Here is a 72,089-nt window from a genome sequence, read left to right as displayed (position 1 = left end):
TTCTTTATTAAATAAAAACGATAAAATATAATCATTATCTATGGAGGAGGAATGCATGAGAAATGTCCTTCCATATACCTTAAAGAAGGTAAATCCTAGGATATTACCTCCAAATTATTTTCTCTGAGTAAAAAAATTAGCTATTTATAAAGGTATACTCTTATTGATAGAGCTATGTAAAAAAACTTCAAAATTTATTGCTAGTGGGGCTCTACTTCAATTTTAGAGTTAATTGTATATGATAATAAAATATTAGAATTTAATGAAAACCTAATTTTTGTATGTCTTCGATATTGCGATATTCGTCATCAAAAAACAACATTTTTTCGTAGGAAATGCCAGATTGCTTCATTATTCTTGCAAAATATAAAGTATAATATATAAAATAAAACAAGATGAAATTTGGGCTGAAATCAAATCTTATTTATTTTTATATTGTTGTTAAATAAAGGAAATGTCCAGATTAACATTTAAAACGAATAAAACTATAATTACATATTAAAAGTTGCTTATCATTATACAATCTATGCCATGACACGGTAATTAATAGCTTTAAATCTAACCAGAAAGGTTATAAGATACTTTTAACATGCATCTATATACAGATATAATATTTCCAGGTATATTTAAGATACTTTTATTAATATAATCAAGCAAGATGTGCATAATGCCAAAATTGAAAATCTATTGAATTGTGAATTAAACTAAACATTTTTTATTCAGTTTGATATTAAATTTATAGATAAAATATAAAATTATATGATTATTAGCTTTCAATTAATAAACATTCTCAAAGTATTAATCACTAAAATTTAAGCACAGCCATAGCTGGTGTGCTGAAAATGTCGTATACTAGTATAATCTTTAAATAAAGTAAAATGACACTCATTTTAAAAATTATCATTTCAAGTTTGATAATTTAAATTTTATATTTTCAATATCCTCTTGGGATTTTTGACATATGTACTATTTGGATTTTATTTTCTGCGAATAGTATTATTTAGAAATTGAAAGTTCATCCATCGACCAATCGTTTTGTCAGTTTGATTTTTTACTTTAAATTTTCTGAAATTAGAGCCAAATCGAATCAAGTGTGTAAAAATTGGTTATGATATGTGTGATAAATATTCTTTTTTGTAAAGTCATTAAGAATATTTTTTATTATCAATATTATCTTTTTTTACCAATATTATTTTTTGGCAAGATTATTTTTTGGAGTTATAAAAACCTCGTAAAAAAGGAAGAAGATATTCATTATATTATTTTTTTTTAAATTATATTTTAATTTAATTTTATTCTAATAAAAATAATTCAATAAAAAAAAGGGGTAAGAAAGAAATAAATAAATTTAAGAACCAGTGACAAGATAAATCGTGGGAAATTTATTATTGATAGAACCTAGTAGAAAACTGAGAGATTCTAGTGGTCAAAACCAAGAAAATATTTTTGTGTCTTCATTATCAATTTTATAATTAAAATATTATTAATACTAGTGTAAAATAAAATTTGTTTTAAGATGGGAAAATAAACTTGGACGATACACAATACAAAAAAAGTATAAAAATGTATCTATAAATAGATAGTTACCCTTAAAAATATATCTGGACAGAAATATTTTTTAAGATAATACAACATTTTTGTATTGGTAAACAACTCTGCATCTAATAACCATTATAAACATAAATAAAAAAAAATAATGTTTAAGGACCATGATCTCTCTAAATGCTGGGAGAGGTACTCAAAATCGGCATGTACAAATAATACTTGAAATTTAATAGTTAAAGTCGTCGATTAATAAAAAAAAATCAGGAAAAGAACGTCAATTATTTGACTTAGCTACCTATCAAATTTCTTGCTTTATGAAAATATAATGATTTTTTAAAAGGGTAATAAGCAGGGAGAACCCTCCCTTAAAAAAAATGGGTTAGGGTTTAGGTTCAGTGAAAAATCTCTGAACCCGGTTCGGGTTCAGGGTTGGGAGACCAGAAAAATAATATTAAAATTAGTAAAAATAACAGAAACATCATTTTTTTAAAATTTATTTTATTTAGTATTGCCATAAAAATAATTTATCATCATAATTATAATATATTCGTGATTTTCTCTTTGTCTTACTATCAATTTAATAATTCACAAACAACAATATTAAAATCTGCTTTGCTGGTTAAAATTTAAAAATTTTTACGAAAAATGGCCGGCTCATAAATATAACAAAAATGATTCCACGAAAAAATGATCAAAAAATGTTTTTTTTTAAATTAATATTTATTTTTAATAAAAAAAACAATTATTTTAAATAGGAAATCTTTTATAAATGAAAATCGTAAATTATATTTTTAACATAATATTTAAAATAAATAAAATGAAGGTCTAAAATAAAAAAAAAAAAATTTTTTTTGAAAAAAAGCTTGAACCCTAAATTTAAAAAACGGGTTCGGGTTTGGGTTCAGCGAAATATCGAGGGTCGGGTTCTTATTTTTGGTAATAAGGGCTCAAAAATAGCGTTAAATGACAATAATACTATGTCTTCTCTAGCAATTAAAAATTCACATATTCGCCCATTTAATTTTCGCAAAATTTGAAAACAATATAAACAAGACGTGAGTGTCAGCAAATATTCGTGCATTTTTTTTACGCGAATTTTAAAAAAAAACATTTTCTTTTCTCCATATTCATTTATTGAATTTTTGCGAATTCGTAATTTTAATCAGCATTTTGAGTTTTAAAAAATTATATGATGGGTAAATTACTATATAACATTTTAATAAAATTTTTAAGCTTACTATTTATTCTTTTATTCCTAATATATTTAATTTTAGATAAATTTGATATTGAAGATATAACACTCAAGTTTATAAAGTAGTGATAAGCATAAAAATAAATTTGGAAGGGAAAAAGAGTTTCAAGAAATAGCTATAAAGCATAATATGTCAACTTAGGTTATGACAATTAGATACGGATTATTTAAATTATTAGTATTAGAAGGCTAAATTAAAATATAAAAATGCTTAAAAGATATATGTGAGGGGAAAAAAAGAGCTCCATTCTCTGGATTTAAAAGAAAGTGAATTCTAAATCACTTTTTTTCCTTGAAACAATGATGATTACTCCATTATGTAAATCTAAACTAGATTTAAGTCTTGAGAATGCTTCCTTTGAAGAGGAGGTTATTAATTGCATAATATAAATTTGTCATTTTAATTAATTCAGAATTTATTGCCATCTAATTCTAGTCATTATCAATGGTTTAAGTGAAGCAATGACATAGAGATTGTAATAAATTACATTTAATAAAATAATATTTTATTTTAAAATCTCACTATTCAAATTCCTAATAAAGGGAAAAAAATGAAACATGAATTTTTTTTAGAATTAACAGGAGAAATTGAAAATAATTAAAATAAATATACTAGAAGAGGAGGACGAAATGACTAATTTTATTAAAGGTTTTTAACAAGATTTCTCTTAAAAAATTTATGGATTATGATTATTGAAAATCCTTATGTTTTATTATAATTATATTTTGATTATAGAAAATCTAAATGTTTTGTAAATTTTTTCATATCCATAATTATCAGATAAATATATTATAACATTGGTGCAAATATTATATAACATCAACATTAATAAAATAATTCATATATTTTGTTCTAATTTCTTTACCAAAATTACTAACATTAATTCTACTTCTGTGTATTGAAGATGGTAAATTAGAATATTTTAAAATTTTATTAGTATCCCTTTCCAAATCTATTATAATAATTTTCCTATTAGTTTCTTAATATTTTTAAAAAATCTTAAAAAAATAAAATGTGCTTAAATTAAAAACACATATTATTAGGCAAAAAAAAGAAAATTTTGCGCGAAAATAAATCGTGTATTCGAGCTTTTTTGATTGACTGTGAAAACAAAGTCTAAAATTCAAAAGGAATTAATCAATTTTTTTTAATGAAAAAAAACTAAAAAATTTTACTTTTCAAAATGTTTGACCTTACAGGAAGGGTATATCTCTTTGTATTTGAAATATTTATTCCAATCATATAATTTAAGCATTTGTTCGGCATATGCTGGTATTGTAGTCCTTTAATGCATAAAAAAAATATAAATTTAAATTGTTTGTTATTTTTTTAAAATATCATGTAATGTTGTTAAACAGCAAAACCTCCCGATTAAAATTTTACCCAAAATAATATAGCTACGAGATTTTGCAAATAGAGGTCTAAACCTTCTGCCATATTGGGGCCGTTTAACAACGTTAATATCATGATTACTCTTTCCAATATAGATAAAAAAAATTAATATATATAGCATTTTGCCTAGTAAAATATTTTCAAACTTGCAAAGTGCTTCGTTTCAAGCAAAAAACTTGGTAAGTTTGAAATACGTACTACTTTAAGAAATAAAATTCTATAAAAAATTAATAAAATGTATGTGATAAATATCTTCTAAATTTAAACCTCGATGCCGCAGCTAAAGTATATCCATCTTTTGAAAGATTTTCTAAAATTTCTGGAACATCTGGATATGGTAACAATTCTTCTCCACATGAATCGTAAACTTTGCCATTCCTAATTAAATTATAAAAATATTATTATTTTTAGATCTAGTTATTCATTTTATAAAATTACAATCGAAGACATATTAATCATTTAAAACATAGGTTCGATGATTCCAATTTTAAAAATAGGAAGGAAGAGAAGGAAAAACTATGCAAACTATACCAAAAGGATGATATTGACCCTATACAAAACTCAATAGCCAAAGACATTGATCCTATAAAAAACTCGATAGCCACAAACATTGATCCTATACAAGACTCGATAACCAAAGACACCATAATAAATGAAAAGATTGAAATCGGTAGTACGGATCAACCCAGAGTAGGAACGAAAGTAACAACAATTTATACCATTTCAAATCGATAGTCAAAAAGGAAAGAATAGATGTAATATAATCAATTAACCTTGAAAATAAACACAATTGGTAAAAGGATTAATTGTTATTGAAATATATTTTTTTAATTGTATATTACGATTAATGATTTGTAAAAGATATATAAACTGACAAAATTAATTACAAAGGCATAATAAAATTATTCACAGTTTTCACGATAATGCACTATTCCTATTGTGCAAACAACTAAGTTGTGGTTGATCATAACCGCAAATAATAATATTAATAATCTACACTATTTATATTTGTTCTCAATTATTTTTAGATGTAGGGATAGCATAATGTAAATACCAAAGTCTATGAAAACTGGTTGGACACTCATTTTTAGCCAGCTAAAAATGGCTAAATCAAATTTTCATCTGGTTGAAGAAAGCAAAAAAAGATTTTCCCAATTAACTAATGGAATTAATCAACTATATTTTTAATTGCTTTCTTCTTTTATAAAAATCTTATATAGCAACCCACCTAATAGTGCCTCCCCATAGCAAAATTCAAAATATGCCTATGGCTGCGTAAACAAAGCAAAAATGCAAGTTATGCATAAATGCGTATTCCAGACCAAATGTAATATAATATTTATTTTATAACCAATATAAAGTGTTTTCAAGATTTTCATAATAAATAGATATTTGTATTACACTATGCATGATGATGTCAAATTGCATCATCATTTTTTACCTGTATAATTAAAAATAAGTTGAAAATATTTTTGGGCTTCTATGGAGTGTATAAATGAATAATTTATAGAAATTTTTTTTTATAAAAGTTCAAAAAAAATTTGGGCATCTCTACAGTGTATAAATAAATAATTTATGGAAATTTTTTTTTTAATCATTGGCATCAAAGGGTTGATTTAATAGCATTATTACATCATTTTTTAGTATTTAATTTTTTTTATACATAAGGTTATTGTTTAAAATAATTTAAACATAAAATATTTTAAAGTTTTATTATATAAGAATAAATAATATTTACTAATATCCATCATCAATTTTATTCATATATATATATTTTATATCATATTGTGACTTTATAATAATGTGTCAGTTTTAAGAACATTTTTGACTCTCTTGATAAAACCTATCATAAAATTTCAAAATAACAATAAAATCTCAAAATACCAATCTAAATTAGAGTTTTATAAAGGCTGCTAATTAATTAATAAATTATACAATTAATTTGATTATAAGACATAACATATATAGATTGGGATCCAAGGGAAACATAGCCATTATCTCATGAGTATATTATTTTAACAATATTTATGAAATCCAGATCGTGTATGTAAATATAAATTTTTCAAAAACAAAGTAAAAGTGAACATTAAAGAGTATTTGAATCAAGCTTAAATTAAACAATATAATTCTTTCTATAAAATTTTTTAGATTAATTATCATTAATTTCAGTGCTAATATGTAAAATATTGTATATTTTAAAAATAAAGTGTGAATGTTTAATTTTAAATGTTACTTTTTGTGAAAAGGGCCTTGAACAGTCCAATCAACGTGAAAAGGCCATAATGTGTCATCTATAACAAAACATTACAATCTCTAATAAAATCTATGATTTAATATGAATAAAAGCAACCTAAATCAAAAACGATTATATTTGGTTTCAATTCGGTGCGCAAATTATGCATAAGAATTTAGTATTTTATAAAGACTGGTGCAATGACATAAAATGAATTGGAGTTGACGGATTCATTCCAATCTAGAATTATTAATTAACCATTAAAAACTTAGAGGATATCTACCCCATTGTTAATAGTATAATAGTTACCATCTAGATGTGTATATAAAGAAAAAAGTATATTTGAATCCTTGATGATAATATTTGCGAGTGGGTAAATAGCATTTATTAATAAAAAAGTAGATTTTGTTCACTTGAATATAATACTTGCCCTGCCCCCTTTCAGTGGGAATAGAATTTATAAAGATAAATTATATTTATCTCCTTGATAATAATAATTATTTTTAGAACTGTAAAAAATATCTTATGCAATCAGAAATAATTATTTAAGTTTATTTAATTTATATACCAATGTTTAATATTTAAAAAAGGTTAGAGAGCAAAAAAAAACTAAAATGGTTTTTTCTAGTATATAAAAAATAGGTTTTGACTACATGTTTCTATCTAAAGAAAGTAAGATTAGTTCTATCTTAAATTATATTTTAAAGCAAAATATTGAATATAAATGGAAATATATTCAATTATATTGTGGTATATTAGACCCTTATAAAACATTTTAGTCATTTTTTTACAGTATTTAAGGATTAAATACTATAATACACAACGGGTCACTAGGAGGCAGTCACAAGGGCTTGAGCCCCCTAACAATCAAATATAGATTTGGAAATTTTTTATCCTCAATAATTATGCTCTATTTAATATGAAATAATGTTTAGCTCTTTGAGGAAATTTAGAAAATGGTAGATTAATATTTTTTTAAAAAAATTTAATTATCAAAAATTATTAAAAGAACTTAAATAAAAAATAAATATAGAATCGTGCTTATTTATTAAGATGATATAGAAAATGTTATTTTCAATTTTAAAAAATTGGGAAATTGGTAATATATTAAAAAAACACTTTTTAGATGATTAAAATACGCATCCCCTATTTTTTTTGATATTTAACTATTTTTCCAGTTTTTTTAAAATTTTAAATAACATTTATCTCATCTCAATAAGATAAACTCGTTTCTATATTAATTTTTTTTTAATTTAAGCATTTTATTTAATAAAATATTACGCGTTAAGGCTTCCACTATTGAAAAAAGTAGTACGCAAAATCAAAATATCAGTATATTTTTAAAATATGAAATTTTGATTAATAGATTCTAGATGTAGACAGTAGCATGTTAAACTCGTTTTGAGCTGATTTTTAAAAATGGCTAACTCAATATTTTAGCCAGAAAAATATTGCCTAAGTCACGAGATTTAGCTGATAGATGTCCAAACCTTTGTTCCTTCTACAAGCAAAATCTTCAGGCTTGCGTATTATTATTCTGGATTAAATATTGAGTTAGCCGTTTTTAAAAATTGGCTCAAAACGATCCGTTTAACTACACTAGTAGACAGATACTATAAACGAATTCTCCTGACACCGACTCCGTGTAGAGATCTGCATTGGGTGGGTTTTTGGTTAAAAAAAATTTAACCCACCTACATCCGCCGGCACAAATTATAATTATCCTAATCATCTTTAATCTAGGTTTAAGAAATAAAAATATTTTGACATTTTATCAAGCTTAAGGTTAGATCTATCTTATATCCAAATAACAAATGGTCTAAAATTCCTTACCCGCTCGCCCGCCGGCCTATTAGTCTAAAAATTTTTACCCGCCCGCCCATTATTTATAAAAATTTTTTAGTCTAAGCCACTTATAATATTTAATTATGGCCATTCTTTCATTTTTTTAAGCATCTTATAAAAATATTTCAGCATTACACCTCTACAAAATATTTATAATTTAGGAAATTAATATAAGCATAAAAAAATAATCAATTTAAATTATGGACAATTTATTTGATCAAATAAAATATTTATGAAAAAAATATAAATATAAAATTGATAATGTAATTATAATGCAAAAATAATAATAAATCGACATTTTTTGGATTCAAACACGTTCTTCTTTGTTCTAAAAACCTTCCAGCAATGCTAAATCCTAGTTCAGAAGAAGCACTAGTTGCAGGAATTGCCAATATTTTTCTTGCTAATCTTGATAGCTTTGGCTAATCTCTTTCTTGTCGTTTTCACCCTTTAAATAAAAGTGAAACCAAGAATAATAAATTAAATAAAGTAATTTAAATTAATTATAATATGCATATTAAAATTGCTAAATTATCCATATCAAAACTGGTTACTCTAAGTTAAATATTTTGTTATGTCAAGTTACAATACTCTCCTCTGTAACACCCTCATCCTCCCATCTTTGGGTTTAATTTTGATGCGGATGCTATCTATTTCAAACATTGCAATTAATATAGCCTAGCGATTTTATAATTTATTAATACCCTTTAATTGGATTCTCTTTGCTTTTGGGGAAAAGGGTAAAATCAAATTTTTATCCACGTTGTTATATAATGCAACATGTTTTCAATATGTCTTTTTATTTCATTAATTTCCTCCAATGTCAAAATCCTCATTTGTGGGAACTTTTGTATTAAAAATGTTGAAATTTTATGAAGCATATAGATTTCAAAATTTTCAATTATAATATTTTTAGCTCTTTTCTTATTAAATCCTTTCGACAATTTGTGTTTCCCATTATACCCATATTTATTTGATTGCTCATGTAAAAGAAGATTATACCTTTTTTTAAGAAATAATATACATAAATCCCAAAATATTAATTTTCATACCATATAGGAACGTTCTGTAGTTAGGCCAGCAGATCTCAAGAACATTAGTTGTATCTTTATATGGCTCCAAAATCTATCAGTGTTTTTAAACCTTCCTTTCCCATCAATTTTTTTCACTCATATCACGAGATTGTAGGAACAAAAAAATCTCATCATACATTATAAAAATGCTTTGTAGAATCTAATGCTTTGTATCCCATCTTATTTCAATATTTTGAATATTTTATGTTGCCACTTTGTTTGATAAGTGGCTAACGATTTTGCAGTGATCAAAATGTTATTGATCTCAGGACCATTTTCCAAAATAAAAATTGACTGGAATGCATTGCGAAGAATTGTGTCCAACATATGTGTTAAACAGTTTAGTCTATTTAGTCTAATATCTGAAAAAATTAAAGGAAAATATAGTTTTCTAAATATGAAAGTTTTTATTTAGGTATATACAAAACAGAATCTCTCATAAATTATTAAAGTAACTACCAATTAGATAAATTTTATAAAATTTGGAAAAAATTTACCCTTCCAGCGTTTTTTTAATATTTGTTACTAGGTCGGTAGCAAAGATGAGCTTAGAAAAATATTCTCGGGGAACATCAAGTTTTAAATTTTTTTAAATAATTCTTTAAGAATATTTTTTTATTCCGTCTTTTTTTCTCTAGAAATTGTGAAATAAAAATAATTTTTTTTTCTAATTTCCAATTTTGTATATAATTAAATGATAAAGATATATAATCAGTTTTTGTAAAATCCTCGCACCACATATCAGTAGTACATGAGCAAATAAATTTTTTTATCATTTCTCTAATTTTAGGAAATAATATTTCCTTAAGATCCTCTGTAACTCTATCTATGTGCCTCGGAAATTATTTTTTTGGCTTCCAATTTTCCATATGTGGCTGTCGACAAATCTTTGTAAAATATTTATAAATCCTGGTCCTTGAATGGCATGAAATGACCTAAAAAGTTAAAAGAATAATTTAAAAAAAATTAAAAATATCTCTAGCGCAATATTCTAAGGCGATTAGACCCGATTTTATTGATTTGTTTAATTGAGTTTTTTTTTAAAAATTTCCAGTTATTTTTTTTATTATCTATCAAATTTTCATAATTTGTAGATAAACATTGATGCCGAAGGAAGAAGGATGTTCAACTTATGTTATTATATTTATAGATAATTATTGCATGCAGCGAATCTGTTATGTTCTACCTCTCCCCCCTCTTGTCCCGTATAACTTATTTCTTTAAGTTTTTCTCCACTTGTTTCTTTTGTTTTTCCCATCGTCCTTTTTTTTTATATTGATATTAGACCTTATTTTTATATTGTATTTGAAACTGGGTCTGACCAGTTTCAAGAATGATTGTATCGCGATATTATATAACAACTTGTTATTTTTTTTTCTTTGTTTGATAAATTATAAAAGGTTGCAAAAATACCTTTATTTGGGGAATTCTTTTTTTTAAATTATTTTACTGAATATTTTTTGTGTTAAATAAAATTCTTACAGTTTTATTCTTTGGTAAATTGTGATATTTTAACAATAAATTAAATTACTAAAATTACCCGATGATGACTAAGTTAAATCTCAACGTCAACCTACCAGAAAATCCCGGTCCCTCCAATTCTGCCGATCCCTCTCCCTATCCCCCGGTAGAACAGCCCGCGGTCGTGGCCGCGAACATATCAGGAAGAAGGATGTTCAACTTATGTTATTATATTTATAGATAATTATTGCATGCAGCGAATCCAATAAAACTTTTTGTCATTTTCATCGAAAATGATTTTAAATTGTTTCCACATTGAAGATTTGAGTTTATTGTCTGATTCATTATCTTTTAACTTGTAAAATATTTTATATTATTTAGATATATTTTCTTTATTCATAATATAATATAAAAATTAAATTAAAATATGTTTTTATTAAAAATTATGTTATAAAAAATAAAATTCATACATTATAAAATAAAAATGAAAAGGACAATTATAAAGATAATCAATTATTACTAAAATAAAATAATACAATGCAGATTGCAGACCCAAAAAAGGAAATTTTAAGAAAAAAGTTTTATTACATTCCCATAAAAGAAAATTTTAATTTTTAATAGATAAAAAAGTTTATTTATTCTAAGAAAAAAGTTCTATTATTGTGTGACATAATATAGTTAGGTAAAAAGGTAAGTGTTCTTCTTTTAAAAAAAAAACGATTGGTACAATAAAAAAGGAATATTGTTATAAATCATTTAAACAATTATTTTTTTAGTTTGTTCTTGAACAAACGTTTTAAATTTCTTTAACATGCCACTCATTGTTTAAATTTCTTAATCCGCCCCTCCCGCCAGCCCACCCATACGCCCTCCCATAGTTTTAAAATTTTTTTAACCAGCCCGCCTGCCTGCCCATTTTTGGAAAATTTTTCACTCGTCCATCTGCCCTCCCACTTAGATTGGTGGGCGTGGGCGGGCCGAAAACCCGCCCAATGCAGACCTTAAACTTCTAGTCTAAGTTGCAATAACTCAACTTAAAACGCAAGTCAAGTTTTGAGCCGATTAGTTGACTCATTCTTAAGACTCGAGTTCTAAACTTGAATCGAGAACTTAGGTTAACTTAAATTTTATAAAACAAGTGTTGTAATTCGGTTGGTTGTGTAAAACCTAGATCCGGGGCTTATATCTAATCAACTAAATTACCTATAAGCACGAACTCGAGCACAGATCAGGGGTTCAGACCAATATATTTTAAGTTGTTTTTTCTTGACCAAAATGGTATCATATACACCTTATCTTTATAGGGTGTATATGCTGGGGGTGGGGGTAAATATAAATATAGTTACTCATATATTTGTTCGTAAAAAATTTTTTTGAGCATCGCATGACTCTAAATGGCCAGGTATAGATCTTGACATTTTATTTCTAAATTTTATACAATATTAAGAGAAAAAATCTACTAGATTGGCAAATTAAGGTTTTGGACCCGAATTCGGGTTCAGGAAATTTAAGCCAATAAAACGGAAATTTTAGCAAGATTAACTTAATCGAAAACCTATTTTTTAAAAGAAGTCTGCGGTGCATAGTACTTCGGATTTAATGAATTATCCATAAATCAGTCTCTGTTTGGTCTATGAAAATTCCCAATCAATTTTAAATTTCTGAACTTCAATTCGGACCCAAAATCCTAAAGGACTATATAATATCTTGCATGATTATACCTTATGATGACAATAGAAAAAAAAATTAATTCAACAAATTATTATCCTTTCCTTTGGATGCTTCGAAAATAAAATAAATTGATATTTAAATTTTTAAAAAAAGGTCTATGGAATAAAAAAAAATAAATTATAATTATTTTGACTATGCATCATTTTTTTTCTCGCATTATATATATTTTTTCTTTTCTATATTCCATTTTAGTAATTTAATTTTTATATATAATAAAATATTTTTCTTAGTGACATTATTATATTAATATAACTTAAAAAAAATTTAATGAATTGAATTTATATGTAATCCAAAGTTAAAATTAAAATTATTCCTCCCACCCCGGTGCCAGTTAGGCATTAATAAATTAAGAATAAGAATTTATTATTTCCGAGCGTACTTTCCCCTATAAATGTTTAAAATGTTGCATGCTGATAAAATGCTAAATAAAATATAGGTATTTTTTTGGAATATATGGCACACATTTTATTATCATAGATTTATTGGCTTTATTTTGAGAAATTTTTAAAATAGGTTTATAAATTGGGCAAAAAAATTCAATACATAAAATCCCAGATGTTTCTTCAACATTACTAATATATTTATCATCTAAATTATTTTAAAATTAATATAAATGTAAAATATAATTAAAAATTTACCGCGTTGCCTTCATCCATTGAGTGAGACTTGCTTGTTTTTGAAATTAAATAAAAGGAAATAATACTTGGACTTAATTAAAATTTAATTAGTATTTAGTATATAAAAAAACGTAAAATGAATTATATTAAATCAAAAATCATTTTAACACTTAAAAAGATCTAGCTCCCGCTCTTACCATTTAAAAAAAAGCTAGCTGAAGCACTGCTTCAGAACAAAAATGGAATGCTGCCGTTCTTCTAATTTTATATAATATAAAGTTCACAAAATAAACCACATTCTTTTAAATCAATATATTTAATTCAAAGAAAATTGTGCCTTAAAATGAAATGAATTATCATCTTTTATTTGTAATAATTGCAAATTTTTAAAAATTTTCTGATTAACAACCACGTCTATTCACTAAAGCCTGTTTAGCAATATTAAAGAAGTGCTCAACAGGAGCAGTAGAAGGAAGAGGGGTAATATATTGTTAAATAATAGTGATTATACCTTTCGGTCAAAATTTTATATTAACATTTTTTTATATATAATTTTAATGTGACATTTTTTTATTCACTTTGTATTTAAATTTAATCGGTGAAAATTTTATATTAACATTTTTTTAATATCATTTTAACGTTATATTTTTTTAAATATCGATTTGTATTTCACACAATTAGTTATTTTTCTTATTGTTAAAAAAAAGATATATAGAGAAAAATTGTTTTTAGTGAAAGGATGAATAAATAATAAAATTGTAATTTATATAAAATTAAAAAATATATACATTATTATATTATAATTTAATGGAATATTCTAATCAATTCTTACATAGAGGCCAAATAACGTCCGAACTTCGCGATGGATGCTTTGAACAATTCAACATATATTACTGAATTCGTCAAGCTGGATTTCCCTAAATTCAGTAGCAATGACAGTGCCTACATAAGGAAATTTCAGAATTTCTTCGACACCAAGAAGATTTCCAACGGAGAAAAGGCCGCGTTGTTTCTCCGAAGTCTTCCAGATGACGAATTCAATAACAATGAAGCAATTTGCCAGAAGCAGACTTCCAGGACCCAAACGCTCTGCTTGGAAAATTCAAGCTACAACATCCATCAAAGACTGAGAACGTCAAACTGTCATTATTTTATGCTGCCACTCAAGGCAAGGAGGAGACGTTCTCGGCCTGGGTCACACGCGTAGCACGACTCAATAAAGAATGCAAATTCAATGGCATTCAGCGCATTATTGAGAAAGTGAGAGTTGCTTTGAAGTCCAAAGATGTCAGGAAAGCGGTCAGGAGCTCTATGACTATGGAAGATATTTACAATCTAGGTTTAGAGGAAGACACTACTGAGCCAAGTGATATCAAGGGCGTGATGAAATTGTTTCATTTGGATTCACATGGGCAGAGTCAAAAATAGTTACGTAATAACAAAACCCATTCAGGACTCTCACGCACATGGTAAATCTCTTAAGCAACCCCAGTTCATTAATGACAATCGTCTCGAACAGCACTTTGATGAACGTTATTATGTACGCTGTGACTATTGCCGCGACAAACGATTCGATGGACGGCACAGAAACATCCACGACAATCGTTTTGATCAAAGCTACGATAATTATCATTATAATCGCTTTCGATAATCGCAATGATAACTACTACGACAATCGATACTACAATAGTGGGTACAACGTCCATGGCAATCACACGAGTATCATCATGACCATCATCAAAAACCTGATCGGCAATATAAATCTTATAGAGGTGATAACCAAACCAACTATTCCCGTCGTGGTCAGCACAGATACAACCCTCAAAATATTAATGGTTTTCTGAAATATTCGTCGAGGCCCAACCAGTACAAAAATGACAATAATACAACAGATCTTATGATTATAAAAGATCGTGATTGTCAATTGAATACGAACCATGCTATAAACAACGAAGTAATCGATGATGACGATAGCCTAAACACAGATCTTAAAGAATATAGTCTGCAGAATTTGGAAGTGTGCAATCTGGGGGTCAACGATACCAGATATGACGCGTACAACGTAACGGTGAGCATCAACAACGTACCCACGTTGATGCAAGTTGACACCGGTACGAGGTACACTATACTTTCGAAGCTGACAGCTAAGATTGTAGGCATAACCACGATACGTAAGACGGATATGAAACTCACTGGTTATGATGGCAGCGCCATCAAGATATTAGGTCTTGCCAATGTGAACGTTAAGTATGAAGGTAATTCACAAACACTGGAGGCCATAGTGGTGGATTGTGATAAGATCTCCCTGCTAGGGTTTATGTGGCTCCACGCCTTCAACAACATATTAAAAACGTTCTTAATGGGTAACGTAGAGAATGATCTCGAGAAGATAATCTTGACAACAAAAAAAGATCTTGAATCAACTTACTTCTACAAACCCAACATGATCAGACAAGAGAAAGTTTACATGAATCTCGATGCGGTGCCTAAGATCATATATCTGAGGAGAGTTCCATATGTCAGCATTGATGCAATGACTCGTGAATTGGATGGTTGGCTGAAGGACAACATGAACCTTGCTCGAGAGGAATCTATATACCCGATGCCATGCACAAATGATCTGATCGCAAAGTTAGCTAAAGGTTGCCTTTACTTTATCAAGCCATCGTTCGGTTTGAAAATAAGACTGCATCATGAACATGGGTGGCTTATTGCGTGGCAATCATGAGTGTTAATGGCGTTCCACTCAACTTATTCAAGGAAATCGTAAGAATTTCTTTGGAGGGTGGAAAATAATAGTGATTATACCTTTCGGTCAAAATTTTATATTAACATTTTTTTTATATCATTTTAAAGTTACATTTTTTTTAATATCAATTTGTATTTCACACAATTAGTTATTTTTTTTTATTGTTAAAAAAAACGATATATAAAGAAAAATTGTTTTTGGTAAAAGAGTGAATATAAAATAAAAATGTAATTTATAAATAAATAAAATATATACATCATGATATTATTACTTAATGGAAGATTCTATTCAATTCTTACATATATATATTATAAATATTTTTAAATTATTATAAATATCGAATATATTTAATTTAGTAAAATTTTAAAAAATATGTCTAACATATGTTATTCTTGAATTCTATTTAATTGATTACAAAAAATCTCTTCTAAATCATAGGAAAGTATTTATGGTATGATAGTAGATATTTTTTGTTGTTTCTATTGGTATAACCTTTTTATTCTTATCTATTGATAAGCAATTTATTTACATATTATGATATTATTCATATATTCATATAATATAATTCATATAAATAGATTCATCACCATATCAACTAGAGCAGAAATTAATAGCTTGCAAACAAATCAACAGATATAAAGATTGTTATTGTACATACAAAAATACACACGTTTATAATTTTATATCGCTTATTTTGCGACGTTCTCCATCGTAACAGTATTATGAACATGCATACACTTAGCCAGTTCTTTTCAAGGAAAGATGGCATCCTAAGGTTTATTTGTGACGTTATATTGTTTTGTAAGAGAGAGTGGAAAAGGGGGAAGGGGTGGATCTTTTTAGCTTAAAATAATAATTACAAGAACAGGCAAAATTTGTAAGAATCCTGCCCCCCCCCCTCCCCAACTACATTTATATGGGCGTTAATAGGATATTATTTTTTCATTTGATCTTTTATCTTAATTAATCTTATGAAATGAAGATTATACGCTAGATAGATATACCAAAAATGAAGGACATAAAAATCGACTCTCCTTTTATAACGGCATCTAATATACATTTCGCATGGCTTTGAGAAAAATCCCAATTTAATTTTGTGGTTATTCCTTCACATATATTTTTGTCTATATAAATCAAATGACAGGAGTTGTCAAATAATAATGCTGCAAATTGGCATATTAATCCGAACCATACTTTTAAGTGGATTAAAATTATAAACATATGATATATAATTGAAAATATTTTACATAATTAAAATAATTATTTAAAGCTATGGCGATATGTTCAAACGAGTACACATAAATAAATATAGCCTCTAAGCTTATAAGGACACATTCACACCATTCCTATGTAATTAAAATATGTCATCATCCATCAATTACATGATAAATCAAAGTTTATATGTAATAAAACATATATTTACATATTCTTGCATAGTGGTTTCTATTATATCACTAATATTATGGACCTCTATATGGATATATTGGATGTTTTATTTTTTCTACATGCCTAATAATGGATTTTCTTATCCAATATTCTGGAAATTTAAGTATAATTATAATATGATATAAAATCTTTCTTCTATAAATTTCACAAAAAATTGTAATCTAACATATTCAGTTTGGAAAATAAATATTTAAAAAGTTGGCCGTTTGAACAACGCCTCTTTAGCTCAGTGGCAGAGCACTGGTCTTGTAAACCAGGGGTCGGGAGTTCAATCCTCCCAGGAGGCTGAATTTTTTTTATTAGTAATAATCTTTTTTCTTTAGAAAAAATATGATAATAATTTTTAAACAATCCTTTTTTTAAAAATGCCTAATTTTGGCTATGACTTTTTTTTGGCCCAAATCTATGTTAATTATTGCCCAATTGAAAATGTTCACTAAAGTGCTTAACTTGTATTTATATTGTAGTAATATGTAAGCCAAAAAAGTTTGTATAAAGATAAAAATTAACTTATTCAGGAAATACTAAATTAACAATCTTCAAAGTATATAATATGTTATATCTAATTTTATAGTATATACACACGTAACTTATTAAAAATCAATATAAAAATATTATTAGACATAATTTTCCCTATTTAAAAAACAGTCTATTTAAATTAAATATTCTATTGGTTATTAAACTGTTCTAACTTCACATTAAAGAGATAAATTTAAACTTTAAATATTTTTTAATTTACCTTAATAAATCTATTCAATTTTATATTAAATTTAGATCCACTCAGCTTGAGTTAATAAAAACTGTTTAAATTTTATCCTGAAATGACTTAAGCCAGGCTTAGATGGCCTGGTAGATTTCTTATTATGATAATCAAAGGTGGAATTGCGGACAAAATTTAAAATAAAAACTTAGGGGGTTTGAAAATTTTATTTTGACCAAAATATAACTAGTATTGTTAAATAGTTTAATTTAGCAGATTTAAAAATGTATAATTCAAGATTTTAGCCAAAATATTATTACCAGAAAATCTTCACGAGGAATTTATATTTTTGCCAAAATCTTGAGTTTTAAATATCTTAATTGAGCTGTTTAAACAACAATAAATGCAACCAGTTTGTTTCAATAATCAAATAATGATTAGCATAAAAAGTATCTTATAAATATGTGGATTTTTTTTAAAAAGATATGGACTGAATGGCAAATTGTTATCTTTCCCAAGTGCAAACATATCGCTTAACAAGCCTTACGCTGCTTGGAATAAAGTAAAAATTAAATTTAGTATTTTAATTTTTTATGGGTAATAAAATGTGGAAAAAGGTGAACAATTGAAAGAGATACACGAGGGTTGGGTGTTATATATAATATTAGATTCAATTTGATATCATATGATAATCACTTTACCCCAGAGAACCATTTTAGTAAAATTTTAGATAAATTTTGAACGACAAAGATTTTAATTTTTAATAATTTTTAAATATTCAAAATTATTCTTAAAAAGGTATAATAGTAATTATTATTATTATTATTATTATGCACTTTGTTGTTATTTAACTTAAAATATTATTTTATGCGAGAAAACCTTGGTAATTTAAATATATATATAATTTATTAGATTCAAAATATAATATACAATATGTTAATAATAATTTTTTTTAGATATAAAAAAATATGGATTTGGTTATATTTAAATTTATTAATAGAAATTTCGATTTTTTTTACAGTGGTCTTTTCCAATAATAACTATTTCTACTTAATTATTATATAAAATGGTCAATCGAAACGCAATTTTAAAAAAAAATTTATAACGATTTTTTTTAAAATCAGAAAATAAAAATTTTGGAAAGGGAAAAAATTTTTTTTGCATAAAAAAATATATAGATATTAAAGATCAGCGCGGCCTGAAACCTAGACCGCAGTCGCTAAAAATGATTTACTGCCCAGATCAGAATAAACTGGTCAAATTTGAAAATGTTTTTAAATCCTTCGTAAAAAATAATAACAGAGCGGTCTGGTCACATTGTTTAAAATCATTTTACGGGCCGAATTGAGCCGGGTAAAAATTATGATGGGCAGGGTTAGGCCTCGCCGCACCGACCTTAATAGATAGAATCATTTCAGAATCTACCAAAATCGGATATCAGAATAGCGAATTTGAACTCGATCTAACCGGACCTTAATATAAAATTTTATTCAGACCGGACCACTATATACCTTTTTTTTCAGTCTAGTATATTTTTTTATCAGATTCAGATCTTTGAAAAAAAATTAAACCGGCAAAAAGCTTAATTTTTTTTTTCCAAACGTGCAACTCTAAGATAAGATTTAAATCTCTCGACCGTTAATAAATGTATATTTTTTTTGCAAAATGTCAAGGATAGTAGAAAAATTCATCAAAAAAAATATGATAAAATGTCAAATATGAAGGCAATCTCAATTTCAAAAGATAATAAAAATTAGTAAGTTTTCAAAAAAGAAGAAAAATCATTTTTATGTTTCAATATTATAATCATTTATAACTCGCTCATATTTTGTTAAATTTGGGTTAATTTAAAAAAAAATTAACTTTTTAAAAATCGAATTATAATTTAAAAAAAAATATATCGAGTTTTTTCAAAATTTTGTTAAAGGTATTATAGTTTTTAATCACAGCTTTCCCCCATTTTTTTTACATGTTGCTTTTTTAATATTTTCTTCCTTTTTTTACATCTCTAATTAAACATTAATAAATAAGGCTGTGCCGATCCACATATTTTTAAACGATCCTATATTCGTCATCAAAATAATATTATATAGGCCTGAGATTTTGGCAGAGGTCTAACACCTTTCTGCCATCTATGAGCGAAATATACGAGCCTACATAATATAATTTGGCGAAAATCTTAATTGAGTCGGTTTTAAAAATCGACCCAATCTGGCTTTTTAACAACATTTACATCCACTTTTTGAACAAAATGTAATAAAAAAAATTCATATTTTCTGTGTAAAAAATTGAATCATTTAATTTTTATTTCTAAAATTTAAATTTAAAATAAAAATTATATTATAATAAATATCAAAAAAATTTATGTAATAATGTGTGCATTTTATTTTGAGAACAATATATATATGTACTGGGGATTCGGAATCCGTAGGGATTCGGAATCTCTTGATTTTTAATCCTTAACCGAGGGCAATTTAAAAAAATTTCAAATCTGATTTAACCGGAAATGTTTTCTAGCATGTGTAGAGTATTTACCCTATAAATTTCAGCCATAGACATTTTAGTATTTTTTAATTTATATAAAAAATATATAAATTAATATAAATTAGAAGTAGTTCTAAAGTTCATGACAATATTGTTTGAAATTTACAGTTTGGGTACTCTGTACATGCTGAAATACAATTCCTGTAGAATCAAATTTTTAAAATCCAAAAATCGCCCTTAGCAAATGATTTAAAATTGAAAGATTCCGACCCACGGATTCTGAATTCCCACGGCTTCCGAATCCCCATACGATTTTAATTTTTTTAAGATAATAATAAGGGCTTCTGGATTTTTGGGCAATACAATTCTACGATATAGACCATATCTATATCTCCTGAAAATTATTTTAACTTTAAAAAAAAATCCATATCTAGATGCCATCTTAAAAAAAATTCATACTATAAAATGAAAGAACCTCTCTTAAAGTATAAATAATAAAATGGCCGAATTATAAAAAATGTTTTGAAATTGAAATATTAAAATAATGTAAAATAAACATTATAAAATATACAATCATAAAATGATAAAAAAAACCGTGAATAGATCGGATTGGTATTTAAAGGTAACAGCCCTATCCGATATTTTAAAAAACGCTAATCGGTACAGTCCTAGAGATTAGGGGAAAATGGTTGGGATTAACAAGAATAAGTGAATCCTCTGAGATCTCAAGCTTTGAGTAAATATTTTACCTTTTTTTTGATGGTCACAAAATTAGGGATGATTTTTTTTTATTGGACTAGAGATATTTTTTTAAAAATTATCAAATTTTAACATTTTTATAGCTTAAATGATATGATATATTTATTAAAATGCAATAACATTCATTTTAAATTTATACTATCCCTTCAATATTCATAACCCAAACCTGATTATAATTTCTCAGGGGTATCTAATTTCCTGATTCTGGGCATATTTTTTTTATTATTATTAAACATTTTATAACTTTAAAACTTATAATTCTATATTTTTTTATAAAAAAAATAAAACTTATATAAGCAAATCATGACACCCGACCATGAATACAAGATAGATTTGGAATTGGAATTGCCTGACTCCGACATTAATCTCAATTTGGGTTCGATTTAGGAAAAAATAATTATTTCGAAAATATTGCTTTTTTAAATTTTAACATCATCCATTGGGTCCGAATGGAAGTGATTTTAATTTTGGAGAGTTTTTGGGAAGCGAAAAAATTTATAAGCGTTTAGCCTTAAAATATAAGATATGTGTAAACTTTAAAAAAAATCAAAAATAAAGGTTTACACATTTCAAAATTTTCTGTCCACTTGACAGGTTAAGCCAAATAATGGAAACCTTTCATTTCAATTTTTGAGTTTGGACGCTTAACTCAATCATAATATATATAATAAATATCTATGAGTGTATTTAGGATAAAAATTATTAGTTCACCTAAACAATTTTGATAAAAAGTGTGCCTTAGTCCCCCTCCCCCAATTATTCGATGACGTAAAGAAAGTATTATTTTAAATGACTCAAAAAATTATAAATATATATTTATAATCGCCTCACCTTCATTTTTTTATATATCGTATAGGAATGTTTATGTGCAATATTCGAATGCTTTCCCAATATGATCAAATTATCCGAAGCTCTAACCGATTCGTATAAAAAACCCAAATCCTATAATATAATCTAAATTTCGATAAATTTAATATATATGGCCAGAAAAGAAAAGAAAGGGAGGAAGAAAAGGAAATTGGCTTATAATTTAACGAGAGAGAAAAAAAAGAATTAAGGTAGAGGAGTGTTAAACGGCTCGTTTTGAGTCGATTTTAAACGGCTCGTTTTGAGTCGATTTTAAACGGCTCGTTTTGAGTCGATTTTTAAAAATGGTTAACTCAATATTCCATTCAGAAAAATATTACGCAGGCCTGAAGATTTTGCTCATAGAAGGAACAAAGGTCTTGACATATATTAACGAAATCTCGAGGCTTAGCCATAGTTTTTCTGGTTAAAATATTGGGTTAGCCGTTTTAAAAAATCGGCTCAAAATGAGCCGTTTAACAACACTAAGGAGGAATAAACTCGATAAAGTTTAATTACCCCCTTTATAGGCCACGCCACATTACCGCTCAAAACTCATGAGGCTTATCAGAACGCTAGTGCTCGCTCCGCTCTTTCTCCTTTCCCTCAAGGAGGAAAAACAAACCCTCGTCGTAACACTCATCGAAACCTTTACCGATAATAAGGTATATATATTTATATTTAGGGATACACTGGATCTAATTTTTTAACCTGTTTCGAATACTAAAAAATTGATTACTCCGGGTACGAATACGTAGATTATAAATTTAATTCGATAAAAAATTTGTTTATCTTCAATAAATAGAATAAAATGATAGAATGGTTTTTTTTTAGTTTTAACCACTTTGTTTATTAATTTAAGATACATATATGAAAAACTAAAATGGAGGCATTAATATGTATTAAAAAAAAACTGGTCAACATCCTAAAATTTTTAAAGAGTCACCCGGATTAAAATAGAGAAGATTCGGGTCCTAATCGGTGCAGGCCCAAGTGACGAATATGGCCTTGTTCCTTTTCTGATCATATAAAAGTTATTTTTTTTCTGGAATCTTCTCGTCACTAACTTTTATTTATAACCAATCCTCTCACTTCAACTTTTTTTTATATTTATTTATTTAATGGGGCCTTCTAGATCAATTTAAGACGGCCAATGATTCCCCTGGAACTTAATCAAATGTGTTTATGACACCTAATTTTCTCTGATAATTAAACAAATTTAGACGAATATCACGTGTCTGACTCGTGATCTACATGCCACGGGGTTGGTAAATAGGTTCATACTAAAAAAATATATTTGGTTAGAATACAAAGGAAAATTTACACAAAATTTATAACCTAACCCTAGTCTATATCAGTGTTTTGGAGAAATCAAAGTTTTTAAAAACTATAGCCCAAAATTTTACAAACTTCAAATTCGTTCATTTAACACATCTTGCTTGATTTCACCTACACTATCTATGGGTTGATATAAAAAAAAATTTCCAGTAGGACACTATTTACAGACCACTTTAGAGTTTTTGCCAACCTCGAATAAAGTTGAAAGATGGTGGGATAGAAAATAAATTATTTTATTTATTTGAAATAAAAATGTAATGTTTAGAACGTTCCAGCTTCTAGGGCATGGATCGAAATCGAAAACAACAAAATCCAAATATATTCATCCACTTTGAAGATACATGCTCATTATAGTGGATTAAGGTATTATTTCTTTTATCTATTCTAATTTATATTTGCGCAATTGGAAAAACTATGGTTTCTTTTTTTCTTTCCCATTATAAATATCCCCTGTTTTCCTTCCTTCAAATATCTTTCACATGTTTCTCACTTAAGCAGCCATTTTTTATGCGTAGCCCACCATATTTTTAACAGAGAAGGAAAGGGGTTGAATAAAAAGAGATATGAAAATAATATTTTTTTAAAATAAGGACTAAGGAGGGTATAAAGGGGAATTCATGTCTCAATAATTGAAGAAACTATTTTTCGAAAGGGATGATTTATAAAAATTTTGACATAAGTTTATTCTAAGTAGATGTAGGCAGCAGTTCTCACGATTTATCCCCCCCCCCCCCTTCCCTAAATATTTTTACTAACTTAAATAGACAGTATCACTGAAACCCCAAATATTTATTACTATTACTCATACAAGATAGCATAGCATTATATCTACTTTAAGATATATTGCAAAAACAAATTATATTGTAACATATAATTGAGACCAAGTAGATTAATTGCAAATGTAGTAATATAATATAAATTTTCTTCAATGTGAATAAATTAATAGTTATAAAATAATAAATATCAAGTTACCTCCTCAAGAGCGAAAATGGTTCAATACCTTAAAGAAAGTTAACCCCCCCCCCCCCTTAAAAGATTTTTCATCTTAATTTATACCCCCCCCCCCCTCCCACTGAGAATTCCACTTCCACATGGTAAAAGCCGCTGGATGTAGATACATACTTGAAGGTATCTGGTTTATTATAACTCATATAAATGACTATATAATTAAATTTACGCAATTATATCTAGATATCAGAGTTGTTAAACGCTATTTTTAAAAGTAGCGCGCTACCGCTATAGCTATTTGTCAAAAAAGTAGCGCGCTACCGCTTTCGCTATTTGTCCTACTTTTTATAAAAAAAAATTTAGAAACAAATGAAACAAATTTTTTTTTTTTGCTCTATAATGTAAATGTATAATAAATAATATATAAAAATCAACATTTATAAATATAAAAATATAGTTAGTTTAGATTATAAAAAAATAAGCAATATAAATAAATATTTGATATGGAAATGAATCATTATTAATTAGAATTACTTCTGTATACTCTTTTATAAAAGTATGCTCTTCATCGTTAATATATTCAATTTCAACAAGATCACAGAGATAATTAATCTCTAATCTTCTTTCCTCCAGAAAATAAGCGATTAGTTTTATTGCTTGGTATACAGAATTCCATCTTGTACGATTAGGGGTTAATAAATACCTCCCTAATTTTTTTTTAAACATGTCAGAACTTTTAGGAGATTTGTTCTGCTTATTCCATAAAGTTTGACATTTATAAAATGTCGATCTTGACACCCTTTTAAAATCTTCATCATTTAAAGCTCCTTCAGCATCTACTGTTGCTATCAAATTTAAATTATGACAGGAGCATCTCTGATGGCTGGGTAACATTGTGGAGTTAGTTGAAGATCCTATAGAATATTGATTAGATTAACATGTATTATAAAATAATTTAAACCTTCTTCTAAGATCTCATTAATATCATTGGCATCAACACCTATTTCCTCCTCTTCCAATACATGTTGACTATCATTCTGTATCTCATCTTCAGCATTATCCTCACCAAATATTCTATATTCATATTAAATAGGACAAATTAAATTATTCATCCAGTTTTAATAGAAATGTTTAGTAATATTTATCAAAAATGGTGTGGAAAAATCATTTCTTAGTATTCTAAATTTTGAACCTCAGGAATTATAATGTAACTAAGCAAAAATATTTTATCAAATGAATACATTGAATGAATTCCCTGTACTGTATATAAATTGATGGCAATTAATCATAAGAAATAAATATAGTAAAAATCTAATCATCCATGAAATATTCAATAACAATATCTTATTAAATGTTAGATTAGCTCAATGACACTGTACAATAAAAATTAATGAAATAATCCACCTCTGTTTTATATTTTATTAGTTAATTTCACTAATTTTATTTATAATTTGATATAAATTATGATAATCATAATATTACTAAAATATGTGTGTATTTAGTTAATAAAAATTCTATAAATAATGTGAAATATTAAAATACTAAATATTTTATAGATTAAATAATAACCATTCCATCTGATTAATGTACTGCCCAAAAAATCATAGCTTAAAATAAATATTATAAATAAATTTGTGATATAACCTAAATGCCTTCAGGTAGTTAGACCCATTATTAGTAACCATCTTGCTAACTTTATTATGAATCCTAAAAGACTTGTGGATGTCAATAATTTTATTTGCAAGTACGTCATATGTCTGGCATCCTATAATCATTTTAAGGGCTAAGGCTACAGATCTTCTTTTTAAAGTCCTAGGGTCTAACCAATGGCCTGTGATTCCCAAATAAGCTCTAAAAATATTTAATCAGATCAATTTATAAATATAAATAAGTTTTTACCTTCTGTTATGTGTCCAACTATCTGCCGTGGTACATACATAAGATATATCTGATAACTCTACTATTAGAGCATCTTTCATCACTTTGAAGTTGTCGGCTATTTTATTCATAAGTGTCTGGCGACATAAAACTGTTGTGCCAGGAAATAAAGTTTTAATCATCATAGTAAATGATGGATTATCAACCAAGGACAATGGCTGAACTGTGTCAATAATAAAATCAACAATTACTTTATCAGCCAATTTTTGTGAAATATTGGTATGTTTATTATCAGTTAATTTGGTTTGGATAGTATTTGTCTTTTTGAATGAAGATTCTCCCATACCAAATTTTTTTATATGTTTCTCTATTTCCTTATAGCAATTGGCGTGAACAGTCTAATAAAATAAATAATATTATAATGTAAAAATAACAATTTACCTTTAGGTGTTTCTTCAGGTTATAGCTACTCAATTGATTTGATGATATATTTTTTTTACATTTTAAGCACAGGAATTTGAATCCAGATTTTGTTTTAATATTTATTTTAAAAAATTTTTCAAATCTAGGGAATGGGAAATCGTTATTAGAGTTATTAAGTACATTTTCTTCCATTGAATCTTCCATGTCCGAATCACTTTCAAGGATTTGGATATCCATGGGCGATGCCATTTTAGATTATTAACACAGATTGAAAATATAAATTAAAAATTGAAAATATATTTAAATTTCAAAATTAAATAATAAATTATAAAAATTATAATTAATTATGATATTATATTTAAATTTTCATGTTTATACTTACATTCATTATATTTTTTAAAAGTAGCGAAGTAGCGCGCTACTTAGCTACTTTTAAAAAAAGTAGCGCGCTAAAAAATTAAATAATTAAAAAAGTAGCGGCTATTAGCTATAGCTACCAAAAAAGATAGCGCACTAAGTAGCGTGCTACTTTAACAACTCTGCTAGATATCTTGAATATCCAGAAATTAACCCTGTTCGATCAATTGTCTTAAAATCGTTAATAACATATCCAAAACCCAATTTAAAAAAATATAATATATCAAAGCCCTGCAGAGGTAAAATTTACGGCTCCAAATTTTTCGGCGCGACCCGGGTTTTATATTTTCAGGCCCGATCAGAATTCTTTTAAAATATATTTATTTTTTCAATTTTTATAGTTAACATATAATGACGATTTAAAATATATTCGGCCCAGCCCGGATATTTTTTTGGTCCTGGTCTGTGTATATTTTAAAAGATTATAATACGGGTTGGGCCCGCAAGTCTCTGATATATATATATATCTACATTAAATATATATTCTAATAAAATAGATATCTAATCTACAATTGGCCCCTATCAGCCGCATTTTACGGAATTTTGATCAACGTGTTACTCTTAAGCTCAATACTATTTTTGTCATGGTATCGATTTAATCGTCATGTGAGTCCACCGACTATTTCTACATCGAAATCCTTCTCCACAAAATACGATAAATTTATCATGAAAAATCCAAAAAGCGGTGATTCGCCCAAATTAGCTCACCACCCTCAGGTTACCTTCAGCGAAGACAAAGGTATATTCTTATTTTATTTTTACATTCGTTAAAATATTGAATTAAAATAAAGAAGGCATATCCCCTGAAAAACATCCTAAATTGGTTATTTTGATTAAATTTAGGTTTCTGATTCACTATATTTTCTCTAATCAGAACCCTAACATAAAGTCAATGAGACCACCCGATTTTAGTCATTTGATGATTGATTCAAATATAGGTTAGGTTGCAAACTTTTTTTTTACTCCTAATACATTTAAGATACTACTGTCCTAACTTCATTACCGTTTTTTAATTTTTTTTTTTAGATTTAATGAAACAAAATAAAATAGCAATTGGAAATTTGTGTTTTATTACTATAATTGGACAATTACTATATTTTTAGTCGTTTAAGCAAATTTTTAGCCAGCAAAACTAAGTTTTTAGCCGAAACCTATCATTTTGGGGTTTTTGTTAAAAAAGATAGTTAACGGATTTTTTCCGACATTTAGCCATACCCAACTATACTTATTACTTGCTTCTTGAAAACATTATCAGAACTGCATTTCATCCTTTTTTTTATTTTAAAAATTACGAAATGGACCTATATTGAACCTTGCAAAAAGTTTATTGGGTCTACTTGCTTTGACTTAAAACATTTTCTAAACAAGGATCATGATTTAGTAAAAACAAACAAGATAAGTATAGCCAGTTAGGAATGATAAAACGAAGCTTATTTAGAAATTAGTTCCATTTTTTTTATCAATAATTTTTTTTTATCATATGGTGTCTTTTTTCAATTTAGTTATCAGGTAAAAAAAAAGTTTAAAGCAAAAAACACTATATGTAATACGACTAAAAAGCTATAGATTAAAACATGTCTAATTTGGGTGACTCCCTAATTTGACCAAAATTTTGAGCTCTCAATCAAATTCCTATTAATTATCACGTATTAGAAAATGCCTTGATAAGTTGATCAAATCTTGGTCACACACAACAGTGCCTAAATTAGACAGGTTTCATTGTGTAGCGTTTTTTATTTATCAACGTTTAACTAAATCGTTTCTAAAAAAATCATTTTTTCCTTTGAATATTCTTAAAAAGAAATTTTTATTACGGATAAGAGGCGATATATAGACACATTAATTATCATTATCAGGCATCCATGTTTATTTGTTTTGTCAAATATACAAATAGAAATACCTCGCAAATCCTTACCCTACGATGACACCGAAAACTTCAAAAAATTTGACTCTATACTTCAATCCAGAACTAAGGCGCCAAAGGATTTCAAAACCCGTCCTTACAAATCCCTGGACCAATACCTTCAGAAGATTTACCTAGATTTTCAGGAAAAACACAAAAAGGCTATTTTAAACTCCCCGAAACATTCGATCGTTTCTCAGATCGAAAATTTATCGATGAACCAACCCAAATTCGACAACAAAAAAGAAGAATTCGACAGCAAAGCGCTTAACGAATTTAGGACTAAAGGCCTCAAACTTTCAAACGATTTTTCCTCGGTCGATCGTTTGAGACGTTCTTTTTCGCACTTGGATCTGCTTGATTTAAATTTATATGATGAAACTACGGATACCTTCGAAAATTGTGAATTAGAAAATTTAAGAGAGACTAAGAGAATACTTTAATTTTAAAAGGTATCATTTTGAAATTAAAATTTTTTTGTTGTTCGATTTTTAAGTTTTTAATTTAAGATTAAATGGAAGTTAGAAGATCAATTAATGTATTAAAAAATAACTATCAAATGTCTTACTGCGGTGTGGCTCATCTTAATTTCTCTTTTTAATCCTCTAGGACACCTTTTTTGTTCTTTTTATTAATTTTGACAATTGCGGCCTCAATTAGAAAATACAAAATAAAAATATATGAGATGGGTTTAAAATTTGAATTTTCAAATATCTCTTTTTTCAATTATTTCTGTTAAAACTATTGTTCATGATTTAAAGTTTTTGAGCATATGCCAAAGAAATAAGATAAATATTTGAATATCATAAATCTAGGTTTATATATAAAAAAAATGATTGCATACAACTTAATATGAATTTTGACAAAACGATTGATTCATAACCTGTTTGTTATGTGATTTAACATAATATTGCTAAGCTGTGCGATAATATTAAATAATTGAACAGCTCAATTTAAAAATGAGGTCCACACATAAAATAGCTCGAGGATATATGAGTATAAAAACAAATAATGAGGGAAAAAATGATAATTATATTTAATATATTTTTTTTTACAAATGGTGAATAAAACATTGATTTGTCACGCGAAATAAAAAAAAAACTACTTAAAATTATATATTATTTGAAACTGTATACACAATTGTTAAATTTATACGCCTAAGTAAAATTATTCTGCATAAGCCTAATTTGCATAATTTTATTATTATGAAATTTATATAAAACAAATATTATATACATATTTATATTTATTTAAAAAAAAATTGTGATAATTTAAAATATCTTATTTTTTAAATAGTGCATAATATTAATATAAAATTTTATTTATATAATATTTAATTTAGATCATTATACAATTTTTTTTGTGTTACGTGTATTTAGCTTTTGATTGAAATGTTTGTCATTATTTTTGTATCTTGCTTGTAACCATTGATTATTATAATAGGACATGATATATTTTATCAAAGCAAAGCTAATAGTCATTGTCATAGCTAATAAACTTCCTATATAACAAGGAATAGGCCACACCTATTTATATATTAATAATTTGTTAAAGTTAGATGACTTAAATGCAGCCATAGCTTGAAGATTGGAGAACTTATCCTGAATTTACGAATTTTGGTTTAAAATTTATTTAAAAACATAATTTTAAAATGATTGCTTTTTACTTTATCAGCAAAACCAATTTCTTTTATTTATATAAAAAATATTATATCAATAATCATACACCCTCTATCACTAAATCTTGCTTGAAAGTTATTAACTCTTCGTTATTTTTCTCATATACCAAAATAAATTATTTTTATATTAAATAGTCATGTTTCTGTGATTTCATAATAAAAACTATTTTCTTTGAACAAATAGTGATAATCTAATAAAAAATATTTTCACTCATTAGCTTTCTCAATTAAAACAACTCAAATTTTAACACTGAATATTTTTTTTCAAATTGATGCCAAAGAGCACTCCAATTTTCAAACAATGAAAATTATAAAAAACCTGCCATGGTTTATCCCAATCAAGAGGAATAACAAATGCTCCCAACCAAGCTCCTATTAATGTGTAAATGCTTAAGTCACATATAATTTTTGAAAACCTATCTGAGTAACTAATATCTTTTATAAACAAAATGCCAATAATTTTTTAATACTCATGATATAAGTAAACATTTATCCATAGATTTGGGTTTAATTTGTATTTTATTATGGAAGGCAACAAAGTTAAACTGGTTAAATAAATACTGAAATAAAATGTTTTTAGGATATCACTGAAAAATATAAATATTTTAAAATCTCTGTGGAAATTAACCTGCTAATAGGAGCACCAAATATAACACATAAGAAATGAGTTACAAAAACAGAACAGATGTACAATAATAGGCAACTAATCCATTCTACCTATAATAAAGGAATTATAGATCTATTTAAAAATTTACCAATTTCCCCAAAATCATAAACAAATCAGCTGTAAATTTTAGGAGAATGCGATTATCTTATGTCAATCATTTTTTAAAATATATAAATAAATTTCTTATCTCTTGTATAGAGCGCAGTCTATCGATATTTCAATTTTTTTATCTATTCAAATATATAACCAAGTTAAACTTGTATTTTGTTATTTCAAATTTATTGAAGATATTATTTGCAATTCTATATTATGGATATAAAGTGTTTCTTTCAAGATCTTTAATATTAAATCATGAGATAAAATAGCATATTAAACGAGATGTTAAAGAAAAAAAATATTTAAATAAATTTTTTACTTTCTTAAAATAGATAAATAATATTTTATGAAAAGATGGAATAAATAAATTTATTTTTAATACGTGTATATGTAATTTTATATAATTTTTAGTGAATACTATATAAAACACATTAAATATATAATACATATAAAAAATTTGGAGGCAGAGCACTGATGTTCAGGGTCTACCTGGCCGGAGTGGGTAGGAGACAAATGTTTCCAATTGACATTTTGGGAAGTAGGTATAGATTTTTGAGGGTAGATTTTTTTTGAGGGTGTAGGTATTGATTTTTTGGGGATAGTTGACTTAAATTATATTCTTTTTAAATTCAATAATTGTTACGATTGATCTGTCTATTAAAAAATAATAAAAAACTATAAATTTTTTCTTTTAAGCCTTTTTATTAATTTTTTACCATAATTTGCAATTTCTCAAGTAAAATATTAATATTATTCTTATTTGTTAATTTTGGTTAACATATATGATTAATCAGAGTTGTACATTTGCTCAAGATCTTTGAAGATCGTAAAATTTGAAGATCTTTTATTTTTTAAAAATTTTGTGTAACGATCTTCAAAGATCTTCATGATATTTATTTTTTTACCCCTTTATTAAAAGCTCAGATGTTTTTCAATTTTATTAATATAATATTTCTTTTATGTTTTATACCTCTCCTCCTGCCTTGATGAAAATTGAAAAACATCTGGGCTTTTAATAAAGGGGTAAAAAAATAAATCATAAAGATCTTTGAAGATCGTTACACAAAATTTAAAAAAAAAAGATCTACAAATTTTACGTTCTTCAAAGATCTTGCTCAAATTTTTGAGCTAGATCTAGCTCAAAAATCTTCAAAGAAGATCTTTTGTACAACTCTGATTAATTTTAATAATTAATTTACTGTAAAAATTTAATAAATCATTTAAAATTTTATCAAAATACTTTATATATTATAATTAGAAATAAGATTTCCGAAAGGTAAACAGATTTTAACTATATTCTTTATTTAATAATTATCAAACATCCAAAGTTATTGAAGATTCCCAGATTATATTTTCTTCTCATTCAACGATCAATTTCAATGGAGTGGCACAAACAGCTTTTCAATTGCCGATTGATTATTAGCAAGAATTAGAGATTTAATTATTTTTCTAGCCTAAACAGACCTGAAAGTATGTAAATAAAATTTGTTGTGAGATAATAAATGGTAGCTTATTAAATATCGTGGGGCCAATATCGCTGCCGAAAGACTCGGAATTTTTTAGGGGGCGGGGTAGGGGTAGATTTTGTAGGTGGGTTTATCTCCATCAAATTTTCTGCCATGTAGACGCTGCTGATGTTGCACTTTTTTAGAATTTAAGAATAATTATAAATTTAATATTGCCGATACATATCCAAATGAGATTATAGTATATATGAATGGATAATATTTTATAAATCATCTATGTCGTTTTCTTGTCGTTAATTTTTTAAAAATATTACTTTAGCCGGAATTTAATTTTCTCATTCAATATCAATAATCGTTAACTTCTAATTTTTTCTCGGGATTCTGTGTTTTATTTTGAATCTTCAAAATATGAATTGAAAGTATTTTAAATCCTTTCCTATGGATATTATTTAATATGTATTTTTTCCAGATACTTTCAACTTTGGAACAAGGTAAAACTTGTTCAAACCTGTTTACCTAAGTTGCTTTTATTTTATATTTATAGAATCTACAAAAAGTGGACCTAAACATTAGTTAAATAGATAAGTGATCGTTTTTGTATTAGTATTGTATTGTCTATTCCTGATTTTGTTCCAGGTTCTCCCTTCTACGTCACAGTGCAAAATAAAAAGTAAAATTTACCTAGCCCAAAACCCCCATATTCAAAACTTTTATTTAATCTACCACGAGCTTTTCTACATCTTCTTACTTCCCATGAGCATTTAAGTAAGGCTCTTTTTCTCTTGCGCGCATAGATAACTGCAGTCTGCACAAAAATAGTGGTCAAGCTACACATAGATTACTTCCAATTTCATAACTCAATAAGATGAAAATGAGAGATTCCAAGTCTAGCTCTGATGTTATATATGACAAAAGGACAATGCACTTACTATGATGTTACATTAGGAGATGATAGTTGTGTGCAATATGCCTATTAATAAGAAAAAGATGCTAACTTTTCTTGCTTATATGACATAACGATCAGGGGCGTCATTAGCCTTTATAATCTTAGGGGCCACAAAATTTTTTTAAAAAATATTAAATGACCTCTTTTTACCTAACATTTTCAAAATGACTTTTATTTTTTTTTAGATAACATGGTATTAAAAAATTCAAAATGTTCAAGGGACTCCAGCCAATGAGACCCCTCCACCCCACTTCTAATGACGCTGCTGATAACAAATCAATAGTATTTTACGGATAATAAAACGAGCAGATATTTAGATATTAACGCCCCCCCCCCATCCTATATTATTTACAATTATTTTCAAAAAATGAAGTGTATTTACATGTTGACTAAATATTTAACAATTATCAGATATATTAAAAACAATTGGTAATCTTCAGGCATAGAAAATAATTTTTTATATTTTAACATATAAACTACATTTTTAGAAATGAAAGGAGACCTGTTTTTTCCTTTAAAAGTATGGAAGCAATTGTAAACCTTTATTTAATCAAGCAATAAACCAATATATATATATGCAAGCATAATTATCCTATTTCTTAAAAAATTTCATTATATAGTATTTTAATTAACATATTTTTATATCTATTGAAAAATCAGTGACATAGCTAGGATTTTTTTTGGGAGGGGGGGGGGTGAGGGGGTCCATTTTTCTAAAGGGCTGGGGTTTTTTCTACTTTTTCTTTATAAAATATTTAGCAATTTATTTTTATATTTATTAAAACTACATAAAATTCGACATGTAATAATTTTTATTTATCATCGATAAACATTTCAAATTATTATATTTTATAAGCTAAATTTAAAATAATCGAAAATCAAATGTTATATATATATTAATTTATAAATGATATAAAAATAATTATTATACATTATGTATTAATATAAAAATTGGAAATTAATTCTCAGAGTCAAAGTAATTATTATATATTATTTATATAGATAAAGATAAACTTTTTTACTATGACAAAAAACTATGAGTAGATTTTTTTCAACAAATGTTACTGGGCTTTATAAATAAATCTCAAAAATAAAATGGTATTAATAAAAGGATAAGATATTAATTTTTTCGCTAACTCACATCACAAATTTAATATTTCAATAAATAAATTGTGGATTTATATTTAAAATTTAATTTTTAATAAAAAAAGTATTTTTATTCGCCTGTAAATTATCACAATCTCACCCTCTATTCCCTTAAGATACTAAAAACTACGTCACACTTCATCCGAGTTAGATAGCCCTTAAGTTTTATATATTTTTCATTAAATCTAATAAAATCAGTTAATTATTATTTTATTATAGATTAATGTCATTATTTTTTGAATGGCAGTTATGACAAGCTTTTAAACGATGCAAAATTTATTGGAGGCATATCCCCCTCAAAAATTTATACCTACCCCCTTAGAAAATCTTTTTCTACCTTCGATTTCCCATCAAAATTATAAATCCTTTCACATATTTTACCAATAATAACTTATATCAATACTCTACTATATAAAATTGTGAATGTGAAGAAATTATTTCCTAGAATATGAATTAAAAACCCTCGCATTCATGAATATATAGTTTGGCATGAAAGTTAGTTTGCGGATAGAATGTTTACCCACTTTTAAATGGTATCATTTAAAAATATAGCAGAAATTATTCAAAATAAATTTTTTTTATAAAATAACTTAAATGACTGATTGTATTGTATACATATATAGATTTCGTCGATTATCAATCTTTGTATGTATATTAGATACTATAACAAAAACACAATAAATATATGTTTTGCTCCAACCCGGAAATTTAATTCGTAATCCCCCCCCCCCCACTCATGTAGACGCTGGTTGTGGTCTGAAACTAAATGGAGGTGTATATATATTTTGTCGCTGGTTAGAGCCTAGCTTGGAATAATTTTCTTTAAACTGAAATCCACTTCCTCAAGAATGTAACCTAGGCAAGGGAATATGGTTGATTTACATTTCAAAAAAATGGGTGTCCTTTATTATAAAATATAGCAACTTGTTTAGACTATTTTATGGAAAAACATAAAAACCAACATTTCCCAAGGGGTAAGTTAATGACCTAAAATGGCGCTCTAGAACGGTGGGGGATAACTTCTCAGTCAACATAAAGTTAGCATCTATTATATAGTATTATTTTACATTTTAGTCATCAGGAGGGCTTTAGAACCATTGGCTTATGAGTGTCTAAGATCGATTTATAATTGTCTTTTAGGCATGAATATTAAAGAAAGGGAGACGACATACAATATTTAATCAACATAATTTATTTTTAATATATTCAGATTTTTTTTAAATGATAAAATAATATAATTTTGTAAAAAAAAGACAGCATTATAACAATAATATTATTATTAGAGTAGCGCTTAAAAAATTAATTTCGTAGTTACTAACTAAATATTTTATTTGCATTAATCGTGGAATTCGTAAAATATTTAAAATAATAAATTAAATACAATATAAAATAGTTTTGTATATATCTTGATTATCAATTATATAATTCATGTTCTAATGTCATTTATTGGTATGGCTGATATTGAATAAAAATTATAAATAAGGACCTAATTTTTAAAAAAATCTTTAATTTAATTTCTTAATATATAACATATATAAAACATTTATTCTCTTCATCAAAATAATAAAGCTAAAAATGTTTTCATCAGAATAAAAAAAATTTTATTTCGAAAATACTAATCTAAAATAATAATACTATTTTTTTTTAAAAAAAAAAACATTTAAAAATAAAAACTAAATTTTCTATTTGGAAAAAAATTTGGAAGGTCAGTTGAGATTGATGATTTAGTATAAAACTATAACTTTATACAAATACAAATAACAATAAAATTGTAAAATAAAATTTAGATAAAAAAAATTGGAAAATGATTTAATGGTAAATATAGGTAATTTTTACAAGATATAAATGTTTATACATGTTAAATCATATATAATAAACGACAAAAAATTTTTTAATAAACAATTTGGCTGTTATTATAAATATTCACTATGCACAATATTTAAACGTATAAAAATAAGATCGTCAAGTAAATTGGAAAATTTGTTTTTATTTGCATCTTTGTTAATATTGATTTAAAAAAATAAAACATTTTATATAATTTAAAATATCGTAATCATTTATCTTTCGATTCACCATTCAGGAAAGGGGATGATGGTTCAGCACCCTTATCTAATTCGGGATCCGTGCTGCCGTTTTGCTTGGGCATCATATTTAAATTGACTTCGTTACTTTTAGGTGAATTCTTATGATCATTAATATTATTATTTACGTTGCTCTTCATATCTATGAAATCGACATTCCCGTTTTGCTAATTAGATGTGTAATCGAAATTTATAACGTATAAAAAATTTCCTTTTTTAGTTTTTATCATCTTAAATTTAATTTTTTTTTTTAAAATGAATTCCCTTTGGCTCTAATCTTAATTAGCAAATTTTCTCTCGAAATAATTTCAACGTGTTTTGGATTTGAATTATAATCAGGAATGCTGAGATTCGATTATTTTAGAGGAAAATGCACAAAGACTTATTATGGTCTTCGCAACGGTAGCTCTTCAGCAAATTATAAAAGTGGGTTCCAATATAATGATTAGATTTAAACTAAGCGCCTGATTATAAGTGGGTCTTTAGAAAGACAATACGCTTTTTGCAAAAAATGTGAAAAATATTGGTTTTAGTCAGGGATATAAAAATAAAATACTGAAGTTTTATTCAAACGGAGGAAAAAGCGAAAAAGAAAACAAGCTAAATATTATTTTTTTAAAAAATATTGCAGTTTGAAAAATAAATAAATAAAGAACAGAGATTTTTTAAAATAATATGGCAAAATCTATTACCATTAAAATATTTTTCAAGATAAAATCAAAAATTTCTTTTTTTAAAAAAAATAAACACAATAAAATTTGTGATAATGAAAAATTTGCAACAAACTATTGGTAAACTATATTTAAGGTGATTGTGATAATGAAAAATTTGCACAAACTATTGGTAAACTATATTTAACGTGATTGGGATAATGAAAAATTTTGAATAAATTGGTAGATTATATTTCCCACAAGGGTAGTCGAATTCATTTATTTAACAAATTTTTTCTAATATTTAGAAGTTATGATTGGTCCTCTTATTTCAAATCAAGCAAAATAATGTATATAATAGAAAATTACCGCTTGGTTGTGAGATATATTTATATGCTCCCGTTTTAATTCAGAACGTATCCCAACTGTAATAATAAGGGGGAAAAAATATTATATAAAAAAATTTAAATTGGAATATTAAAAAAAAATTTGATTATATTGTAACTATAAAATAGTTTGATTGGTTTTACTAGTTAACAAAGCTCCGAAAAGCAGCGAAACGCAAAGTAATATATTGGCGGCATAAACCGATATAGAGTCACTCAATTCACCCATTCCCAATGTGAATATTATACCGAAAATCTTGATAAGATATGCAAAAAGAAAATATTTTTGTAAAAACTGTCTAGTTATAGTATTTTAGCATAATGAGTTGACAGTTCTAAAAATGTTAAGTAACCTATTTAAAAGTTAAAATCACTGAATTCACTTATTTCTAAAACCTTTACATTCTGTTAAATTTCGATGTTTTTGGTATGAATAGAAATATAAATATTAATGTCTTAAATATAAATTAATACTTTAGTAATCCAAACTATGTAGTTCCAAATTTATTAAATAAAAAAAAATGAATAATGATCGATTCACAAATTCGGGGTTTATATATGTTAACAGATTAAATATTCACAAAAAAAAATTATTCAAAAATAATTTTATATTCAAAATTAAAATTAACAATAATATTCTCAGTACATTCAAGTTCGTTAACAATAATTTTAATATTCGTCTCACATTTTAATATTCAAATCATAAAATAAAAAATTCTTTTTATTCAAAAAACTTCACAACTTTAAATTCCATTCAGTTATAAGATTTATAATAATAAGAGTTTTTAAGTAATTTTAAGAATTAATGGAACTGGTCTCAGTTAGTTTCTTAAAGAAAAAAAGGAAGGAAGATACTTCTCTTTTCAAAGAAAATTGTGACTATGAGAGCTTTATCTTTTGTTATGATTAAATTTATGTCAAATAAAATAAATTAAGGACAAACTTGGGCTGACGCGTTTAAAAGACCCGAAGATATGCCGGCTGAATGTGGATAAGTGATTTCGGCTGCAAATTCGAATCCAACAGGCAAATAACCGTTCATAAAAAATCTTTTTAAACATAAATAAATAATAATTTACAAATCGTAAATACAAAAAAAATATAGTTTTTTTTAAAAAAAGTATAGTTTTTTTTTATAAAAAGTATCTAAAAATAAATTCTAAACAATTTATAGATGGCTTTAATTTGACAGGACTTTGCCAAACCAGACCAATTTAACATTATATATCAGTTGGTTGGAAAATCATGGAATCATTTAATTCCTTTACTGCTAATATTTAAATTTTTTAAAATTTACTTTGAAACAAATTATAAAATACACCCAAAATTATTTGAAATAACAAAATTCTGAAAATTTAAGGGCGGCATACTTTGATAAGTTTGATACTGTGATCGGGGATCTGCATTGCCCGGCCCGTTACTTGTCCCATATGTCTAAAAAAATTTTTTTGGGTCGGGCCGAGCCAGAATAATTATATATATATATAGGGTTTGCCGTTGTTTTCGAACAGAAACTCTTATTATGAGAGCACAAAATATGTAAACAACATTTTATATCAAATATTTATTAAAAAATAGTGTTTTACACTAATCTTATCAAATTTATTCAATAAAAATAAGCTGAATATCTATAAAATTATAAAAATATTTAAATAAATTAATTTGCTTAAAATAAATTTGTGCATCAATGGTATTGCATAAAAATATATGCATAAAAATATATGATTAAAATAATCGAAATAAGTTATATTTTTTTAATAAAAAAATAACGGTAAGCTTATATTTTTAATAAAAAGAACGTTGTGATTTTTGCACAGAGAAAAAAAACTCAGATATCCTTATTCTTTAAGAGGATAATTTTGCCATATAAGATTTGGAAAGTAATATAGAATCAAATTCTTTTAATGAAGGAGGTTTGAAAGGATGACATCAAGTAATTTTATTTTCTAAAAGGACCATCGTTGTATCATTTTGAAAACACTAAAGAGAAATTTGTTCGTTTAATAAATGTAATCGTAGTGTTATTATACGGCTCGATTTGAGACGACTTTTAAAAACGGCTAACTCAATATTTTAGCCAAAAAAATAACCTAAGCCTGAAGATTCTGCTCATAGATGGCACAAAGGTTTGGACATCTATCAGAGAACTCTCAAAGCTTTGGCAATGTTATTCTGGCTAAAATCTTGAGTTAACTGTTTTTAAAAATCGGCTAAAATCGAGCCATTTAACAACACTGTGAAATCGCATGTTATTAATTAGTTGGAACTTGGAAGGAACATATATTATTTATATATTTTTTAAAATGAATGATGAAAAAAGAAAATTGACAGGTTGACGAAATTGGAAATCTGGGTAAACTATAAATGCCAAGGTAAACTGCAAATTCTTAGGTAATTTTATAAGATTCACTTAGCATATAAACATGTTATAAAAATTAAATTGCTAGATAAATTCACGTCTATAATTATGTTTTTTTTATTGATTTTATAAAGTAGTTTATTAAATCTCAAAAATAATTATCTCGCGCTCGTGTTTTTATGGAATTATAAAAAAACGTATCTGTAACATGGTTTGATATTATAGTTCTTTTTTTTTATCTTTCGATCTTACAAAATAAAAGTTATTGTCCTAGTTTTTATGTAGTTTATAAAAGTTATAATATTTTTTTTTGTTGTAACTATATAAATAAGCCAATCAATAATAATGCTCATTGTTGATTGGGCGATTCTTAAATACTATTATTGTAAAAAAATATTAATAAAAAATACTTTTGGATATTTCATTTTTTTTGATAAAAAAAAACTTTTATATTATATGGATTTTTATAATATACTGTTGAAAATTATTGTATTGAATTTGATAATACAAATAAAGAAAATGAATTTATAAAAAGTGTTTAAATTAATTAAAAATTATAAGAAATTGAAAGTAAGTTGAAACTTAGAAATTTAAATTAGAAAGGTTGAGACTTATAGTGCGCACAAGAACGTTTCAACGCAGCGTTTCAAAATGCATGTAAAAACGTAAACGCAGCGTTTCAAAATGCATGTAAAAACGTAAACGCAACCATGTTTAAATTGAAGCGTTAAGTTTTATTTTTTCAATATGAAATGTCTAATTTTAAAACAAAAAAATTGCTTGCCTTGTATTTACTTAAAAAAAATTAAGGAAGGAAAAGGTGCAAGACATCTCAAATATATGTTAAAAGAAATCTTTTTCTGAATATATCAATATAAATTGCGATTACACACATTTCCAATTTTATAATTATACAAGAATGAAAAGATCAACCTTTTCATATATTAATCCAAAAATTACAAATTGTAACAAGCAAATTGTTGCTGATGATAGATTGTTACTTTTAAGTAAAATAAATTTAATTTATTAGTAATTGTCACAACGACAAGTTTGTCATTGTGCATCAAAACCTAAATATAAAAATAGAAAACAAATATATATATATAAAAGGAAATTAATAATAATTAGGAATTACGAAATCATAAAATCCACTTTAATTCTTTATTCAAAATTATAATAGTAAAAATCATAAAAAAATAAAATAAAATTAAATTAAAAAAGTTAATAATTTTAAAAAAACAAAGATTTTTTATATCATAAAAATTTGCCTTTTTATACTCTTTTCAATCTTCTTATAACTAATCATAACTATTCAAATATAATCTTTTTATCAAGCGTTATAACAATAAATCCACAAAAATTCCTTATGCAAATTACATATAAAGTACAACAAAATCCAAAAGAAATCTTTATGCAAATTAATTCTAAAATTCACAACAATTATTTATATAAATGTTATTAGATTTGAACCTAACGGTGTTTTATATATAAATTTGAACTTAACAATTCAATAATAAAGTAATATAAATTAATAATTATATTTCATTTCATCCAATATATTAATAGACGATCTAAATCTTTTAATATAATTATGTTTAAAAAAAATTAAAATGTAATTCAATAATATACACTCCGCAAGTTGGCATTTATTAAATAATTTTAAATTATTGTTTTATATATATTTTTAAAAATTATATATTAAAAATAAACTTTAGTCCATTTATTATCTAAAAAAAATTGATTGAAACAAATAACGATTTAAATTGTAAATGGTTAAATTTTATTACTTATATATATTTAAATATAAAAACCTAAATTAAAATAAAATTATATTTTTTAAATAAAGTCGGTCTCGGTCAATTTAAGATTTTAATAAAATAGATTAAAAAAAATTAATCAAGTTCAACGATATATATCATTAGCAGTAAATAAAAGGTAAAAGGTAAAATGAATAAATGTTTTTTTAATTGTCTAATATTTATACGATATATTATATTGTAAAAAGAATTTATTATAGTACTTTTAGATAAATTAGAATAAAATAATAATAAAAAAGTAATTAAAATGTATGAAATTACAAGATAATATTGCACTTTTAAATATTTAATTTATCGGCAAATGAACTTATTTAAATATAACCTTTATATGCAGATATTACTTTATATTTAATCGTGTAGATTTTAAAATGATAAAAATAATTTTATATATTTAAACAATAAACGCCAACATGCGGATAGAATATTATTTGAATTATATATTTTATTGTATTTTTTTCTAAATATAAATATAGATTAAATGAAATATAATTATTAATTTATATTTATTATTGAATATATCTAGTAATTTAATTTTATACTTATAGCAAAAAATAATGAATCTCAACTCAATTAATAGAATATATGAAAAACATTTTACCCAAACATTTGCAGTTTAGTCAAAACCCAAAATTAACCATTAACTTGAAGGAATATATAAATCCTTGCTTAGCCAAGACGTCCATTAATTATTAAAACAATATTAAATATTTAGTTATAAATTAATTTTTTTTTTCAAAATTATTTCGATACAATACTAATGCACAAAATCATAAAGCAAATAATTTTAATTAAAATTTTTAAAATAATTTTATAGATATTCAGCTGATTTATTGAAAATTATATTTTTTAATAAATGCGCGTTTTAAAAAAGAATTTTTTTTATGATGCTCGAATTGAATGAGAACAAGTTGTTTACGTATTTTGTACTTTCATATTAAGAGTTTCTGTTCGAAAACAACGGTAAACCCAGTATTTGATATTTCAAAGAAGTGATAAACCATCTGGTGGTCAATCAACAAGATATATTTTGGTTTAGGCCTTGTATTCAATTTAAAACCAGGCAGGGCCCAGCAATATTAGTAAAAAATTGAAGATAGGCCGGACTGGGCATAAACTAAACTCCCATTAGGCCTAAAAATTTTACCACTGCAGGCCTCTGGCGGTGATAATAAGAATATATTTTTTTCATCATAGATATAATGCTCCTCATTAGCATCTGGGACAAGAGCAATTATATATTATAATAAAAATAATATGGAGAGAAAGTGGCATAAATGGCCATGTTTAAAAACTGGCTACCACCCTTTAAATTTTTATCTATTGTACCAATTTCTATTAAAAAAAAATGTGCATATTTATGATATGTATCTTACCTAAGATCGTTTATTGAATAGAGAAATCCAATTAATAAAAATATTAAAAAAAAAATTTTTTTTAATATAGAAAAATCACGTTATACATTTTTTCTTGGTTTGGCGAAAAAATCACTCGTTTAAATTACTGATATTTTATATGAATATTATCCTTAGGCATTTAACATTATTCAAACAAAAAAAATAGAGTTTACAAGTTTTATTTAATAAGCATTTAATGATAATTAACAGGTGAGTATCTAGTCAAATTCATAATATTGAAATGAAAAGCTTGAGTAAAAAAACATTTGGTAAAAATGCAAATGATGAACAGCTTCAATTGGCTAAAAAATTCATAATATCAGTATCAATTAAATATAATATTACTACAAAAAACTTTAAGAAGACCATGAGTTGGAATATAAATAGATTAATATTCATTAAACCTTAGGGAGAAATTTTAAAAGATTATATAATACAGTGGCAGATCATTCATGGACTTTGGTATAAAATAGTTAAATACTATAAATGTTAAAAGAAATTTTAATCATATTAATTACATATTAGGTTATCCGCTAGCTAATAAGTTTTTTATAGGTTTATTAATTTATAAATATGTGAGAACATTTTTTTAATGATATTGATTATATAATAGAATTACCTGCTATTAGTTATCATAGATTTAATTATATAAATTATAATATTTGTGCCTGATTTAACAAAAAAATATGAGTTAAAGTTTCCTAAATCTGAAGAAGAGTAATGATGAGTGGCCAGGCTCGTAGCCAATTTCAAGTTGGTGGGGGGGGGGAACTGTTTATTTGGGAGGGCCAATATTTTTTGAAATAAAAAAATAGTTAGGCACTCAGGAAATTTTTGGAATTTTTATTGAAAATTTGTAAAAATAATAAAAATGTACAAACTAAAATATAATTTTTATTTTTAAATTTTAACATAAGATACATTTTGGGGTTTTTTTTTCATATGCCATTAAAACTAAATTTTTTTTACGTCTATCTTTCATTGACTCACAAACAATTGGAAGTAAAATGTCAAAAATGAAAATATTGAATAACTTAAGTTATACTCAAATATTAATGGTGGAAATAGGTAATATATAATATGAGGTGTTTGTCTGAGCACCTCACGGTGCCTGAGTGGCTCATTTATAATCCACTAGGAAATCGGATATTTTAAAAGAAAATTCGTCATCTTTAAATTATAAATATATTATTTTAATATTTCATATGTATTGATCTACAATTAAAGTTTAAGTATGATAAATCGTGTTAGGTAAGAAGTAGTTTGCCATGTTTAATATTGTAAACCACACTAGAAAAATCGGTATTTTGATAAGGTATTCGTTTTCTTCATGAAAGAATATTCGTTCTATTTCAATTTTTTAAAATATTTTATTAATAGTTGGCATTTAAAGTAACATCACGTGATAAGCAGAAAGTATTTTGTAATATCTACAATTTATCCCAATTGTTTAATTAATTAATCTCGATAATATTGACAGATTTACCATATTCAAGATAAGGTTGAGATAAATCATCATGGAAGCTGAAGAATTCATCAAGATTATATTAGTGTTTTTTTTGTCGAAAAATATTTAAAATTTGGGGGCCAGAAAATTTTTTGGGGACCATATTTAGGGGACAAATTTTGTATCGTCGGAGGGCGAAATTTTTCTTTGAGGGGGGCTAACCCCCTCCCTTGGCTATGAGCAGGTGAGTGTGTATTATATGCAAGAAGGAGTATTAAAAGAGAAAGAAAGGGGGGGGAGTGGATTAAGTATGCATTGCGAAGAATGGGCTCATGCTAAATGTACCAGTATTAATGATTTATTTGCTTGTTATTTATGTAAATATTTTATAATTTTCTTATTTATAAATTAATAAAAGTTATTGTTAATGTATAATCATAATATAATAATTATGTCTAATTAGGTTACTATACATCATAAAATTTTATGATGAATGGTTAAATTATTGAAATAAGCATTTTAATGTTGTAGATCATTAAGAAATAATTTATAAAATCATTAAATAGATGGATGTCTAATTTTATTAAGTATGCCTTACATACAGATGATTAAGATAATAATTTTAATATTATCATTAAATAAATGATTCTGATGATAAATTAAGAGGTTAATATTAATTAATTAAGTGTATAATTAGGTTTTTAAATACTTAAAAAATGAAGAAATATAAACATAGGTTCACTTACAAGTATTTTATATAGTAATATTATGTTTTCAATAATGTTCTTAAATAATATATATGGCCAGTTATAACAGAGCATATGGTAAGTTAAATAACTGTCACATAACCTCATCTAGCTCACAAACTATTATAGAGCTTTGATTCAAATTTTATCTCAAAGATTAAGGATTGGGCTACACATTGATATTAAATTTGTTTGAAAGCCAAGTTAGTAATCCCTTTCAGAAAAAATCAAAATTATGGCCAGTCATTCCATTTTGCCCATTAATATAAATTCATCGCTTCAAAAGTTTGCGTGCCTATTTATAATTATAATTACCTATCTATGATAAAAGCAGGGCTGTGAACCCCCGTTCTAAAAAAAGGGTTTATGTCAGGTTTAAGTGAATAATGTTTCGGGTTCAGAGTTAGAGGTCCAGAATTTAAGAGATTCCAGCTTCAGCTTAGAAGTTAGAACCAAATATTTTCTATTCATAAATTGTTCCCCACATATTAAGATACTATTTAATATAATATTAGAAAGATATTTATTAGTGAAACGACAATGCCGATATTAATAGTGTTGATAACATAATAAAAGTCATACATATTTTTTATTTTACCAATAATTGAAAATTTTTTTAAATCTTTATTGTACTTATTAATAAAATTTATTAATACGTATATTTGAATTAAAACGTATAATAAAATAAGAAAGCGTTTATGTCATATGGGATAAAGTTAAAGCTTTAATAATAAAAAACGATAAAATATTATATTAACTTTCTTTCTTTCTTTTTTCTTCCTTCCTTCCTTTTTAAAAGTATTTAAGTTATATTTAAATAAAATCAATATAAAAAAATGAAGAAATAAATATTTCTTTATAAAAAACCCTAGAAATCCGATGTTCAAAAAGACTATCCATAGATGCTTGAGCTTAAGAGTGAAGGTAAAAATGACGGTGAAAACCAGCGTGCAGGCGTATATAAGTAACGTTGTGGACCTAATAATGATATACAACAAATATTAAATAAATTTATAATAACGTTCTAATAAAAATATTGGAGTGACTAGCATCAATCATCTTATTTTTTTAATATTTTACAGGAATTCTGTTAAATCTGTAATATCTCTAAGTGTTGGTGCATTCATAGTGGAAGCAATTAACAAATTTATTCTTTTTTTAACAATGATTTTATAAATTCTTCGATCATCAACTGTTAAATCTCCTATCATCAATGCATGGGTGTAGAGGGTTGGGGGAGCATGTAATGCCCCCGCCGATTTTAAAAATTTTCAGCGTGTCCCGCCAGAAAATTTCAAAAAAGTAAGGGGAACGGCATGCCTCTTCTAAAATATTTGATTTTTTTATAATGGCATTTTAGCATATTATCAATATTTTTCTTACCATAAAATAAACATAAAATATTTTATAAACAAAATGATATTATATTAACGTAATTGCATATCAACAAAAATCAAAAGGTGTTGGATCTTCTAAATTGGGCAATCAGTTGCCGAAGATTGGAAGGGTACTTGATATACAATGGGTGTCAAGCAGTTTTCACACTGTTGAGTAAGTTTTGAATAACTATGAGACCCTATAGCATTTCAAAAATTCAGCAATAGTGCAAAATTTAACGGGTTGCCTATCCGGTTATAAAGTGATCAGATCTCGCTTTGATGTAAGATGTTCCATTTAAATTATCCAATCTATCTTTAAGGCTTCAGACACCAGTTTACTTATAGCGGAAAAAATCAATAAAGCGACCGATTCGTGTTCTAAAATCGTTTAAGGATATGCCTAGTAGGTTCTAAATCTCTTTTATAATTTCTAGAGAAATAGCTCAAGAAGCTAGGTAACTAAATAAATTTGGATTAGTAATATTGAAGAAAGAACAGAAGACACTGGTATCAAAGAAAATCAAATAGATAATATGCAAATAGGTTAATGGATGCTAATTCCCGATTATAATATTAATTAAAAATGAGGGAATCTATTGGGAAGACCTCCTCTGATATAAGATTTTGATCCAATTATTAATACGAATTTTTATACAGGTAATTATTCTATTTATGCATTTATTTAATATAATTCCAATATTTTAATAATTAAGATATAATCTTAATTAAAAACTATTAAATGGACCAATTAGAAAAGTGGACGAATTTACGATCAAATGACTTCACGTAAGTACTGCAGAATTGTGAGCGCGGCTTTCAGCTTACGAATGTCATTACGCCGAATTTGCCTGCATGTCTTATGATAAAACATATTTCCAGTGTATTCATGATTAACGTTATATATTAATAAGTGGTTGACAAGTCACAGTATGCATTCTGTAAACGATAATCAAATAATGCGGTTAATATTATGAAAAATATTAAAAAAAAGATTTTCTATGGCGAATAATGTTGTTTTTTTTCCACCTTTTTAATTTTCAAAAAAATTTGCCTCAAATTCCTGGAAAAACAAGCTCATTTCAGCGTTGCCCTATACTATTTTTTTTTGAGAAATCGCATGTTCCCACCACAAATTTTAGGATTACAGAACTGCTTCTATCCAGCCTTCCTTCTAAAACGAAAGAAACTGTAGTGAATATTCATTGTAAAATAAATAACGAAAGAATTGATAAAATATGTATAAATATAAACCAAGATGCGTCAGATGTTCATTATAAGTTTAATCAAAAATACCCTAACTAATCCTTTATTCCAAAAATAACATCTAGTCCAATAACAATTCTTACGTATAAACCTAATAACTAAAAAGGGATCAAGTTTTTCTGCTTATTTTCCAGTCACGTGAAGGGCAAAACAATGAATATTAGATCATCAGACATTCCAAAATTTCTGATCACTAAAAAGCGATAAAAGAAGGGGGGGGGGATTAATAAATCTTATTAATAATAATCAGATGTTTTTCTATAATAATTTGCTTTTATTATGGAGAAAAGAAAAATTAGATTGAATGGGATGCGAATCCGCATTTTGTAAATAACCATTTAACTTAGTTTAGCGTACCTTTATATGTCGCATATCAGAGTTGTTAAACGTTACTCTTGAAGGTAGAGTCGCTACCGCTACTTGTCAAAGAAAGACAAGTTAATATCTACCATTTTTTAAAATTAACTTCACATTGTATTGACATATCCATTTTTTTTCTCTCCGATAATACAGGAAAAGGAAAAGCATTTTTAAATTATTGTCATATTTTTAACGGGGAATAGACGTAAAATTTATTTATCATAGAATTTAAATATATTCGTAGAAAACTTACTTTTATACCTTTTAAATAGTAAAATTAAGGTAGAGTGTTTTATACTTTAAAATATCATGGACATAAAGCAATAATATCAAAATTTAAAAAAGCCATTATAATCAATCACATGAGTTGAACCTTATATTTTAATTAAACGGATAAAGATCCATTATATTCCTAATATTATTATTAATAACTCAGTCTATTCCAGCGTAACTTTGATTAATATCATCGGGTTCGTTCATCTCTATAAATATTTAAGATCAATATCTAGATTATATTCGATTAAAACAAATTTTAAGATAAAAATCTAAAAATAGTTCTCTAGCTACTTTTAAATATGTTAATAAATATTTTTCCCTTTTTTTTCCAGGTTTATTGAATGATACAAAGGATTTTTTTTTAAATAAAACTTATATATGAAATTCAATAAGGGAAATAATAAAACAAAAAATGTTTATAAACAATACAAACTTATATTTAAAAATTATTAAAATTTCGATCGCAAATTATTAAATTAATTAACTTATTTATATATAATATTTATTATATTAAGTTTTCTTTCCCTACTCTCAAAAAAATAGCCTCGAAAAAGTAGTGCCATTGCAACCGCTGTTTTTCAAAGAAATAACAACTCTGCTTTGTATGTTAGAATGCTATATATACATCCATTTAAAATCAATCAACGAGTTTTATACTTAAAAGCTTTCGTCCGGTCCAACCATACCCCAGCTACGACTGCGCCAATCAGCCCCGTTATTATCATTGTCAAACCTATCCTGCCGACGTTCAATTCTTGGTTCTAAAAAAAGAAAATTTAACCTTTAAATTTTAGGTATATGGGATTATGCATTTTTTAGAAATTCCACGTTTTAAGGAGGATGAATTTAAAAATAAAAAAAATAAATATTTACATGATATTAAGCGCCTAGCGCTATCAACTGTAAATACAACAACGTACAAAAAATCACATCAAACTTTGGAAAAAATTATGAGGAGGATCAGCGTTTCTTTGGGCAGACGGCAACAAGGCGAACTTTTTAGTTTAAACGTTTGCCGGAAATAAGAAGATAGAAAAAGGCCCATACCCGACTAAGTAAAAAAACATAAAAATAAAAACGGAGGGGAGGGGCTATCTTTTGAATAAAGTGGAGAAAACATCTAAGGTGACTATTTGTTGATAAATTTGAATTAGATTACGGCCGTGTCTTGGATCGACATAATTTCTTTTTAGTCTTGGCTATAAAAAAGCTTTTAATCTAGGACACCCTATTTTGGTTTTATTTTAAATATTTAGTGGCATTGTTATTTTTCGTATTTTATTCTCGATTTTTTTTGTTTTATTCACGTTTTTTAATTTTTATGGCCGTTAAATATCCGGGTATTTAGTAGATAAGTCGACCGAGACAAGGCCTAAAAACGTTAAAATAAGTGAGAAATATGTAAAATAAAAAATTCCAGTGTTTTCTTTAGGAGTCTTAAATGTTTTTAGATTATGATTTGTTAACGAATTGGGAAAAATATCTTGAAACCTAAGTGAGGTACAAAACAATGCGAACTTAAAATTTTTTGTTATTATAAAGCCTGAATTTTTAAATTAATATATTAATTAGTGAATCACGATCCGGTCTTCGGTCCGAACCAATACACAAAGATCGTAATGAGCCACGGTTCTATAAAAAGACCGGTAGTCATTTAAGATAAAATTAAACTATTATTTTACAAAAAATATATTATTTTTTAAATCAATTATCATAATCAGTAGTGTCTGTTAAAAAGCCCCGATTTGGGGTCAATTAAGATTTTAGCCAAAATAATTATGAAGTCAGGAGATTTTTGCTTGTAGATAGTTGAAAGGTTTGAACGTCTTCTATTTGCTAATTGAGGCTTATATACTATTATTTTGGTTTTTTAATAACATGATAATATCAGAGATATAATGTCCACTTTATATTTATCAACAAATAATTACCTTATCAGAAAATGTTATCTCCATTTTATTTAAGATATTATTTTTTGTTTCATGTTTTATTATATTTACTTTTTAAAAAAATTTTGAGTTTTTTTATTTTTATTTTTTTTATTATAAATTTTTTATTTCAATAGGCTTTTCTTTATTTAATTTCAAATATCTCAAAAAATAATAATTAAGCTAAAACTATGATCTAGATTTTATAATATAGCTCTATAATAGCCCTTTAACATAAAATTTAATATAGAAAAGAGTTTAATACCCAAAACCGGAAATGGCCATAACTGCCATTTTTTCTTTTAAATTTTGTTTTGTACGTAATCCTTGACTGGACCACAATTGGTACAAGAGTTATCATACTTCAAAAATTGGGACATTTAAAGTAGGTAGTAATTTTTTAAAAATTGTGTGAAATTAACAAAAAAAGATTAGATTTATGTAATGTTAAATAATTATTTACTCATTTTAAACAAACCTATATTATTATGAAGATAGGTTTTAACAAGCTTGCTTTCTCAAGGCTTAAAAATGGTATCTTAGTAAGTGGGCCTGGCACATACCATGCGTGTATATATATGTCACCGAAATTAAAAATTTATTACAAATGGTGAAGAATTAAATAAATTAACAGAACGAGTCATAATAATACTTCATAACCTCCTATAAAGGAGTATAAACATTTTATTGTCTTTATAATCCAGTTCAGCCTAGTTGTTATTTAATGAAATGTAAGAAAGACGTAATTCATAGTTTGACAACAATATACTATAGGTCATATAACACCTAAACAATGATTAGTTGTAGATCGTCCTACTCTCAAACCCTAACAAAGTCTGTCAGCGACTGTAGGATATTTAATTGAAAAATTAAATAACTTATCATATTTATTTCTTTGCAAAAAATCTATATTTGTTAACTCATTAAAATCGAATTTGAATGATGGGAAATTTTCCATAATATCGGACTTTGCAGAGAACTATGCTTTAGTAGTTCTAAATCTAATAATCATAGACATTTCATCCATTCAGATTTATTACCGCGAAAGACTATCAAAAATATTAGGTGGTATTTCAAACGAAATTAATTCTGCTTGAAAGAAAGATTTGATTAGGTTTTAAATTTATTTTAATTTTCCGATGGAACCAATGATCACTATAAAAGTAAAATTTTTTTTTTTATAAACCTCTATAACCATGAGAATGATCTTGAAATTAAGGCTGAATGCCATTTCTCTACAATTGCACATGTCAAAACTTCTTGCCATACTTTAGGAGACATTACTAAACGGTTAGCGACTAACCATATGAACAAATCAATACAAGCATTTGATTTTAACAATTATGTGAGAAATAAAATCTAGGGATTAATTTTATTATCTGTCAGCAATGTTTTAGGTTTGGAAAAGGATTTCAAAAAAAGATTTTTAATAGCAAAACAAATTCCAAAAACACAATGAGAAAAAAAAAATTCTATTCCAATTCCATAGATAATTTTATATAGGCTATTAACTAATTAAAATGTATATTGTAATAAAAATTTCATATTGGTTTTTATATATTATAAATAATTAGCTAAATAAAGTAGTTAATTTGTTTGAAATTATTTTCTTTGTAAAATAAGATAGCTAGACCTAGGTGGGTTTTAAAATAACCTCCAATTTTTTAAACGATAACATTAAATCAGAGCTCGTCCCAGTCTGATTTTACGCAAAATATTAAGCAGTCATGTCCACTTATAAATTTTTTTTTAAAGAACATCTTTTTTTTTATGGCTGTTTCAGGGTTTTTCTGAATAAAGTCAATTTTTACTATATTACATCTTGTGTCAGAGTATAGTTCAAAATTTAGGGAAAGTGATTACATAAACTTTCATTACAGTCTCAGATTTTATGTTATTAAAATGATTATATCAAAAAAATAAAATATTTAATTTTATATATGACAACCCTTTTCCTGTGTATATATAAATATTGATTTTGACTGCATCAGGACTTACATGATTTAGGTGGAATTAAATTTCAAGATAATAGAATTATTATTTTTTTTTAATTTTTATTACTTTTACCTTAATATTACTATTTTGTGTGTCATCAATTTGATTAGGTTTCACACCTCACTAACATTATTTATCTTCTGTTTTAAATATAAATATACAATAAAATCCTATTTCGATTCCACCATTATAATAAAATAAATATATTTGTTAAATATATAAGACCTTATCTTATGTAGTGTTATACGGCCTTTTAAAAACGGACCGATTAAGATTAGGGTTGAAATAATATTATGTAAGCCTGAAGATTTTGCTCATAAATGACAGAAAGCTTTGCACCTCTATCTGTCAAATCTTGAGACTAAAATATTATTTTGGAGAAAATCTTAATAACACTAATCTTGTGCCTAAAGAAATTTGGAACAACATGTTCCAGCTTGATATTTATCTTAATTGATTTAATCTCGCGAATTTTTTGCCTTTGATTTAATCCTGCAGAATCCTATAGATTAATATTTACAATATCTATCATATTTATATATATATATTTATTTCTTCCACATATTTAAAAATCAGCTGGATGTTTTAAACTAATTGATTTAACCTTGTAAAATTCTATTATAAATTTAGTTTTATCATACATATTTTATTTAAAACTTTATTTATTCTTTGTACAACGTTTAAAAATATAAAATAGAATAAGCAAACAAATATTATTGTCATTTTTTAAATTTTTTGTACTTCTTTTGTCTCATTTTAATATAGATTATAATTATGTGCTCAAATTTGTTGATTGTATTTTTTTATTTTTATTATAAGAATGTTTTTTTTTTGGTTTTTATTTTATATAATTTAATTGTAAATTTTAGTCCATTTATAAAAAAATGATTATTAATAATAACTTATTTAAAAAAAATTCTTTTTAATTGCATCGATCAAAAATGAGCTTGCATTTTAAATTTCGATAGGTGTATGCGATTCGCATGTATGTAACAATACTCTAAATCTAGGAATACGAAAAAATCAATAAAACATAAAATATGTTTTTTTTTCAAATGTAAATACAAGTAAAAAAAACAGCCAAAAAAAACAACTATAAGCAAAATCTTTTTAAAAAATTGGAAAAAATTTTAATACTTTCAAGAAATTTTTTAAATTTTAATTAAAATCGTATGTTAAATTTTTTGGACATGTTTTTACTTTTAAATTTAAAAAAGCTTATTTCTTCTCTTTCGATAAAGTTTGGAAAGTTTGCACATCAAATTTTTTGATATTTTAACACAGCCTTATAAAATTGTTAATTTTTTTTTAATAAACCACATTTAAGAAAATGAGTGAGTTATGATGATTGTGAGTGATATTGATAATGAAAATTTTCCAACAAAATATTGGTAGATTATATTTTCCATATTGAAGTAATAATAAAAAAAAATTCAAAAAACTCCCGAAAAAAGGGTGTTTTTAATCTTACAATTAATTAATTAAAATTGAATAATATAATCATAAATAAAAATCAATAAATTAAATTATTTTGCGAAATTTCCCCATATTCATCACACTCTCAGCAAAACACTATAATTTCCTAAGCCTGTAAGAATAAATATGATCCCTATACTACGTAGCCTTTGGCCTGATATTGAATGGCCAGTTATTAATTTTAAAGGTAAAAATGCTAAATAAAATTAATTAATATATTGTTTAATTTTTTTTTTATAATATAGATGATATTCGTGATATGATAGGGTTTTGGTTATATTACATTTATCGATTTAAATTCAAAATTAAAAACATTTTAATTTATAGATTACCGTGATTTTAGGCATTCTTCTCTGCCTTTTTAATTTTTTAAATAATAAATTAAACAAATATTTTTTTGTTCTCTCTTTCTTTATTTCCTTCCTTCCCTCCTAAAGAGGAAATAAATTTATACCATATATATATATATTTACATATAAAATTATATCAATGCGAAATAATAATGTACCGGAAAGTAGTGAAGCACGATTTGATTTAGGAGAGTAGATATGGCGTAATAATTGCCAGTGATAATACCTGTATTGTGCGTGCATAAGGTTACATTAAAACTTTAGTAATATTAGTATAGAATAATATTCAGGGCTTGAAACCGGAAACCATTTTAAAATTCCAAGAAACCGGTTCTAACAAAAGTGCAAATAATTTATATATCCATATTTTGTTAAAAATGTTGGGCGATTCATTTTAAAGGTGAGGGGTTATTTATCGCTTAACCATTTTTAAAAAATAATTTCTAATTATTATTAAAATTATTTTCTTTCTTTCTTTCTTTTCTTTTCTTTCTTTCTTTCTTTCTTTCTTTCTTTCTTTCTTTCTTTCTTTCTATCTCCTTTCTTTTTTTAAACATTCTGAACTACTCTTCATTTCATTCATCTCATTCTTCCGTGTAAATATTTTTTAAAGCATTATTCAAATTCTTAGATTTATTTCAAAAAATAAAATAATTATGCTATAAACCGTAAGTAAAGAACAACAATATAAAATTTCGGCTTTTGAACATCGAATATAGCGAACTCTTAAAGCTGATATCCTTGTAGTCGTCGTGGGTACCCAAAACCATTTCGGATGGGGAAGGCGGGTGTTTTGGATTTTTTTGGTAAACTATACGAAACAAATTGAAGTTTACAAGTTACATGCTATATCTCAATTTTGTGTCTAATAAATGAATCAAAGCATAATTCATAAAATATGATTATGGCCATTTTAATCCTTATGAGCTAAACAGCCTAAAAAGCTAAATAAATACTTTTTAAAAACGAACAAAACAATATTAAAATCACAAAAAAACAGAAAAACGAGAAAATAAATAGGAAAATTAACAATGCCATTAAATATTTAAAAAACAAACCAAAATAGTTTATCCTAACTCAAAGGCTATTTAGTCTGAAACAGCAATTAAATATCAGAATTAAGTCGAACCAGGACCCAGCTCAATGGTGATATATGGATAATAGCCCCACTCAAGGAATGTTCAATCAAAGAAATTTTTTAGTTGGATAAAATATATTTAAAATTAAACGAGTATTCAAAGGTAAAGAGTTAGGATTAAAGATTAGAGGGATACTAAAAAGTTTGAGGATATAGGTTATGGTTACGATATATTTAAAAAAAAAATGGATCTGACAGGTTATGTAATTATAAATAAACGAATAGAAATTTAAATAAATCATCTGTTGTAACGGGCAATTTCCTCGAGTGTTATATCCATCATATTTTAAAAGAAATTGAAATACTTACATTAAAAGAGCCAGCTCATCGCCGAAAATCGGGAAACTATACTTATGAATAATTAAATTAAAAATAGCAATGTAAATTATTTTAGGGAAAGGATAAATAGTATTATTATAACAACATCATTGTGAACCCTGACATAGTAAAAATTCGCCATTTTTGATAGAATTTTCTATTTCTGTAGAGTTAGTTTAGACAAGTAATACATGCTTGGATCATTAAAAAAAGAGGTGGGACGAGGGGGGGGGGTTGACATATTTAATTTGATAACATTCGTTCTTATGTTCTACATTATTTTCACCCTACTTTTATTTTACCATGATCCACGTTATATACACTCAAATTTGATTCATCCATCCATTCAATCCATAATGATATAAATAAAAATACCGAATATAATGAGTGCTAATATGATGGTAGATACTATCGCGACAGAATAGAAAACCTTTTTGAGCCCCTCGGCAATCTCGGGAATGGTCGTGTTCGGAACTAAGATTGGGGGCAGTAAAAAACCTAACGCCACTCCGACCTATTTTTTTTTGGCGCGAAAGAAAAAGTAATGTTGAAAAAATTTTGTACAAAAAAAGGATAGTAAATATTTAAAAAAAAATAGATAGTAAATCTACTCAAGGACTGAGCATATCAGGGACATTTTTTAATTAGATGAAATATATTTAAAGCTAAAAAGAGTATGTAGATTAAAGGTTAGAGATATGGATCAACCCTCATTCATAGTTAGCGCGAATCTAGGGGGAATTATACAAAATATGCTGTATTTTTGTATTCTCCGTCACGAATTCCCGCAACTGTGAATGAGAGGTTACCATGCATTCAGAGTTAGCACGAATTCGTGGCGAAATATATAAAATATGCTGTTTATGTTTTTTTATATAAACTTCGTCGCAAATTTGCGCTAACTGTGAATGCAGGGTTAGGGTTAATTATAAGGTTAGAAAGATATGGGTTAGATTTAATTAAGTTTTATAATAACCTATCAAAACTGACAGGTCATGTGATTAAAAATTTCCTTGAGTTGAATCATGATAAACATGTCAATTTTGAACTTTATTAAAATTATATATAAATGAAAAAAGAGGGGTAAAATGGAGTCATAATAGGAATCTTGAATAAAATAGTTTTTAGAAATGTTAGCGTTTTCGTTTGGCGGTAGACTTCAAATATTGCATTTGGAATGTTATTATCGTCTATATTGATAAAGTGTTTAATTATGCGTTAAAAAATTGCCTTTTATTAATTTATAAACCACGATTTAAGGAAAAATTCGTTCAAAACGTTTTATAGAAAATAACGCTAAATGCTTCTAATCAATCTGTAAGCATTAAACTACCGTTATAACCGTGCTATTTATGAATATAACATCCGAGCCATATTAAAATATCTATATAAGCGTCTCCCCAGTCTATTCGTAAATATAAGGTTCGAGCCGCATTTAAATGTATTGCATAACTCTTTTTTATCGGTTAAATATAACGCCTTTATTCATTATAATATCCAATTATATTATCTTTTTAAAAGGGGTCCCAGTTTAGATGATTAATTCCGACATTGATAATAATGAAAAATCATTAATCTTAGAAAAAATTCTTTTATTTTCAAGCCAAGGCCGAAGCTGATTTTTGTTTTAAAATTTTAATGTCAAATTTAAAGCCTAAAGATTTTGGTCATAGATGGCAGAAAGGCTTGGACATCTATCAGAATAATCTCGAGGTTTAGGAAATATTTTTCTGGCTAAAATATTGAGTTAGCCCTTTTTAAAAATCGGTTCAAATCGAGCCGCTTAACAATACTAAAGATAAGATATTTGATCAAATACCTTAAAAATGTCAAAATCCCTCTTTAAATATTATTAAAAGTTCAATTTTACATTTTTCTTAAACATTTTCCAATTAAATTGATATAATATTAATTATTTTTAAATTTCAACCGGCCCAATCAAATCATTCTCCATCTCCTATAAAAATTGGTTAAAAGTGCGCGACTATTGGTTTTGATTGGTTAATTTAAAAAAAATATATAATTATTAGCTATTCATTCATTTTTTTTATACAAAAATAAATGAAAATTGATTCATTCTTTACAAAATGTTTTTTTTTATTGGGGTTATTTATATTGATTGATTTTTATATTTAAAGGAGGAAAAGATTATATAATTTTCTCTGTTGGGATTTATTGTCAAACTGTACTTGACGTTTTTTTAAAAAAAAAACAAATTCCCCTCACCACTTCTTCTTTGTATAATATATTATTCAATAATAAAGGGCGGGGTTGAGTAAGCTTTATTTATCGGCAACAATCCCATAACCCGAAAAATAAGATTGGCAGTTTGGAAGTTGATTATTTATTCGATAAAAAGATTAATTAATCAATTTTTTTTTAAAGATTAGGTTTAAAGAAGATAAAAAAAAATGAAGGCTAAAAATTAAATGTAAGGACAGATCTTCTTTTCTTAAAATTATTTTTCTAAAAAAGCATAAAATGAAGCGGACAGTAATTGGGTCTGGTATAAATGCAAATTTGGGCTCTTGATAATTCGGGCAAATACATAATCTAACCTATAAGTCCCAATCAAATTCCTATTGTCTTGATTAAATGGGCAAAAAATCTTAGTCAAGGGTGCCCAAAATAGACAGGTTTTATAGTATATCTATATATTAATAATGTTGGGCGTTAGAATTATAAGCGTATCACTTATTAATCCCAGAATCACGTTCTTAATGTTATAATAAATATGAAGAATAAAGAAGATACACTTTAAAAAAAATAGCAAAATAGGCTCCCATGAATGAGACTTTCATTTTTAAAAAATAGTTTTAATATTTTTATCACATAATAATTATATTAGCATAATTATAACAGGTTAATGTTTAACAGTACCAAATCAACGTATAACAGTTTGCTAAACAACGACCAAGTTTTAAAAAAAATTGCAGTGACCCCATTTTAATTTATATTAACAGATGGAATTATGAGGTCACTTTCGATCAACTATCTATTATATCCCGTATCATACGACCCCACATAGTTTGCATTAAAAACAACGATTTGATCTATGCTGTAAGTGATATATGCGTTCACCCGATTAGGTCAAAGATGTCACTCAAGATTTTTTCAAGAATATATATATTATAACCATTTGTGGTAGTGGCGATCTAAACAACAAAAAATGTTAAATATAATACTATTTAGAAGTCTCCAATGGGCGGGTTTCGATTGCCTAACCCACCATTGTATAAAAATAACTGAGCGGCCCATAGTTTTTCTTTAAAAAAATTTTACATTTATCTAAAAAATTTGTTTAACCCGCCGTCCGCCTCATGTTTAAAAATTATTTTTAAAACCGCGATCTCTAATTGGGCTGTACAATTAAATTATTTTCCTAAATTCAGCAGACAAATTACATCTAAGTATAAACATTATTGTTGCATCTCTTCACTCTAATTTGAGTAACCAAATACTGTATAACGTTCGGGAAATCAATTATTTTGATTTTGCCGATAGTCTAAGATATCCATTAATTAACAGAGAGAATTTCTAATATTCCTTGATCGTCCTAATAGATTTTGTTTATGTCATCCATTTTTTTAGAAAAGATGAATTCATCTTCAGGTGTAGATCCATTGGTTGATGTTGATCGTTTTGACCATAGAATCTTCCATTATAACAATTTAATTCCATGTTATACCTTTATTAGTATCACAATCTTCAACATTTAGTAATAGTATCATTTATGCAAATAATGTATATATAGATATTGGATTTAATTTATTGCTAGGCATTGATAGCGTTTTTCAAATTTATAATAAGGAAGTTAAACTGATTGATAATAATCTATAAACCAATTAGGCTATAAATTTGAATTTTAGCAATAATACTAGTAATAACTTTCATATCATTTTAAAAGCCATGAGGTTAGAAACGGTTAGAAGACTTTTTAGTGGTTCGGACAAAAAAATTAAAGGTTCAGATAAAAAATATCGGTTGATACTAGTTTAAAGGTTCGGTTTGTATCCCTGGTACCAAGCATTAGTTGTATTTTTGCTCCAGGATATTATGTTTTCGTTTAAAAAAAAATTAAGTTGTCATTTATCATCTTAAATTGTAATATAAAATCAAAAAACAATTTATTGGTCATCATATGATATAAATGTAAAAATATTAATATACATATCATAATTATTTAGCATTTAATAAATATAAAGTTTTGACATTTAAAAAAAAATGGATAAATTTGATGTTTTAAAAAAATATGCAAATATTTTGTAAATATTATATAATTATGCAAGATTTCTTTAATTTAATTGTAAAATGCCGCCAATTTAGTTATCAAATTTTGTATATATGTTAGCGGTTATGTGTTTTTTTTTTGCAATTTTAAATAATTTTTTAAAAATTTAAGAGTCTGATTTTACTGGAAATGTATTTCAGCACGTTCAGAATACCTATCTATAGAATTATAGACAATTTTGGCCTTACCCTTTGAGTTATTTATAATTTATATAAAAAAAATCTACGGAAAAAATTAATATAGATTATATTAAGTTCAAAAGCTCATGGCAAAATTGTCGGAAATTTTCCAAACATGGTGGAATACATTATCAGATTTTTAAATTTAACTATCAAATCTTGTTTTGAATAATTTTTTTTTAAATATAAATATCGCCTGTGAATGTTATATTTGATCTAACTCCCCGGGTATGTAATTATGATGACTGGTCTAACAGGACCGGATGTGCAATTTTCAATTTATAGTGATAATTTTAGTTTTTTAAAAAAAAATAATATTTCAAATTAGTAAACTAAATTTAAAAAAAAATAAGCTCATGAATAGGAAATTTTTTTATTGGAAGAGAATAATTATATTTTAGTAAAATAATGCCCAATAAGAAATCAGATAAATATGTGATCGCAACAAGTATTTCCTAGTTTTGAACTCCAAATATACCCTCTGAGATATTAAATTTAATATAGATTCCGGCAATCGAGATAGGACCATCCAATAATCAAGGAACGAAATAGGCATATATAAAAATTATGTGAATCGTTCAAGAGCATTAATTTTTTAAAAAAAATAAATATATATTACAAAGAATTGGGACAAACCTAAGAACCAGTAACCATATTGAAATGGGAACAGAGGTGTAATGTTGCTGAAATAATCTTTAAAAGTAATCGATTTGATTATTTTTTATATCTAGCGTTATAATGAATGAATCAATATATTTACAGCCTGAGCTAAACTACTTAAACTTTACAGCCTGAACTAACATACACTTGCATAACTCTCTTTTAGTCAGAGTACTTGTGCAATACCATATCTTGTCTTAAAGATTTAAGAACTCAAAAACCAGGTGTTAATAAAAGTGTGCAAAATTCGTGAATTTTATTTTTAAAAAAATCTTATATATATTTTATTGCTTTTGGCTTTGGGGTATTTTTCCTCCAACCCTACCACCATAAGTGGCCACTTAATGAAGTTGGAGATTATATTTTGGATAATATAAAGCACACTACTCGGCTTAAGAGGTTAAGAATCAAGATAAATAGGAAAAGTGGTCATTATTTAAAGGGACTTTGATTTCATTTGACAAAAAAAAAATTAATTAAAACCAAAACAATTAATTCAAATTAAGGAGAATATGTTTAACATAACTTGCGATATGTCTGCCTTTTTATAATCCAGATATAGAAAAATAAGAAATAATGATTAGGATTTTTCATGATTTTCTTATTATAGTAATACAAAATTTGAAATCATCATCTTAAGATTATGATGAGTCAAATCCAAGAGCCGGACCTCTTTTAAAATTATTTTGTTGGAACCGGAATTCATTATTTTTTTAAAAAAAATATTCTAAACCGGAAGGGGAAGTTTTTCTGGTCCGCGTTCAAAAATTACGATTATATTTTTCATAAATATTTCTTTCATTCCCTTTTTAATTTTTTTTAATAAATAAAATTTTATTTTTTTGAAAAAGGGAGAAAAAATTTAAAAAAATATATTCTAATTATAAATCAATTATAAGATTTATTTTAATTATAATCTCATGGTCAACCATATTTTGATTAAAAATGTATAAAAAAATATCCATTATACTAATTAACTCCTATCTTTCTTAGGTCTTTATAAGTGTTAAAAAGAGAGAAGCCAAAATGCGTGTAATGAATTAAAAAATATTTATCTAATTTTTTTAAAAAAGGAGTTATTAGTCTTTAGTATATTATAATGAATTAAGTGGTTTTTTTTATTGGAATTTAAAAAAAATAAATATATATATAAATTTAGCAAGAAACAGTCAAGGTTGATTATTGATTAAAAATATTTTCGAGGGGGATAAAAATAATACAATTGTATTGTAATAAAGAGGGGAGTCAAGTTGTTTTAAAAAATTAATATTATATTTAATTATCGACAAATTCTGTTTTTCCATTGATCCCTTTTCTCTTTCTTTCTAAGCAGGATACCGAATTGTTATATATAACGATTCAGTTCTATTATTTTTAAACTTTATATGTTCGCTTTGCGCCAATTATAAAAACGGCCAACACTCAATATTTTATCCAGAAATATCGTATAAGCTTTAAATTTTGGTTGGACTATTAGTGAAATCTCGAGGTCTAGCCAATATTTTTCTGGAGAAAAACTAAGTTAGCTGTTTCTAATAATCAACTCAAATCGAGTAGTTTAACAACAACAATGTTTGTTAAGGTTTAGAAATTCATAACAACTTTTTTTGGTTTGCTTTGGTTTAGTTTTGGATTTTTTAAATTAATCACAATATATATTTAATTGATCTATAATAATCCAATAAACATAAATTAAATAAAAACTAAACAAAATAATTTAAAGAAAATAAGCAAAACATGAATATAAGAAATTTATCAAATTAAATAATATACTCATAATAATATTTATTTTCATTTTAAATATAAAAACCTGTTATACCCTAGTTCAGTGATGGGTGGACTCTATTCCCTTTTAGATTTTATTTCAACTATTAATGTTCACAAAATTATAACAGATCATTAGAAAAGATTCAAATTCAGTAGTTTATGGCATTGTAATCGACAAAAATGGCCATTATTTATATTATATAATAGGTTTTATAATTAAATAAAAACAGATTTATTATCAATATAAATATTTTATAGAAAATTATAATATAAAAAAAATGGATGGACACATCACATTTAATATATGGGGGTATTGATGAAATGAGTCTCACTTTGATATAATAGGCAAGACATTATTCTTTATTTGTAAGTAAATATGCCACTTTATATATATTTTAATAGAGTCCATCTCTCTTATTAATCCATATTTTTTTAAAATTTTGATTATCTAATATAGTAAAATATGTTAAAATAAAAATTTGTGATGTACAAAAAGTAATCTATAAAAATATTTAATATAACTTTTGATATCTTGTCACTTTCAAAATTTGAAAAAAATATAATATTTTATCAAATTATTTTTTGCTTGATCCCAAAATTTTTGCCAAAATATAGTGATTCTTATAATAACATTATAAATTGGTTCGAGGAGGTTAAATTTGCAAGGGAACCACCATAAACTGAACTGTCTAAATTTGTTCATAATAAGTCTAGAAAAACAATATGTTTATGGGCCAATGATAGATTTAATTATAGTAGTTTAGTTGATTATTATTAATTACAAAAAGTTTCAATTTTATTTAGCATCAATATATGTCCAAAAAAGACTGAAATTAATAAAAGCTTTTTAAAAAATTATATAGAAGGAAGTATAAAAATTTTAAATAAAAATATCTGTAAAAACAAATATTTGTACTAGCGATGATAAACAAATTAAAAAAATGTTTATGTTTACAAAACCTAGTCCATTAATCCAGACCTGATCATAAAATAATACCAAGCTTAAAATTCAGGTCAGGGGATCATTTAAGATTTATTTACTGCTTATATTTTCAATTTTTATTTAAAAAATCAAAGTACAAAATGACATGTTAGGCTAATTTTTTAAAAAAAATCTAAGTCAGTCCTGGTTTAAATTTTTTCCAGGCTAGACATATTGACCCTAAAATCATATATATATAATTTATATATTGATAGTTTGAAACTATTCGATAAAAAAAATCTAAATACTTGGTTCCCAAATACTCCAATAGAACAAGCAGTTGCCAATTCTTTGGGTCCAAACCAAGTGGAAGCGAGTTTTGATGGTATGTTAAGAATAAATAACTGAGCGATAGCACATAGAATCTGTCCCAACATTGTAACCCAAAATAAATCACTCCTAATACTGGCACACTTGATCCAGGCTCCTAATGCATTAAGAAACCCTCCTAAAATTGCAGTTTCTTTTAGACCCCTTGCATTAAGTAGCCAGGATGCTGGAATTATAAATGGTATGTAAACTGCCATGTATATCATTGATAGCCAATCTACTTGACGAGCAGATTTGCCATAAAATTTAGATATAATGTTTGTTATAATTGAATACTCTATCCATTGGAATGCATTAATCATGGAATATAAGGTGAATATAGCCAATATCAAAAATCTACGCTTATATAATTTAATTTGCACGCTTTTTTTATTTTCAAATAATGGTTCTCTATTTGAATCCATGTTTTTATCTTCTAGCGTCATATCACGAATATTTTTTAAATTTATTTAAGCATTTAAAATATATGAATGAAGGCATTCTTTGACAAGGTAATGTAAAGTACTTAATTTTATTTTAATTTTCAAGCAAAAAACAAATTCTTTAGGACCAGCTATTAAAACTCAAGGATAATATTTTATTACCTCCTATCAGAGTCATTAAGATATACATACACCTAAATATTGTATATTTATATTATTTAGATACACTGTTCTAAAAAATGTGAATCCAGGTACATATTTAAATGTATTATTATTATGCATTTTTAAATGTATCTATTCTATTATTCGATAAAATTTTACTACTCTTTTTATAGTTTTTATGATAAAACCATTTAATTCTATTTGTAGTATATCTAGTAAATATCTGGATGACACCAAAATTTTATTTAAATTAGCAATTATTTATTGTTTTATAAATATTTATCATAAATTTTTATATGATTCACAATTAGGGTAATGTTATTATCATTAATTCCGACCCGACGTTTTATAGGACTTCAGAAACAGCATTTTAAAGCCCCCCTTACACTCCCCTCTTTGATTACCATTCATAAAAAAAATCTTTTACAATAAAATAACAAATCTTTTTTTTAAATTTTTTTTGTTCTTCTTTAAAAAAATCTTCAAAAATTTTTTGCTTAAAATTTTAGGCAAAAAAATCTTCAAAAAATCTTTGAAATTTTTGTTCAAACTCTAATTCAAAATGATTTTGGTTTGAAGACATTAAGAGATTAGAGAATAAATAAAACTTAATTTTTTAATTTTTTTATACGTTAAAATGGTTTAAAATCGATTAAATGTAATATTCCTAAACACAAAAAATGCAACATTTTGAAAATATCGCTTGAAAGATGTTAAATATTATCGTATAAATGCAATCCAATTAAGTTAGAATTATCTTATAAATGCGAAAGCTTTAAGCTTCTTTTATGTTTATAATGTTCAATAATATGAGTTAGTTGCAAATTGGGAGATTTAACTCTTCCTTATTATACATAATGCTTAATAGCTGAGATAATAGTTATATGGGTGAAATCAAAAATCCAATTATTTATAAATTAAAAAAGGAAGAAATGGGAATAGTGAATATAAATTTTAAAAAAAGTTTTCATTAAAATATGTTCCACCTACCCTACATTTATCCAAATGCACAATCCAACTACAATATCGATGCTCTCGCCATTGCGGAAACAAGGAAAACCATTAGTAAACAGCTCCATAGATCCTTTTTACTCATTTATACCAATCGCTTGCTCCATTCCATCTTCTGCAGCAAAGCTCAATTTCCCTTTTATTAGGAGCTACCGCGATTATTCGCTCTAACTATCTTAATTTTATATCTTTCCACGCCTCCTTATACCTTCATTTCCTTCACCTTTCTAATGTCTCTTTACTCTTTTCATTTTTAGACATCTACTTTTTAAATTCCTTATCTTTTTTCTTAAAATCTGCATTTAAATTAATCGCCTTTATTAATTTTGCTTTAGAAAATATAGATATATGCCATTACCATTTCATGATATATATTATATTAGCTATTATTCAAATAAAGAAAAAAATGTATAATTATAAAAAAATTTAGAAGAATATTTTATGAATTTGTTTTTCCTTTTGATTTGTCAAATATTAGCAAAGTTTCTTCGGAAAATATTCATAAAGCTATTAGGTGGGCGCTGTAATTATTATTTCAAACATGAATGATTAATAGTTCAACTTAAATATTTCCAAATAATAAATATACCCCCCCCCCCCCTTTCCCTTTAAAAAATCTAAACATTTTTTCGTTCACTACCCCCTTATAGAGAAAAAAAAATTGACAATAAATTTTGAATAATTTTTTAAAATGAATAGCAGGATTTACTATATCGTTACCTGAGTATTAGGTTATTCTATATCCCCTTTTTGTCAAAAATATCTTTTTTTTATATAAATCTTTTTTTCAATTATATTATTTTTATTTACATAAAAAATATTTATAAAATAAATTAAATAATAGCCAATATAAGGTTATAACATCATATTGAAAATAAAGAACTTGATTTTAAAAATTACGCTCCTGCAAAATAATAATCTAATCCACAGGTGACGACATTTAAAGATTATACTAACATAAGTAAGAAATAAAAACATCAGTACTTTCCAGTGCACCTCATATTAGTGTGGCTAAAGTGTTCATGGAATAGAAAAATCTTTTAGAATGTTTTATTAAAAGCTAACTATAATATTTATTTAATATATAAATAAAATATCAAGTTGAATTAAAATTGAGCAAAAATTTTTTTGGAAGATTATAAAATTGAAAATTATGTTTTTAATTTTTTTATTTATTTTTTAGTAAGCATAAAATTACATAAGATTAATTTTTACAAAAATAATTATGAGAATTTTAGATAACATTTGATTAAAAGCACTGTTTGAGAATTCTCAAAAAAATCCTTAGAAATCAAAAATTCTTTTAAGATTTTTTTTATTTTGAGGAGCATTTCAAACTCTGATTTATTTCAAAATAAAATATAATGTGAGTTTATATTGCCTACCAGACAGGCTGGCATTCAGATAAATTAATTATCTTTACAATATAAAAATAAATATTATTATTAAAATAACTGGTAACTAGATAAATAATTGTAGCTACTTTATAAAACTCCTAATTACTTTTGAAAAACTATAAATTTCTATATTTTTGGAATGTAGCGACAAAAATAACTAATTACATTTACCACACACCTTTAGACACAAATTTTGAAAATAATTTATTGCTAAATTTTTATGAAAAATAAATATAATTTATGTTATTTATATATTTTTCCGATGTAAATACTATATAATGATAATTTTTTTCCACTGCAAATAATTATATGGTAAATATTTTTAATGATAAATATTTCTACATTTTAAATTATTATTAGATTAAATTCTTTTGTGAAAAAAATTTATAAAAAAAAAAATTATACGGGTTAAATAAATTATTTATAAAGTAACTTGCATTATAATTAGTTACTTTTGAGGTTTAACCAGGGTTCTGTAAAGGAATTTTAAATTTAGCCTAAATTTATATTAATCGAAAACCGATTTTCGAAAAAAGTCAAACCAGCCCCGAGTCCATATTACCCCGAGATTAATGGGTTGCCCATAAATAGGTCTCCGTTTGTTCTATGGTCTCAAAATTCCTATCCAAACAATTTTAAATTTCTGAACTCGAATTCGGGTCCAGAACTCTGGTTTTAATTGTGACTAATAATTAGTTACACTAGAAAGGTAAATATTTACTTTTCAAAATTAACGATTAACTACACTAAAAAATCATCTAGAAAAATGTTAATAAAATAACATATAAAATATAGATAAACAACACTCATATATTTACTAACAATTCGAGGTCGGATATCACGTTTATGGACTTTTTAAATACTATAGTTTTGAAATGTATTTAGTATTTAATATCCATATTAACCAGTGAATTCAATTTTTATTGTAGAATATAGCAGTGAGAAAGGATGGGCACACAATGAAGTTATTGATTCCATTGTAATATTTATTAAAAATTCTTTAAATAAAATTAATAGTATTTTTTTATGCTTTGTTAAGAGTTACTTTTGTTAAAATATAGAGTAGTTACAATATTCTAAAAGTAACTTTAATTTTGAATAAAATTTTATTATAACCAAATAAATTTAAACGAAGATTTAGTTAATAAAGAAATAACTGATCATTGGAAAGAAAATAATCATAAATATTTGAATAGAAAATTATATATATTATAAAAATTTGAGCTCAGACACTTACGCAGCGGCGTAAAATATTTTTCAAAAATATTACCGTTATTTTTTAATATTCATTCCTACCTCTTACAGCATATATTTCAATTTACATTTATTAATAACACACACAAGCAGATGAAATAAAACGCTACTTATTTATTCTATGAATTAATATCGATTTAATTTTAATATTTTCATTCCCTGAACTTGGCAATATCTGATTCATGTTCTTTACCGTTATTAAATTTCTTAAGTGTTATTTTATCTATTTTGATTAAATTTTTTTATTTATTTATATTAGATAAAATATATGGCATCTATTATTATTTTTTGATACCCCAAGAGACAAAATATAATAAACAGAATTATACCTAAAATTATTTGTCAAACACAGGGAATAAAAATACACAAACCTTGTCCAACAATGTTTTCATAAGAAATAACAACTTTTATCTTGCATAATTATTAGTATTTTCATACAGATACATTTTTTTATCGATGATAAATTATTAAACAATTTTTAAAAAATTGAATTCCTTTAAGAATTATTCTGCTTATTATTACCCCACCTTTGGAAGTATTTATCGCACCGCTCATGTAGACGGTGGTGCCAGGTCTTAAATCCTCTTCTGGGAATATGGCTTAGATGATTTATGTAGCCATGTCTACTCTTTGATACCAGCAAATTATGTTTCACGTAATTCTCAGGTTGATAGGATATTTTAATTGTTCGTTCAATATGTGATTACCAGGGTTCACACAATCCATGCCTCTTAAGTTTCCTCATCAGACTGGAAGAACTGAATAGAATATAAGTCCGGATTGGTTAAATGACTACTTAAATTTTTTTTGTATCTTATTAATCTTTAGGAAATAAATGAAGAAGATATGAAAAATTAAAAAAAAAAACCAGAGCCAAATCCTATTTCGCAACCTCTTTATAACAATTTTAATATTTTTCCCAATAATATTTACAATTTCAGATATCTATTTATTCGTGAATAACCTTAATTTGGGTCAAGGTGTCAACGGTTGAATTAAATTTACAATAACAAAATTTTTTCAAAATCGGATCATTTATGCATGATGATTGATTGCCATACTTGTTTATACGTGAAACGTCTCCTATGATCCTGTCATACATCTGCGTTATAGAATTAAACATCAGAGAGGCCTCAAACAACGCCTTACTTGGCTTAACTTCTACAGTTAGTAACAAACGAACTTTTTGAGAGAGAGTATCATTATAATTATTATTATTATAGAAATCGAGGGTATAATTAGAGTTATAATCTTGGCCGTCTATGTTAAATATCCTAAAAACTATTATATTGTTTAATTTTAACTTCACGCAAAGGTTACTAAATGGTTTTATTAAGTCATTGATTGTGGCCACGATGACCCGACCTGCAGTTTTTAACTCTTCCCTTTGTTTTAAATCTGGGAAACCACCTCCTATTAAATTGCAAGGGCAATAATGAAGCGAAATTTCTGCCGATTCACAGCTTCTGTTAAGGGGAATTTCTTCGAAAAAACTAAGACCACGAACTTTGTTATTTAAATTTGAATCGGTATATGCACCATGTTCGTTTAATTTAATCAGATGTAAAATTGTTTTGTGAACGTCAAAAGGTGTCAAAATACGGCCAGTATTAATATTCATGTTGGAATGAATTGAAGGGTATTTGGACAGAAACCAAGCCGGAGGCGACACAAAGAGTAGTGGCAAGCTATCTTCCATCATACCTTTAATAATTATTAATATTTATTTGTATGGGTATATATATATATAAGTAATATAATAATATACACATCATAAATATGCTAAAAATAAATCAACTAATTTGTATTTAAGGAGAAGGTAGGTCTTAAAATTAGTGCTGTTAAAAAGCCCGATTATGATTTTAGCCAAAATAATATTGTGTAAGCCTCAAGATTTGTCAAGTAAAAGCCCAAACCTTTCTGCCATCTATGAGCAAAATCACTAAGCTTACACAATATTATTTTGGTTATAATATTAAGCCTTTTCTATAAATCTACTCAAATCGGGCTTTTTAACAACACTACTTAAAATATTATTTAAGATGCTTGAAATTTCATATTAGCAACATTGTCTTTTTTTTTAAGATAACAATTTAAATTTGTAAGATCATTTCAAGATAGAATACTTTCTATAAAAATTGAGTGAACGATTAACTTTCTTTAAATTTTTAACTCTCTTAATTATAAAACATGGTCAGATTTCAGAGATCATTGTATATAACAAATTTGTGGAACCTCGACGATTCATTGAATTTTTTTTTTAGAAAATAATACTTTTTCTTGATAACGTAATCTTATAAGTTACAATACAGTGATGTATCCAATGTTTTAATTCGAAACCTATACAAAAACGGTTGGGGGCTTTGCCCTCAAAAAATATTAATTTATAAATAAATAATTAAGTCGATTAATATAAAACTGGTTGCAATTTCTTATAACAAGATTCATACTTTAGTCTATGATTATTGTAGTTACGCTTATAATTGGTTCCGAAAAATAGATAACCAATAGAAATAATACTCGGTGTCCTGCTCTTGGTGGTCTTTGCCAATTTTAAATAGATGTCTTTTGCAGCATATAGTGTTGTTTCTGGCCATTTTTCTAAACCCTTCTTAAAATATCTTCGTTTATATTAGGCCACCACACGTATTGTCTTTCATTGTTTTTCTTTCAATTTCGTAGGCATTCAAGATGTTTGTTCTCCCACCTGTATTTGATCCTGATTTTCTCCTTTTGATATTGTGTTCTAATTGGTAATCGAAATAGCATGTCAGCATTGGCTATATTCTGGCTACTCATGAATTCTATTTCATATTGATAACCTGATAATAATAAGCCCAACTTTGTATTCTGGAAGTGGATGTTGTTGATATATCTCTACTTGGATGAAATAAACTCATTAATGGGTTGTGATCCGTTTGTAATGCAAACATTTCCATATATAAATTCTTTGAATTTTATAACCCCAAATATGATGGCAAGAGCTTCTTTTTCTATTTGGCTAAAAATTTTCTCTGCTGTATTTAGCATTCTTAGGCGAATGCGATTGGTTTCTCCTTTCTCCCTTCTATATACGAGATTAGCGCCGCGATTTCCAAGGATCATGCATCTACTGTTAGTATAATTGGTAATTTTGGATCAAAATGTTGTAATATTGGAGCACTACTTATTATTGGCTTTATTTTTTTCATAGGTGTCTTTGCATTCATTTTTTCATTTATTTACTTAGAA

The 72,089-nt window shown here is 25.9% G+C and overlaps 4 protein-coding genes, 1 long non-coding RNA gene and 1 other non-coding gene across 6 annotated transcripts in view; 2 read left to right on the top strand and 4 right to left on the bottom strand.

The window, feature by feature from the left end:
- The window catches only part of LOC135928144 (magnesium-dependent phosphatase 1-like), a 10,012-nt gene extending 3,074 nt beyond the window's left edge, over positions 1 to 6,938 (bottom strand). The window contains exons 1-6 of the mRNA XM_065464510.1: positions 6,707 to 6,938; positions 6,541 to 6,663; positions 6,424 to 6,481; positions 4,458 to 4,568; positions 3,974 to 4,081; positions 271 to 356 (exon numbers count right to left, since the gene is read on the bottom strand). Coding sequence (XP_065320582.1) covers positions 271 to 356; positions 3,974 to 4,081; positions 4,458 to 4,568; positions 6,424 to 6,481; positions 6,541 to 6,592 — 415 coding nt within the window. The 5' untranslated portion in view covers positions 6,593 to 6,663; positions 6,707 to 6,938. The remainder of the gene's footprint in view (positions 1 to 270; positions 357 to 3,973; positions 4,082 to 4,457; positions 4,569 to 6,423; positions 6,482 to 6,540; positions 6,664 to 6,706) is intronic.
- Positions 6,939 to 8,690: 1,752 nt separating this feature from the next.
- Positions 8,691 to 9,446, bottom strand: LOC135928530 (uncharacterized). The gene is made up of 4 exons (XR_010572373.1): positions 9,321 to 9,446; positions 8,973 to 9,270; positions 8,823 to 8,918; positions 8,691 to 8,716 (listed from the first exon to the last, which is right to left on the bottom strand). It is a non-coding gene; the product is annotated as an uncharacterized LOC135928530 (long non-coding RNA).
- A 7,652-nt stretch (positions 9,447 to 17,098) lies between these two features.
- On the top strand, positions 17,099 to 30,231 carry LOC135927800 (uncharacterized). Its single transcript, XM_065463992.1, has 8 exons — positions 17,099 to 17,448; positions 18,529 to 18,607; positions 21,586 to 21,664; positions 22,145 to 22,212; positions 22,665 to 22,799; positions 23,738 to 23,835; positions 27,636 to 27,877; positions 29,033 to 30,231. Exons 1-8 carry the CDS (start codon positions 17,261 to 17,263, stop codon positions 29,482 to 29,484), a joined length of 1,341 nt encoding a protein of 446 aa, XP_065320064.1. The 5' UTR covers positions 17,099 to 17,260; the 3' UTR covers positions 29,485 to 30,231.
- Trnat-ugu (transfer RNA threonine (anticodon UGU)) lies at positions 17,561 to 17,632 on the top strand. Its single transcript has one exon. It is a non-coding gene; the product is annotated as a tRNA-Thr (tRNA).
- LOC135927801 (phosphatidylinositol-glycan biosynthesis class F protein-like) lies at positions 29,801 to 31,498 on the bottom strand. Its single transcript, XM_065463993.1, has 5 exons — positions 31,475 to 31,498; positions 31,348 to 31,436; positions 31,190 to 31,306; positions 31,039 to 31,147; positions 29,801 to 30,567 (listed from the first exon to the last, which is right to left on the bottom strand). Exons 1-5 carry the CDS (start codon positions 31,490 to 31,492, stop codon positions 30,388 to 30,390), a joined length of 513 nt encoding a protein of 170 aa, XP_065320065.1. The 5' UTR covers positions 31,493 to 31,498; the 3' UTR covers positions 29,801 to 30,387.
- A 4,825-nt stretch (positions 31,499 to 36,323) lies between these two features.
- On the bottom strand, positions 36,324 to 65,052 carry LOC135928286 (heme transporter FLVCR1-like). The gene is made up of 10 exons (XM_065464705.1): positions 64,531 to 65,052; positions 56,779 to 56,917; positions 55,615 to 55,758; positions 55,106 to 55,173; positions 49,856 to 49,959; positions 46,788 to 46,898; positions 39,101 to 39,206; positions 38,302 to 38,413; positions 38,141 to 38,196; positions 36,324 to 37,288 (listed from the first exon to the last, which is right to left on the bottom strand). Exons 1-10 carry the CDS (start codon positions 65,035 to 65,037, stop codon positions 37,094 to 37,096), a joined length of 1,542 nt encoding a protein of 513 aa, XP_065320777.1. The 5' UTR covers positions 65,038 to 65,052; the 3' UTR covers positions 36,324 to 37,093.
- Between the last annotated feature and the right edge of the window lie 7,037 nt (positions 65,053 to 72,089).

Source organism: Gordionus sp. m RMFG-2023, chromosome 4 (genome assembly GCF_954871325.1).
Source record: "Gordionus sp. m RMFG-2023 chromosome 4, tfGorSpeb1-WG-v2, whole genome shotgun sequence".
NCBI lineage: Eukaryota > Metazoa > Nematomorpha > Gordioida > Chordodea > Parachordodidae > Gordionus > Gordionus sp. m RMFG-2023.
This window is presented reverse-complemented; position numbering and strand designations above follow the sequence as displayed.

What these genes read in the sequence shown, in the direction of transcription:
- LOC135927800 (XM_065463992.1), top strand. Translation starts at nt 17,261, where the DNA reads ATGTCATCATCCATCAATTACATGATAAATCAAAGTTTATATGTAATA. An exon ending in CGACATTAATCTCAATTTGG is followed by an intron (nt 21,665 to 22,144) that starts GTTCGATTTAGG and finishes TATATCGTATAG; the next exon opens with GAATGTTTATGTGCAATATT. An exon ending in AAACCTTTACCGATAATAAG is followed by an intron (nt 22,800 to 23,737) that starts GTATATATATTT and finishes TGTAATGTTTAG; the next exon opens with AACGTTCCAGCTTCTAGGGC.
- LOC135927801 (XM_065463993.1), bottom strand. An exon ending in TTTGGTGCTCCTATTAGCAG is followed by an intron (nt 31,307 to 31,347) that starts GTTAATTTCCAC and finishes TATATTTTTCAG; the next exon opens with TGATATCCTAAAAACATTTT. An exon ending in ATTGGGATAAACCATGGCAG is followed by an intron (nt 30,568 to 31,038) that starts GTTTTTTATAAT and finishes ATATATAAATAG; the next exon opens with GTGTGGCCTATTCCTTGTTA.
- LOC135928286 (XM_065464705.1), bottom strand. Translation starts at nt 65,037, where the DNA reads ATGACGCTAGAAGATAAAAACATGGATTCAAATAGAGAACCATTATTT. An exon ending in TCGTGCTTCACTACTTTCCG is followed by an intron (nt 49,960 to 55,105) that starts GTACATTATTAT and finishes TTCTTTTTTTAG; the next exon opens with AACCAAGAATTGAACGTCGG. An exon ending in TTTCGGAGCTTTGTTAACTA is followed by an intron (nt 38,197 to 38,301) that starts GTAAAACCAATC and finishes TTATTATTACAG; the next exon opens with TTGGGATACGTTCTGAATTA.